A 72,089-nucleotide genomic window follows, 5' to 3' on the forward strand; every position below is an offset into this window, starting at 1 on the left:
AGTGAAACTTATTTTGTTAACAAATGGTCAGGATGATTGAGTGGTCTAAGGTGCCAGACTCAAGTTCTACTCTTCATGAAAGGGTGTTAGTTCATCCATTATTTTATTATGTTCAAGGAGAAGGGATGGGACTGTTGTTGGCAAACAAAAGAGGAAGGGATGATGGGGGAAGGGATGGGGTTGTTCTGGCAAACAAAGGAAAAGAGATAGGGTTGTTGTTGCTGGCAAACAAATGAAAAGGGACGAGGAGAGGAAGGGATGAAGTTGTTGCTGCTGGCAAACAAATGAAAAGGGACGAGGAAGGGACGGGGTTATTGTTGTTGGCAAACAAATGAAAAAGGATGGGGCTGTTGGTGGCAAGAAAAGGGATTGGGGCGATTGCTGGCAAACAAAGAAAAAAGGATGGGGCTATTGCAGGCAAGAAAAAGGATGAGGTTGTTGCTAGCAAACAAATGGAATTCTAAAACCAAGAAAAGGGATTGGGGAGGTTGTTGGCAAGAAAAGGGATGGGGTTTTTGCTGGCAAACAAATGGAATTTCTGAACCAAGGGATTGGGCAAACAAGGGTGGAATTCTAGAACCAAAAAAAGGGACAGGGCAAACAAGGGGCTGTTGCTAGCAAACAAATGGAATTCCAGAACCAAGAAAAGGGAAAGGATGGAGCTGTTGCTGGCAAACAAATTGAATTACAGAACCAAGAAAATGGATGAGATAAACAAGGGTGCAATTCCAGAACCAAGAAAAGGGAAGGGATGGAATTATTGCTGGCAAACAAATGGAATTCTAGAACCAAGAAAAGGGATGGGGCAAACAAAGGAAAAAGAAGGGTAATTCCAAAAAACAAAGGAAAAAAGAAGGTAATTCTAAAACCAAGAAAAGGGATGGGGCAAACAAAGGAAAAAGAAGGGTAATTCCAAAAAACAAAGGAAAAAAGAAGGTAATTCTAAAACCAAGAAAAGGGATGGGGTAAACAAAGGAAAAGAGATGGTAATTTCAGAACCAAGAGAAGAGATGAGGCTGACAAACAAATGGAATTCCAAAACTAAGAAAAGGGATGGGGCTATTGCTATAAACAAAGGAAAAGAGATAGGTAGGAATGAGGCTATTGCTATCAAACAAAGGAAAAGGGATAGACTATTGCTAGTAAACAAATGGAAAAGGGAGGGTAATTCCAGAACCATGGGACTGTTGCTGGCAAAGCTGGCAAACAAATGAAAATGGGATGGTAGTTCTAGATGGCAAACAAATGAAAAAGGGATGGTTGGAAAAGGGTAATTCCAGAACCATGGGGCTATTGCTCGCAAACAAATGAAGAAGGGAGAGGGCAAAAAAGGGATAGGGCTGTTGGCAAACAAATGAAAAAGAGATGTAATTCCACAACCAAGAAGAGGGATGAGGTTGTTGCTGGCCAACAAACAAAAGAGATGTAAAAGAAAAGTTTAAATGGATGAGGGTAATTCCAGAACTAACAAATTCGAGAACTAACCAAGAAAATGAATAGTAATTTCAGGGCATGGTAAAGGAATAGTAATTTGAGAGATGAGATGTTAATTACAGAACCAACAAAGAAAAGGGATGAGATGGTAATTTCAGAACGAACAAGAAAATATTGAAATTGAAATCACTCTGATACCAATTTGTCAAAAGTTTAAAGGGGTGTCGAAAGGGAGAGGGACAAGGAAACAAAGAATTGTCCAAAGTTATTACACAATAACTAGATAATAAATTGTTTTATGCAATTCTTCTCCCTTGTTCTTTCTTCTCCCTGCACATTTTCATTCTTCTCCCTTGTTCTTTCTTCTCCCTGCACATTTTCAAAAGATACATGGAGGAACTCAGATAATAAATTGTTTTATGCTTCTTTCTTCTCCTTGCACATTTTCAAAAGATACCTGGAATCACTCTGATACAAATTTGTCAAAAGTTTAAAGGGATGTCCATTTGTCAAAAGTTTAAAGGGGTGTCGAGAGGGAGAGGGACAAGGAAACAAAGAAGTCAAAAGTTATTACACAATAACTCAGATAATAAATTGTTTTATGCTTCTTTCTTCTCCCTTGTTCTTTCTCTCCCTGCACATTTTCATTACACAATAACTCAGATAATAAATTGTTTTATGCTTCTTCCTTCTCCCTGCACATTTTCATTTTCTCTCTGCACATTTTCTTTTTTCTCCTTGCACATTTTCTTTTTTCTCCTTGCACATTTTCTTTTTTCTCCTTGCACATTTTCTGTCGAAAAGGGGAGGGACAAGAAAACAAAGAAGTCAAAAGTTATTACACAATAACTCAGATAATAAATTGTTTTATGCTTCTTTCTTCTCCCTTGTTCTTTCTCTCCCTGCACATTTTCATTACACAATAACTCAGATAATAAATTGTTTTATGCTTCTTCCTTCTCCCTGCACATTTTCATTTTCTCTCTGCACATTTTCTTTTTTCTCCTTGCACATTTTCTTTTTTCTCCTTGCACATTTTCTGTCGAAAGGGGGAGGGACAAGAAAACAAAGAAGTCAAAAGTTATTACACAATAACTCACATAATAAATTGTTTTATGCTTCTTTCTTTTCCCTTATTCTTTCTTCTCCTTGCACATTTTCAAAAGATACATGGAATCACTCTGATACCAATTTGTCAAAAGTTTAAAGGGGTGTCGAAAGGCAGAGGGACAAGGAAACAAAGAAGTCAAAAGTTATTACACAATAACTCAGATAATAAATTGTTTTATGCTTCTTTCTTCTCCCTGCACATTTTCATTCTTCTCCCTTGTTCTTTCTTCTCCCTGCACATTTTCATTCTTCTCCCTTCACATTTTCTTTCTTCTCCCTTGTTCTTTCTTCTCCCTACACATTTTCATTCTACTCCCTCTACATGCTTTAATTTTTTCTTCTCCTTGCACATTTTCAAAAGTTTCATTCTTCTCCGCACATGTTCATTCTTCTCTCTTGTTCATTCTTCTCCCTGCACATTTTCATTCTTCTATTTCTTCTCCCTTGTTCTTTCCCGATACATTTTCATTCTTCTCTGCACATTTTCATTCTTCTCCCTGTACATGATTTAATTCTTTCTTCTCCTTGCACATTTTCAAAAGTTTCATTCTTCTCCCTGCACATGTTCATTCTTCTCTCTTGTTCTCTCTTTTCCCTGCACATTTTCATTCTTCTCCCTGCACATTTTCATTCTTCTTTCTCCCTTGTTCTTTCTTCTCCCTACACATTTTTATTCTTCTCTTTCTACTCCCTGCACATTTTCTTTCTTTTCCCTGTACATTTTCATTCTTCTCCTTGCACATTTTCAAAAGTTTCATTCTTCTCCTGGTACATTTTCATTCTTCTCATTGCACATTTTCAAAAGTTTCATTATTCTCCCTACACATTTTCTTTCTTCTCCCTGCACATTTTCTTTCTTCTCCCTGCACATTTTCATTCTTCTCATTGCACATTTTCAAAAGTTTCATTCTTCTCCCGGTACATTTTCATTCTTCTCATTGCACATTTTCAAAAGTTTCATTTTTCTCCCTGCACATTTTCTTTCTTCTCTTTCTTCTCCCTGCACATTTTCTTTCTTTTCCCTGCACATTTTCATTCTTCTCATTGCACGTTTTCAAAAGTTTCATTCTTCTCCCTACACATTTTCTTTCTTCTCCCTGCACCTTTTCTTTCTTCTCTTTCTTCTCCCTGCACATTTTCTTTCTTCTCCCTGCACATTTTCTTTCTTCTCTTTCTTCTCCTTGCACATTTTGATTCTTCTCATTGCACATTTTCAAAAGTTTCATTCTTCTCCCTGTACATTTTCATTCTTCTCATTGCACATTTTCAAAAGTTTCATTCTTCTCCCTGCACATTTTCTTTCTTCTCTTTCTTCTCCCTGCACATTTTCAAAAGTTTCATTCTTCTCCCTACACATTTTCTTTCTTCTCTTTCTTCTCCCTGCACATTTTCTTTCTTCTCCCTACACATTTTCATTCTTCTTTCTCCCTTGTTCTTTCTTCTCCCTGCACATTTTCATTCTTCTCCCTATACATTTTCATTCTTCTCTTTCTTCTCCCTGCACATTTTCTTTTTCTCCCTACACATTTTCATTCTTCTCCCTATACATTTTCATTCTTCTCTTTCTTCTCCCTGCACATTTTCATTCTTCTCCCTGCACATTTTCATTCTTCTTTCTCCCTTGTTCTTTCTTCTCCCTGTACATTTTCATTCTTCTCCCTGTACATTTTCAAAAGTTCTTCTCCCTATACATTTTCATTCTTCTCTTTCTTCTCCCTGCACATTTTCTTTTTCTCCCTACACATTTTCATTCTTCTCCCTACACATTTTCATTCTTCTCCCTATACATTTTCATTCTTCTCTTTCTTCTCCCTGCACATTTTCATTCTTCTCCCTGCACATTTTCATTCTTCTTTCTCCCTTGTTCTTTCTTCTCCCTGCACATTTTCATTCTTCTCCCTGTACATTTTCATTCTTCTCCCTATACATTTTCATTCTTCTCTTTCTTCTCCCTGCACATTTTCATTCTTCTCCCTGCACATTTTCATTCTTCTTTCTCCCTGCACATTTTCATTCTTCTTTCTCCCTTGTTCTTTCTTCTCCCTGCACATTTTCATTCTTCTCCCTGTACATTTTCAAAAGTTTCATTCTTCTCCCTACACATTTTCATTCTTCTCCCTTGTTCTTTCTTCTCCCTGCACATTTTCATTCTTCTCCCTGCACATTTTCAAAAGATACATGGAGGCTTTAATTCTTTCTTCTCCTTGCACATTTTCAAAAGTTTCATTCTTCTCCCTGCACATTTTCATTATTTTCCCTACATTTTCATTATTTTTCCTGCACATTTTCTGCACATTTTCATTATTTTCCCTGTACATTTTCATTCTTCTTCTTTTACATTTTCATTCTTCTTCCTTTACATTTTCATTCTTCTTCCTTTACATTTTCATTCTTCTTCCTGTACATTTTCATTACATTTTCATTCTTCTCCCTGTACATTTTCATTACATTTTCATTCTTCTCCCTGCACATTTTCAAAAGATACATGGAGGCTTTAATTCTAGAACCGAGATGGAGGCTTTAATTCCAGAACCGAGATGGAGGCCTTAATTTCAGAACCGAGATGGAGGCTTTAATTCTAGAACCGAGATGGTAATTCCAGAACCGAGATGGTAATTCCAGAACCGAGATGGTAATTCCAGAATCAACAAAGAGAAGGGAGAACCAACAAAGAAAATATTGAAATTTAAATCACTATGATACCAACTCTGATACCAACCACAAAATAAGACGATTGCTCTAAATCTAACTCGGATAACTCTCACAAAACTGGGTGTTGAAAGGGGAGAGGGACAAGGAAACAAAGAAGTTGTCAAAAGTTATTACAACTCAGATAATAAATTGTTTTATGCTTTTCTTCTCTCCCTTGTTCTTTTTTTTTCCTGCACATTTTCAAAACACATTTCCAAAAGATACATGTTTCTCCTTTGTTCTTTTTTCTCCCGCACATTTCCAAAAGATACATGGAAGCCCTTTTATAATTTTCTTCTAAGGCTAAATTTAGCCCTAACTTCAATCACTTTTCTCTCTCCTATGAACCCTTTTCCTTCTCAAGTTTCATGCCCTCACTTTCTCCCTCCACAAGCCCTCTCCCGTCACAGATTTTAGAGTGGTATTTTTGACCAAATAAATATAAAAAAAATCATAATAAAATGATGCAATTCCAAAAAAAAAAAAAAAAAAAAAAAGATGGTAATTCTGTTAAATAGAAGCTATGTTTCCATAGATTTCGTGGGTTGTTTTTACTTTTTCGAAAATCTGGATTAAGAGCGTGGCATTTTGGCAACTTTGGGCCAAAGTTTTTGCCCATGTTTTCCATTCTAAGTCTTCAGCAAATCTCAAATCTCTCCCCTTTTACTTTCCATTATTTTTCCTTCCAAGAAATTTTCCTTCGGCCAGTTTTTACGTCGAAACTTTTCTCCCAATTGCGAGAGTCAACAAGTGGTATCAGAGCCCGGTTGAAGCCATTAGTGGTATATTATTATGAAGGAGCCAACTTAATCAACATTCAAATTGAATAGCTCAAGTGGTTAGAGCGTCGACTTAACAACACACAGGTCTCAGGTTCGAGTAGAAGAAAATGTAAAGCATGAAAATACACACATCATTGTGTGGGGTCCATTTCGGGCAGGCTCACTCACTCTTCCACGCCACCAATTGTGTGATGATGGGCGTTGGGTTGTCGTTGAGCGAGTGATTAGGGAAGACGATGACTACCATTGTTCTGAAATTTGGCGACGGCTCTCTTGTTGAGATCGAAGGGCAAGGTGTCACAATCGCACTTTTTAATGGCTGCGGACTTGCGTCGCCTGCGGACTTGCGACGTTCCACGCCACCAATTGTGTGATGATGGGCGTTGGGTTGTCGTTGAGCGAGTGATTAGGGAGACGATGACTACCATTGTTCTGAAATTTGGCGACGGCTCTCTTGTTGAGATCGAAGGGCAAGGTGTCACAATCGCACTTTTTAATGGCTGCGGACTTGCGTCGCCTGCGGACTTGCGACGTAGGCAGAGAGAGATTTTTTAAAGAGACGTTATATAAGCAAGAAAGAGAGTTATATAAGCAAGAAAGAGAGTTATATAAGCAAGAAAGAGAGTTATATAAGCAAGAAAGAGAGTTATATAAGCAAGAAAGAGAGTTATATAAGCAAGAAAGAGAGTTATATAAGCAAGAAAGAGAGAGTATATAACCTTGGTAGGGAGCAGTTGACAACTAGTCGTATCCCCCTATACTATCCGTACATTCTGAGACATAAGGGGTTGGGCTTGTCATGGGCATGCGACCATGGAAAACACGCCTTGGATGAGCATGACCGTGACATCCTCCCCCACCTAATTGGTTGACGTCCCTGTCAACCGACTACTAAAGAACCTGGCGATGTGGGTGGCGGCAGAGTCCAAATCTTCGACGCGTTCCCAGGTTTCCTCCGTAGGGAGATTCTTCCATTTGACAAGGAATTCACGAATCGTCCGTACGGGTCTTCCTATCTTCCTAACCCTGTCTGCTAGGATCTCCTCTATTTCTTTGTTGTCTCTTTGTTTTAGATCGATGCTCGGTCTTGTGATTACATTTAACTGGTCGTTGTCTGGGTCAGGGTGATAAGGCTTCAAGTTGCTCACATGAATTACTGGGTGGATTTTCATCCATGTGTGTAGTGCAACTTTGTAGGAGGTAGCCCCGATATTTTTTAGGACTTCAACCGGGCCTTCATATTTTCGAACTAGTCGCTGGTCCTTTCGGTTGAAAAATCTGATCTGTTCTAATCTCAACTTGATGAGAACTTGATCTCCTGCTCGGAATTGAAGGGGGCGACGCTTCTTGTCCGCCCACTTCTTCATATGCTTGGAAGCTTTCTCTAAATATGTCTGGGCTATATCTGTTGTCCGCTTCCATTCGCTTGTGAAGTTTTGAGCTTGAGGGTTTTTTCCTGCATAAGGATGATCAATAATATGTAGTAAGGTCGGTTGTCGTTCACTTACAATTTCGAAGGGGCTCTTCCCCGTAGACGAGCTCGTTTGTCAATTGAAACAGAATTGGGCCACATCTAGCAGTTGTATCCAGTTCTTCTGGCGAGCGTCGATGAAGTGACGTAAGTATTCTTCGAGTAAGCAGTTGAACCGTTCCGTCTATCCATCGGTTTGGGGATGGTAGCTCGAAGAGATGTTTAAAGTCATTCCCAAGAAGGCGAATAGTTCGGTCCAAAATGTGCCAATGAACCTACCATCCCTATCACTGATGATGCTCGACGGAATGCCCCATAACTTGACAACGTGTTTGAAAAATAATTGGGCTATTAGTTCAGCCGAGCATAATTTGGGAGTGGGAACGAATGTCGCACATTTCAAGAACCGATCTACGATAATGAAGATGACGTCATATTCTCCAACTTTTGGGAGGTGTGTTATGAAGTCCAGAGACACACTTTCCCAAGGTATTGTTGGCACAGGTAGAGGTTCCAAGAGTCCCGATACTTTGGCTTTCTCAACTTTGTCATGTTGGTAGAGAGGCACGTCTTGGTGTATTGCATGATATCGTCCCGTATATTCGGCAAGAAGTACCCCTTTTTTATTAGGGCATATTTTCTTTGCCACCCAGGGTGTCTTGCCCATAAGATATCATGACATTCCTGAATGAGCTTCTTCCTCAGTTCTCCAGTTCTTGGGACGTATAACATGTTTCCTTTAGTCATTAGAAGGTCTCCCTCAACCCAAAACTGTCGTGTCTTCCTAGCTTTAGCTAGTTCGACGATGGCTTTGGCCGATGGGTCTTTGTGTAAATGTTCTTTGATGATGTCGCGCATCGATCCATCGATCTTACTTGAATGGATATGGGCTAACATGCACAGAGACGCATGTTCGCCCTTCCGACTCAGTGCATCGGCTGCTTGATTACTCTTCCCTGCCTTGTGTTCGAATTTGAAGTCGAACTCTGCCAACGACTCTTGCCACCGGGCTTGTTTTGCCGTCAATTTTGGTTTATCAAAGAAGTGACAGATGGCGTTGTTATCAGTCTTCACTATGAACTGTGATCCCAAGCGATACTGTCTTCAGACTCGTAGGCAATGGACTACAGCCAACATTTCTTTTTCGGAGACAGTGTATCTCTGTTCGGCATCATTGAGCTTTCGACTTTCATAAGCGATGGGGTGGCCTTCTTGAATAAGATCATCGCCTAGGGCACAGTCGGAAGCATCTGTTTCTATTTCAAATGGCTTTGTAACATCTACTAACCCGAGGATAGGACCCCTCGTCATGGTTGCCTTCAGATCTTCAAAGGTCATTTGACATTTATTTGACCACGACCAAGGGTGGTCTTTCATCAAGAGCTCCGTTAAGGGAGCGGCTCGTCGTGAAAACCCTTCGACGAACCGCCTATAGGGACTTTCCACTCTTGGATAGCTGTTATCTTATCGCTATCCATCCCAATCTGTCCACAACTGATGACATGTCCAAGGAAGTTGATGCATGTCTGTGCGAAGGCACATTTTTCTTTCTTGACGTACAACTAATTCTGCCGCAGCTTGTCAAATACCAGCTTCAAGTGTACCTTGTTTTCCTCCAGGGTTGTGTTGTATACGACCATGTCATCGAGGTACACTATGATGAACTAATCCAAGTATTCGTAGAAAACCTGGTTCATTAACGTGCAAAACATAGCTGGGGCGTTTGTCAAGCCAAAGGGCATCACCAGGAACTCGAAGGCCCCATATCTTGTCACGCACATCATCTTGGACTCGTCCCCCTCGGTAATACGTACTTGGTAGTACCCCGATCGTAAGTCCAACTTCGTAAAGTATTTGGCCCCATGAAGTTGGTCGAACAAGTCGGATATTATCGGCAGTGGGTACTTGTTGCGTACTGTCACCTTGTTTAAGGCTCTATAATCTATGCACAGGCGCAACGTCCCATCCTTCTTTTTCTGAAATAGTACGGGGGCTTCGTAAGGTGCTTTTGCCGGGCGGATGAATCCTGCCGTCAACAACTCATCTAGTTGTTTCCTCAATTCGGCTAGCTCAGGGGGAGCCATTCGGTATGCGTTCTTCGCTGGGGGTTTAACCCCGGGAAGGAGTTCAATTTCGTGATCAATGCCTTGACGGGGTGGTAATGTTTGGGGTAGGCTCTCTGGCATTATGTCAGCGTAACTGTTTAGTACCTCCTTGATTTCGTTTGGGATAGTTTCCTCGGTAGTCACTTCTTCCATCAGTGGTATAGCCATAAATGTAGGTTCCTCTCGTGCGAGCTCTCTTTTCAATTGTATGGCCGAGATCATTCTGAGATTACCTGGCTGCTTGATGCTTGCAGGTATTACTGTGGGATTGCGGTCGGTGATCACCAAGCATTTCGCCAGTGGCATTGGGATAACTTTGTGTTCTAAGAGGAACTCCATCCCAAGTACCACGTCAAAGTCGTCCATTCAAACTACGACAAGGTCTAGCTCTCCTGTCCAAGTCCCTAATTTGAAGGGGACTCTTTTGGAAACTCCTACAATAGGCAAGGCCTCGGAGTTGATAGCTTTCATTTTTCCAGGGTTCTTTCCTATGGTGAGTCCCAACCTTCGGGCTTCTTGATCGGCGATGAAGTTGTGAGTCGCTCCTGAGTCTATCAAAGTGCTCTTGCTCAGTCGAGAGTTTATTGTCGCATCTACAAACATGAGCCCTTTCTCTATTATCTCTTTTGGTTCGACCTTCCGTTGAAGGGCTGACAGGAATTTGAGCGTGCCCATTCGGGGGTTGTCTTGATCTTCCTTCTTATCTAGCATAGCCTCGACTCTTGTGTCGTTGCTCTCTAGGATGAACACTTGGAGTGTAGTGAGAGAGGCCCGATGAGGACAGTAGGACACTTTGTGGGGGCCTTTACACAATATGCATTGTATAGGTATGGTCGGGTGGTTCCTTTGAGGGTAAGGTCCTCAAGATGTCCCCGCTTGGTTGTTTTGAGGAGGTCTATCTGTCCACCCGCTTGGTCTATCGTTACCTCCGTTTGGCCTGTTGGGGCTTCCATTTGGGTGACATAGCGGTTTATATGTTTTGCCCCCAGTGTTTAAGGCCTGTGTTGTTTTTCTTTGGTAACTCGCCTCGTTCCCATAGTCTAGGAGTCTCTCAGTGCTAGCAATTGCGGTAGCTAGGTCTTGGACCTTTTTCTTGTGTATTTTTGTTTTGGCCCACGGTTGTAACCCATTTATAAAGAAGAACACATTGTCCTTCTCTGATGTGCCCCTAATATCTAGCATCAGGGTCGAAAATTGTCTAACATAGTTTCTTATGCTTCCAGTTTGCTTTAGGGGGCTATTAGTTTTTCCATTGCTAGATGGTTTACGTTTTCAGGGAGGAATTGGTCCCTCAACTCTCTCTTGAGGTCTTCCCACAAGTCTATGGTGTACAATCCATTCTCGATGTCTTGTACCTTCAAACGACACCAAAGTTTGGCGTCGTCTATGAGATACATCGAGGCTACTGTCACCTTCATGTCGTCGATACAAGTCGGTGTGGCTTTGAAGTACTGTTCGACATCAAAGATGAAGTTCTCCAACTCTTTGGCATCCCGGTTTCCTTTGAAAGGTCTAGATTCGAGAAACTTCAGTTTGTTGGATCCTGTATTAGTTTGCCCAGCCGAGACGTTCTCCACAGCTTTCATGGTCACCTCGATTCGGGTGCTCATGGCGGACAATTTTCCTGCATGTCATGGATCGTTGTTTTGAATTCGTCAGCTAATCCATTGAACAAACTAATCATTGTATTTTTTAGCAGGTCGAACTCTTTACCACGTCCCTCCTTGTGTGCGACAGAGCTATCGGGGCTACCAGACGATCTTAGGCTGCTCGTAGGAGCAACCTTTTCTTCGAGTGAGGTCACTCGAAACATCAGTTCTGCGATTGACAACCCATTTAGGTGGTTACCCATTGCGTCGATCTCTACGACTTTTCCACTCAATTCTTTCACCCGTGCTTCCAAGAAGCGGATGGTGTCAGGGACTTCTTTGAGGAACAACATTTCCTCCTCTATTAAGGTAAGCCGGTCGGCTTGTGCTTTGGGTGTCAACTTTTTCGTCGACATGTTCTCGATCTTTGCTATTTCACGGAGCTTACAAAGCTCTGATACCACTTGTCACAATCGCACTTTTAATGGCAGCGGACTTGCGATTGTGCGACACTCACTTTCCAATGACAAGTAAGATAAGCCAATTCGTTCTTGCGTCGCTACGGCCAAGCGACGTATGCTCGAGCCTCTGGCCTCAGTTTTAAGAGAAGGTTTTAGAAAGCGAGGGCAGAGAGAGATTTTCGAAAGAGAGATTTTCGAAAGAGACGTTATATAAGCAATCAAGAGAGAAATAACAACGGCTTACAGTATATAACCTTGGGTAGGGAGAAGTTGACAACTAGTCGTATCCCTCTATAGTACATTCTGAGGCATTTCATGTCTGATAGGCCTAGACATGATATTTCTGAAACGTCATACTTCCTAGAAATATAAAAGTAAAACACTAGAATATGAAAAGACATAAGGGGTTGGGCTTGTCATGGGCATGCGGGCATGGGCAACACGCCTTGGACACGCGGTACCATCCTGTTCATCAGCAAGGGAGGCGAAGCACCGCAAGCTGACCGACGTCTACTTCATCCTGAGTCTCAAGGCTAACCTTGTGAGTCTGGGTCAACTCGATCAGGCTGGCTGCTCACGCAAGTTCGGCGCACGTCAAACCGTCTTTACATCCTGGAATTGGAGATAGAGCAACCTGTCAGCCTCTCGGCCAAGACCGAAGAGATATCTTGGAGGTGGAGGTGGAGGTAATCGATGATGGCGTAACTGCTCCTCTAGTGAACGTCAAACCCGAGGAAGAGCTCCAGCGTAGCAAAGGCATCAGCTGGGAAGCCAATTCAACTGAAGGAGGAGCGAGTGTTCGCTCAGATCGGCGAGAGGGATGAGCAACATGAGCACCGGCGATGGGTCCAAGACATAGGGGCAACAAACCATATGACTAGAGGGCTAGATCTACATTCTCTGAGCTCGACTCGGGAATTTGTGGGACGGTGAAATTCAGCGCGGCTCTGTCGTTGAGATCGAAGGGTGCGGCACCATCTTGTTCATCAGCAAGGGAGGCGAGCACCGCAAGCTGACTGACGTCTACTTCATCTCGAGGCTCAAGGCTAACCTTGTGAGCCTAGGTCAACTCGATGAGGCCGACTGCTTCATTTCCATCAACGACGTCTGCTCTCACAAGTTCGGCGCATATCAAACCGTCTTTACATCTTGAAATTGGAGATAGAGCAACCTGTCAGCCTCTCGGCCAAGACCGAAGAGGTATCTTGGAGGTGGCACGCAAGGTATGGGCACTTAAACTTTCTTGGTACGGGCACTTAAACTTTTCTGCTCTAGAAAAACTACAGAAGAAGGAGATGGTGCACGGTTTGCCGGCAATCAAAGGCGTGAACAAGCCGTGCGACGAGTGCCTCATCGGCAAACAGAGGTGCACCCCCTTTCCATCTCGGACATCCTACCGCGCCGATGAGCCGTTGGAGCTTGTACACAGCGATATCTGTGGGCCCATCAAGTCGGCGACCCTAGGCGGTAAGACTCTCATCCTCCTGTTGATCGATGACAAAAGCCGCTTCAAGTGGCTGATCGTGCAGCAAGCGAAAAGTGAGGCAGCAAAGGTGGTTAAGCGCACTCAAGCGCGAGCGGAGGCCGAATGCGGGAAGAAGATGCGAGTGTTGCGCATAGACTGAGGCGGAGAATTCACCTCAACAAGTTTCGATAAGTACTGTGATGAGTTCGGTATACAACGGCAACTAACGGCGTCCTACTCCCCCCAGCAGAACGAAGTGGTGGAACGCCAAAATCAGACCATTGTCGGGACAGCAAGGTCTTTGATGATGACGGCCAGGATGCCTGGGAAATTTTGGGGAGAGGCGGTAATGATGGCCGTCTATCTCCTCAATCGGACACCAACCCGACACCTCGACGGGAAGACGTCATATGAGGCTTGGTACAACAAAAAGCTAGCAGTACATCATTTTCGAGTGTTTGACTGCATCGCATACATGAAGGTAGCGCGTCCCCACCTCGCCAAGCTCGATCCTAGGGGCCTGAAGGTCGTCTTCATCGGCTATGAACCCAGGAGCAAGGCATACAGACTCTATGATCCTGCAGGGGGCAAGCTCATGTGTCTTGCGACGTCATCTGCGACGAAAGCAACTTCTGGCAATAGAATGATGTGATCGAGGTAGACTAGAACCCAAATCAATTCACGGTAGAGTACCTCATCACCGAGCCAAGAGAAGGAGGAGCGCAGCATCGAGAACTGTCACCAACATCAGCAGCTGCAACTCCTAAACCAGTGGAGTTTGCAACACCACGGACTGCGGATTCGACGTTGGATGTCGATCACGATGATGATCTGGTGGCCAGGTATCGGAGGATGGACGACCTAGTGGGAGGAGGTGAACCACCTGGACTGGCGACGCGCGAGCTCGAAGAAGTGACCGAACTGCATGCTATCGCACAAATGAACCGAACACCTTCGCCAAAGCAGAAAGGAACCCATGCTGTTTGAAGGCAATGTAGGAGGAGATGACATCTATCACCGAGAACCAGACGTGGAGTCTGGAAGATATGCCGCCGGGACACCGAGTCATAGGGCTCAAATGGGTCTTCAAACTGAAGCGCATCGAAAAGGGAGAAGTTGTGAAGCACAAGGCCCATCTGGTGGCTAAGGGCTACATCCAGAAGCAAGGAGTGGACTTCGAAGAGGTATTTGCGCCGGTGACAAGGTTAGAATTTGTCCGCCTTCTGCTGGTAATCGCGACACATTGCTCTTGGGAGGTCCACCACATGAACGTGAAGTCCGCTTTCCTTAACGGAGAGCTAAAGGAGACCATTGACGTCCAACAACCACCTGGCTTCCTGGACAACAACAACCCGGGTAAGGTATTGCGCCTGCACAAGGCACTCTACGGGCTTCGGCAAGCACCACGAGCTTGGAACGCGAAGCTCGATAGTATCCTACTGTCACTGAAGTTCAAGTGTTGTGCCTCTGAGCATGGCATGTACACGCACGACCACGATGAGCAGCGACTGATTTTGGGAGTGTACGTCGACGACCTCATAATAACTGGAGGCGACATGGAAGTCCTCGGAAGGTTCAAGAGGGAGATGTCAAAGAACTTCAAGATGAGCGATCTCGGCATACTCAGCTACTACCTCGGCATCGAAGTGCAACAGAGTACTACCGGCATCACCATCTGCCAAAATGCGTACGCGAAGAAGCTGCTGGACACAATTGGACTTGCAGACAGTAACCCTACAAGGATGCCGATGGAGGCTCGGCTCCAACTAAGGAAGGCTGGCACTACGACGACAGTCGACGCCACCAATTACCACAGCATTGTCGGAAGCCTGCACTATCTGGTAAACACACGCCCTGACCTTACTTACTCAGTTGGATATGTGAGTAGATTTATGGAAGCACCTCGGGAGGAGCATCTTGTGGCTGCCAAGTGCATCCTGCGTTATGTGGCTGGGGTGTGAGATACAGCGCAGCGCAGGAAAAGGAAAGACGAAGCTTGAGCTGGTCGGCTACAGTGATAGTGACATAGCCGATGACGTTGATGATCGTAAGAGCACCAGCGGGATGATCTACTTCCTCTCAGGCGGCGCGATCTGCTGGCAATCAACAAAACAAAAGGTAGTTGCTTTGTCTTCCTGCGAAGCAGAATACATCGCCGCTTCGATGGCGGCAACACAGGAGGTCTGGCTTGCGCGACTAATGGAAGAACTCATCGGAAGAGAAAGCGATCCACCAATGCTATACGTGGACAACAAAGCTACGATTTCCTTGATCAAAAATTCAGTTTTGCACGACCGGACAAACACATAGAAATCAGATTCCACCAATGCTATATGTGCAGATCGAGGGCTCATCAAGATTGATTTCATCCGAACAGAGGAACAGCTTGAAGACATTTTCACCAAGTCCCTAGTGCGGATAAAATTTGAGGCACTACGCTCAAAGATCGGAGTTCAAATAATAAGGTAGATATACCACAGCTTTTAGGAGGAGATTGTTAAATAAAAGCTATGGTTTCCTTAGATTTCGTTAGTTGTTTTTACTTTTTCAAAATCTGAATTAACGCTCTCGTTGAATGGAACAACGTAATTTTTGCTGGCCATTTTGGCCAACTTTGTGTGCAAGTTTTTGCCCGCTACTCTCCATTTTTAGGATTAGAGTTTGTTATTTAAAGTATTCAACGGAAGGAAATCAAATCATCATCGAGTTTTCAGCAAATCTCTCTCTTTTACTTTCAGTTACTTTTCCTTTGAAGAAATTTTCGAAGGCCAGTTTTTTCGTCTACGCTTTCCTCCCAATTGCTAGAGTCAACAAATTGCAGAACCAACAAAGAAAAGAGAGAACCAACAAAGAAAAGGGATGGTAATTCCATTCGAGAACCAACCAAGAAAAGGGATGGTAATTCCATTCGAAAACCAACAAAGATGAAACCAACAAAGAAAATGGATGGGCTAATTCGAGGACCAACAGAGAAAGGGGAGAACGAACAAAGAAAAGAGATGGTAATTCCATAACCAACAAAGATGGAACCAACAAAGAAAAGGGATGGTAATTCCATTCCAGAACCAACAAAGAAAAATGATGGTAATTTCAGAACCATCCTTACCTTATCCCGCTGTTGCTGGCAACCAAAGAAAATTGATGGTAATTCCATAACCATCTTTACCCTGCTGTTATGGGGCTGTTGCGGGCAATGAAAGAAAAGGGACGGTAATTCCATAACCATCTTTACCTTGCTAATTCCAATGGGGGCTGTTGCTGGCAACCAAAGAGAACGGATGTAATTCCATAACCATCTTTACCGTGCTAATTCTAAAACCATCTTTACTTGCTGTCATGGGGCTGCTGGCCACCAAAGAAAAGGGAGGGTAATTCCATAACCATCTCTACCATGCTTATTCGAGTGGGGGTTGTTGTTGGCAACCAAAGGAAAGGATGGTAATTCTATAACCATCTTTACCTTGTTAATTCTAGAACCATCTTTATCAGTTGTTTTGGGGCTGTTGTTGACCACCAAAGAAAAGGATTTTAGTTTTTTTATATTTATATTATTTTAGAGCTAATATCGTAATACATTTTTCTTTTTATTATTTTGTTTAGTTATATTTTTTATAAAAAATTAATATATTTTAAGTTTCTTTTCTAGTATATATATATACTAGAAAAGAAACTTAAAATATGTTAATTTTTATAAGAAAATGGTTAAAGGAAAAGGGCAATTTAATGATAAACTTGAAGAAGGCAAAACGATAAGGATAATTTAATTTAAGAAGTAAATTTAATAAATAACAAAGAAATAGGAGAAATGGAAGGGAAATTTAACTCAAATTATTGAGGGGAAAGGAAGAAACTAAAAGTAATAAATATTATAAAATAAACTAAATAAAATAATAAAAAAGTACTATGATATTAACTCTAAAATAATATAAAAAATTAAAAAAAATATATTAAAAAAAATTATTGTTAGTGTATTAAATTAACTCTATCTACGATATAAATTAACTTCACTTACCTACGACATTAATTTTTTTATATAAACTTAAAAAGAAATTTAAAATATATTAAAAAACTAGTGTATTAAATTGACTCTATCTACTTATACATAAATTAACTCTTCACCTACTGTCACTATTGTTATACTTAAAAAGAAATTTAAAATATATTTAAAAAAATTAAATAAAAAACTATAAAAAAAAATTATATTATAAAAGAATCTAAAGAAAATAATGTACTGGGATATTAATTTTTTTTTAATATACTCAAAAAGAAATTTAAAATTTATTTAAAAAATATAATAAAGAAGAAACTAAAAATAATAAAATATTATAAAAAAAACAAAACAAAATAATAGTAATAATAATAATAAAATATAAGAAATACCATATAGGTATGATTGAAATAGAACATTTAAATTAAAAAGTTATAAATAAATTTAATATAGTTTACTTATCCAACTTTCAGTGTGACCTATTTATCTATCTATATTAATTATTATAATAAAAACATACAAAAATTTTTTTTATTTAAAATCTTTCTTACTTGGATGATAATAAATATTAAAACTAATTCATCATAAATTTATATTAATTTATATTAATTCATCAAAATTAAAAAAAAATTAAAAAAAAATAAAAAATAAAAAATAAAAGAACTTAAACCTCCATTAAGAATTAGAAACTTTCTCTTATATAATTTATTTCTTTTTAAATTTATCTAACTTACAAAGTATTATATCATATAAATTTATGGACGAACATTTGTATTTACTAAAAGTGACTAACTCAATTAAAAAAAAAAACTATTTTAGTCTTTTATATGCAGCACACACGTATTTTAGTCTATTTTAGTCTTTTGAATGTTCATGCAAATTTGACATTACCAAATTTTGACACTTCAAAATTCCACTCAAAATTCCACTCAAATTTGTGGGATTATGTGGCAAGCATGAAGTTTGAGTTAACCAAATTTTGACACTCAACATTCCACTCAAATGTGTGATTACAGGGCAAACATGAAAGTTTGGTTAAACCATATATCGACACTCAATATCCACTAACTCAAACATCGATTTTTCCATTAAGTGGAGTCAACATATTGATTATGAATCCCTATTCATAATTAAATTCTTATTTAAATATCTCCAATTCTCTCATTTTGTTTAATTCGTAATTAAATCAAAATGCGGTTAAATATATTGTATATATTGAGCGCATATTTCCTAACTTGAGTTCGAACACTTCAATCTCACTCGTCACACTGTTCTAAGGTTTAGTCCGATATGAGCTAGCAAGGGGACCCAATGGACCTACAGATCATGGGCTCCAACGATCCGAGATTAAACGGCTAAACTCATTAATCTTTTAACCAACATTCGTTAACTACTAGAACACTCCACTATAGCCTAATAGTTGCACTCCCCTCACTATAGATATATTTCTATCCATTTTATATAACCATGATTAGTAAGTCGATCCTTCACCGATTGTTCGTAACTAGAGCTGGGTCAATTTACCATTTTTACCCCTAAAGTTTTTTCTTGTTCCTTAAGTCCCATTGATCCTCTAGTGAACAATTGTTTTGTGGTCCAACCACCAAAAGACCTGGAGTCAGTACTTAAGGGAACAACCTCTCTACTATCCCTAAAAGCGGGTAGGAGTGAATTCTATCTTGCACCCCACGTCCCCAGCTATTAACCCAGTCTTACCCTTGAAATGGGAGGTTATTGAGTCGGCGAACTCGGGCCACTTTCACCCATGTAAATCTAAGGATAATTCTGAATAAACAAGAGTTCATAGTTAGCTCAGGATTAAGGTCGAGTTACCTAGATCATCGAGTAAAAAAATCAGTCTCAATAGTGAACGACATTATAAAGTGAGAGTGATTTTCTTCATGGTTCGATCTTATACAATACTCATTGCATAGGACACCCCCACTCACATGTCTCCACATGTACAATTTAGTGATCACATTGTTTATATCATATACAAAAGTGGGCCGCATCCATAGTGTCCCCAAGATAAGGTACTCAGCCTTATCCCTGTACTGTAGATCATTTTGCCTATATACTTGAACTTGATTACTCTTATGTCTTTACATATAGTTCAAGTAATCATACTATAGCCAGAGTATTCTTAGTTTAATAGATTTAGATTAATGATCGTAAAATTCACTTTATTCAATAACGATCTTTATTGAATAAACATCAATAATAACTTTATTGAAAATAAAATATGTTTTTGTTTACAAACTATGAGTTTTAGGACATAAAACGTAACAGATTGGTAACTGTTATTGTAGGCAAAATCTCTCAAAGGCAAATGTTCGTCCCAGCACCCAGAGAAATCTATGACACAGGCTCGCATAATATATTCTAACATCAGATTTAGCCTTTTGGTCTGTCCGTCTGTTTGAGGGTGAAATGTTGTACTGAATCTCAACTGGGTTCATAGTGCTTTTGGAGACTTTTACAAAACTAGAGGTGAACCTGGTGCCCCAGTCTGAGACTATGGACACTGGTACTCCGTGTAGGCGTACTATCTCCCTAATATATAACTGAGCCCACCGATCCACTCGATATGTGGACTTGCCTGGAATGAAGTGATCTGTCTTGCTTAGTCAATCTACAACCACCCAGATTACATTATATCCCTGCTTAGTCTTGGGCAACCCTGAGATGAAGTCCATACAAACTGCTTCCCATTTCCATTGAGGAACATTCAAGGGCTATAGCAATCCTGCTGGACGTTGTCTCGGGGCCTTTACCTGCTAGCAGGTTAAACTTCAACTTATGAAATCTGCTATTACGAAATCAACTTACATCCTTTCAAATCCTCATACATCTTAGTACTTCCAGGTGAAACGTATAAGAGATGTATCATGGGCTTCGGTCATAATATCCTTTAGGATTCTCTCGTCTCGAGGAACGCACAGGCGATCTTGCCACCGCAGGCCCCCATATGAGGAGATAGAATACCCAGTTGGTCTCTTCGCTTCTTTCTGACTCCACACTTTGTTGAGGTGTTCATCAAACCTCTGGGCATCAATGACTTGTTTTCTTAGGGTGGGTTGCATGGTCATCTGTTCTACATGAGCGGAGCCACCTTTAACCACAACATCTATCCCAGCGATCTTTATCTCATCTTGTAATTTCTCTTGCTTGGTGATCATCGCAGAAGTATGAATGACATTCCTGCTCAATGCATTAGCTACAACATTGGCTTTGCCTGGATGGTACAGGATCTCTATATCGTAATCCTTTACCAATTTCAATCATCGTCTCTGTCTCATATTGAGCTCTTTCTGCGTGAACAAGTACTTGAGACTCTTGTGATCGGTGAAGACTTGAACTTTGTCCTCATACAGGTAATGTCGTCACCTTTTCAAAGCAAATACTACTGCTGCTAACTCAAGGTCATGCATGAGATAGTTTCGTTCATATTTCTTCAATTGTCTAGAGGCATACGCTGTCACCTTACCCTTCTGCATGAGCACACACCCTAATCCTTTCCCTCATGTGTCACTATACACCACGAGGTTGCCTGACCCATCTGGAACTTCAAACGAGATTATAACATCATTCCAATCATTCGCCACTAAGGAGCTACTAAATGTTGGAGAAGAAGTTGTTACTAACCACCTATGTTGATGATGGAAATTTGGTCATAAAAGAATTTTGGATTCTGTAGCCCATGAATATGTTACATGAAATTAAGGCTTCCCCTTGATATGAATCTCCATCCACTCTAAATTTAACATAGGTAGCCAAAGTTCTTTCTATATTGTGATCACGTAGAAAGCTAACCTTTATTGAATTTGTATAGTTTGGTGGCTAAATCATTATGGAAAGTCTTTGTCCACTAGAAGAATCACTCTAGGAAAGTTACCCAGTGTAATGTCCTATGACATAAGAATTAACATGCATGAAAATATTAACGAGAGAGAAAAATACAATATGAACAAAGAGAAATAAAATGAGAAGAGATGAACCTGCTTGCTTGATATTATATCCAAAACGTTGTCTAGACTTCTAACCAACGATTCACAACCACTGACATCCATTTTTTTCATACGCTGAGAAAGGTTTAGAATTTGTCGAAGAAACTTGCAATTCCTCAAGGACATAAACTTATGAAGACATGAGGGTAGAGTACAAATTTGTTTCTGGACAAGACTATGCTATTTAATAAAGGGTTAGGCATCACATACAATTTTCAAGAAATCTATGTTGCCATATGGAACCTCCAACAAAGTCAACACGGCTTTTGGGTAAGTTTCCATGACTTGAAGAAGAGAATAATATGGATGGGTGAGTCCCATCTATGGAGATTCCACAAGGACATGAACTTATGGATACATGAGAGTAAATATGCATCGATATGTTGTAACATTGAAGATTCAACAAAATCAACTGGGAAACATAAGGTTTTTCAGTAAGTTTCCATAATTTGAAGAAGAGCATATTGGATGGATTGGTGAGTTCCATTTACTGGGGAGCATTTCAAATGTAGAACAGCCACTAAGATGAAGTTCTTTAAGATTATGTAACAAATAAATAGTGGTAGGAGTGGGGATGAGGTTCGTACAACCGTCAAGGTTTAAGACCTTGAGCTCATAAACGTTTCCAATTGATGAAGGTAGCTTCTTTATGTCGATAGAATCCAAATACAACGACGCTAAAAATTTCATGTTTTCAGCAATTTTTAGAAACATTTTGAGATTAGATCTGCTTGAGAGTTCAAGATATTTAAGAGATTTTAACTGGAAGTAGCTTGGAAGCTTCTCAAGCTTAGTGCACCTTGTTATTTTTAATCGTAATAAGTGAAAGATTCTCGAGGAGTAAAATTTCAAAACTTGGATTGAAATAGTATTATTAATGTAGTCAACTTTTTATCCCACTAGAAAACAAGAAATATCAAGGAAAATCTCCTTTACTTTTTCTTCAAGCCCATAAAAAACTCTGCTTGGTCTCTTAGGAAAGAAACCAAAACACCAAGAGCCAAAGGAAGACCTTTACAATAACTTGTAGCACGTTTTAAAAGGTCTAAGTAATTACTTGGTGGATGATTTTTCTTAAAAGTATGCTAACTAAAAAGTTCAAGTGTGTCGTCATCATACTGCTGATCAAATTCATGGATATAACGTAAATGGTTGCTTCTTGTTGTCATAATGATTACACTACCAAGGCCAAACCGATCATGTCCACCAACCAATGCTTCTAGTTGCTCAAGCTTATTCACATCGTCAAGAGTTATAAGAACTTTCTTTGAATGTAAGTCTATTCCTTATGATGTTGATTCCTCAGTCAAGATTACTAAAATCTTCGAATCTTCCTTTAAGATCTCATGGAGTAGGATTTCCTGGAGTTGAACAAGGACATTTTTGAAGCTTCCCTAACATTCGATTGAAAGCACCAAGCTTCAAATTGGTGAGCAATTTTGTTGTATAAAGCTTTGGCCAAAGTCGTCTTACCAATGCCTCCAATCCCATATATCCCCACCATGTAGACACCATTACATGGCTCATCTTATTTCGAATAATCGGAGTTTGACCTTAAATTTTCTAGTTGAGAATCAATTCCAACCATATAAAGGCGTGCAAGTAAGATTTAATATCGACAATACTTCTTTTACAAGATCAAAAATTTGCAATCCCATATAAGATTTGATATTTTGCAATTTTCAAGCTCAAAAATTGTGAACTCAACAAAGTGTCAATGATTTCGGGAAGAGCATACTGGATCGTTGGTTGGGTCCCATTTATTGGGTAACATTTCAATTCCGGAACACCCATTAAGACGAAGATGACGAAGATTCAGTAGCAAATAAATGGTACTAGGGAGGGAGATGAGGTTTGTGCAACCTTCAAGGTCTAACACAGCGAGATCACTAAGGCATCCAATTGTTGAAGGTATCTCCTTTGTGGCCGTAAAATCCAAATCCAAAATCCTTAAAGATTTCATGTTTTCGACAATTTTTAGAAACTTTTTGAGCTTAGAACACCTAGATAGTTTTAAATATACAAGGGACTTTAACTCGAGGTAGCTTGAAAGTTTTTCAAGGTTAGTGCATTTTGTAAGCTCTAAGATACGAAGACTATCTAAAGCTCTAATAGACTCAGAATCACTCTTTTTATGCAATTATTGAGATATAATTTTTTAAGGTTTGATGATGGGGAGAAGTTTGTAAGTTCCTAAAGTTTTTTTTTTCTTTCTTTCTCTCTTTCTTTCGGTATCTAAGCTTCAAAATTTTAAGAGATTTCGACCTGAGATAGCTTGGAAACTTTTTAAGATTCGAACAATGATTAAGGTATAAGGTAACAAGCTTACCAAGAGAAACAATTGACGTAGGAATGGTTCTCAATTTTGTGCAATTGTCAAGATACAATTCTTCAAAGTTTGACGATATTGGAGAGAAGTTACGAATTTTCTCTAATGAATTAGAGTAACTAAGATCAACAAACTTCAACCATTGTCAATCCTAGAAAAGAAAAATCTAATTTAGATAAAATATTATTATAAGAAAATCAATGAAAATTTTTGAATCATAAAAGTAGCAATATAATTATCTTCGATTCTTTCCCCAAATTTTTGATGAGGCTATGTTGCAAATCTAATCCAACAAGATCTTTTGTAATAAAGAAAGATGGCAAAGATTTTTAAGCAAATCCACGCCATTTAATCCACTTTAAATTATTCTGTAGATATTCAATATTAGTGAAAAATCTTGCATTTTGAACCATTAGCCATCTTAGGTTTTTCATGTTTCTAAAAGCTCGAGGATCAACACCCAACCTTGTGGGTTTAGGTAACTCCAACTTTATAGCTTTAATTGCATCGGTTCCCTACAAACTCATAGTTTAGTAATTCAACATTACTATCGACTTACTTTGACAAACATACCTGTCCATTCTCCTTGGTCGTATCTAGTACAAAGGAAAGAATCCAAAACAACAAGAGCCAACGAATGACCTTTTACAATAACTTGTAGCACGTTTTGAAACGTCTAGGTATGTACTTGGTGGATGACTTTTCTTAAAAGCGTGTGAACTAAAAAGTTTAAGGGCATCATTGTGATTCATTCTTTGAATACGATACTTTTCATCAAATTTGTGGATAAAAGTAAATGACGGTTTCTTGTTGTCACAATGATTATACTACCAGCGTCAAACCAATCATGTCTACCAACCAATGCTTCTAACTGCTCAAGCTTATCCACATCATCTAGAGCTATAAGAACTTTATTTGAACGCAGTCTATTTCTTACCATGTTGATTCCTTTATCAAGATTTTCAACCTTCAAAATTTCCTTTAAGATCTCATGGATCTAGTGTTCTTGAAGTTGAACAGGGCAATTGAATTGCTTTGAAGCTTCCTTAAGATTTGATAGAAAGCAACATTCAAATTAGAGAAAAAAATTTTGTATAAAGTTTTGGCCAAAGTGGTCTTACCAATGCCTCCAATCCCATATATGGATGAGTGATTGAGCCTATAATATTATTCATATTTCTTATTAGTTTTGGAGTTATCCAACGATGATACATTATAAGAATGAAGAATCACAACAAACAGGCAAATAGATTTGAGTATTAAAGATTTATATCACATTAGCCATGAAATCAATCAACCATATTAACCAAAAATGTGTATTTCTTTATAAAATAATTTGTACATTTAATCTTTTCAAGACCAAATATAAAAGTTTTTTTTTTTTTTTTTTTTTTTTTGTAGGAGAATCCAATTCAGAAAAGCTAATCCATGGAATGGGCGGGACAGCTTCTACACTTGAAATGTTCCGCCAAACCTGGAAATCTCAAGCTAATTGTGCTCTTCAATGGCAGACATGCATCCATATTTCCCATCTTGATCTTCCCTCTCAACTCCCGAGCTATTTCACGACACACCTGATTCACGGCGTTCACAAAATTCTTTACTATCACAAAAAGCCCTAACGGATTTTCTCTATCCCCTGTTTCATAGTACTCATTTGTCTTCTTCAATTCATCCAACACTCTTTTTTGTTCTCTTCTTGCTATCTCAACTTCTTCCGTTGCGGATTTCACAAATTCTAACATCTTTCTCTTGTATTCACCACAGCCTTCAATCGATAGAAGGTTTTGTATCTCTGAGATTTTGCTTAATAGATTAGGGCAAGTGATAGTGAAGGTTTCGTAGTCGATTGTGGACGCTTTCTTGACGTTAGAGAGCTCTAAGGTGAGTGATTCCATAGCTGATAATCCAAGTATTATGTATTCGATTTCTATTTCCTTTTTCGATTTGAGATTCTTTGAATTTGTGTTTGAGAATTGTTTTTTCCCTTCGAATTTTATGACTTCTTTGACAATGAAAGGAAGCAATGCGGTTTTTCTATCATCTGAAAGTCTTAAGAGTAAATTAAGATGGAAAGCTTTTGCATTACCTCTCGTTGTTCCTGAATTCAATCGGTTTCCAACTTTGAGAGTTGCTTCCAAGAGTTTAGTAAATAACCCTTTATTCATTAGTTCTTCGCAACCCCTACTAAGTGTTTGGGAAAAGTCCTTGAGTCGATTAAGCTCTGATTTGAAGCTTGATCTGAAAAACATGGCGTTTAGACGATTGAAGGCTGTCGGAAAATCTTTGAGAAGATGGAAAATGAAGGATTCTGCATCGTCAAGCCTTAATGGATCGCCATCAAATTCGAGGATTTGAGATTGTTGTTCTTTGGTTGGAGTGATCTTGACAAGCTTTTCGAGTGTGTCTGAATCGAGGTCATGTCCCTCCGCCAGAGCATCGAGAAGTTCTTTCCGAGTTATGGTGAGGGATTTAAGAATTATTGCAATGTTTCTTGCCCTTCGAGAATGGAGATTAGCGCTTGTCCGCCATTGTTGAGGCCTCTTAGCTTTGTTGGCTGTTTCTTGTTTGTGGCAACATACTCGAACAAAGCTTCCATAAGGTTGACATTAAAGCCGAAGAAAAAAGATCAAACCGTAGTGAAAAACTCAAAGAAGAGAGCCAAATTGAATTATAATGATGGGTTATACCTGAAAGAACCTCTATCGATCTTGTCCCACACCCCGTAGGATGATCTACATTGGTATTGATCTTATCCCAATGTAATGGCTTTAGTCTAGCCGGATAAAGATGGCCCTGGATTGGCAACTGCCGTTGATGGTGGCCGCAGGGGCATTGATGGAGGAGGAGGAATAGCCGTTGATGGTGGCGGTAGGGGCATTGATGGAGGAGGAGGAGGAACTTTGATTGAAGAAATTTGATGGAGCAAAGGAGTAAAAAAAATAATATTTATGGTGTAAAATTCGATGGAGCAAAGGAGTAAAAAAAATTTGATTGAAGAAATTGAAGAAATTTGGCGGTAGGGGCTTCTTCTTTCTTTACCCAACCCTATATTTACGGTAGATTAGGCCATATTTAGCGAATAAAAAATAATAAAAATTCAAATAAAGAATTCATCCGTTTCTTTATAGTCAATTCATGGTTTCTTTATAGTCAACATGGTTTCTTAAAAGCTAAATTAATAATTCAAAAAAAAGAAATCGAGAACATTCTCTTTATTCTTACTTAATAATACTATTAAACTACAAAAGAAAAATAAAATGTTAAATAATTTCTTGTTAATAATTTTCAAACTTTTTAACCACTACCAATTTTCTTTTTGTTGATGACTACTATTAGGGTACCACTTCTCTATAACAGATGAAGGAAAAAATAGACTCATTTGCTCCTTCGTTGACTCGGGCCGATTTCCATAGTCTCAAAGGTTGTTTCTACCGCTGCAATCTACATTTGGGCTTCTATGAGGTCTACTAAGGAACCACACTAGAGGATGGAAGACCTATTGGGAGGAGGTGAACCACCTGAACTTGCGGCGCGCGAGCTTGAAGAAGAGGTGGCTAAGCTGCATGCCATCAGCGCGAATGAACTGAACACCTTCGCCGGAGCAGAAAAGAACTCATGCTGGCTGAAGGTAACGTAGGAAGAGATGACGTCCATCACTGGGAACAAGACGTGGAGTCTGGAGGACATGTCGCCGGGACACCGAGCCATAGGGTTCAAATGGGTCTTCTAACTGAAGCGTAACGAAAAAGGAGAAGTTGTGAAGCACAAGGCCCGTCTGGTGGCGAAGGGCTATGTCTAGAAGCAAGGAGCGGACTTTGAAGAGGTATTCGCGCCGGTGGCAGGGTTGGAATCTGTCGCCTATTGCTGGCGATCGGGGCACATCATTCCTGGGAGGTCCACCACATGGACGTGAAGTCCGCTTTCCTCAACAGAGAGCTGAAGGAGACCGTCTACGTCCGACAACCACCTATCTTCTTGGACAACCACAACTCCGACAAGGTACTGCGCCTGCAGAAGGCACTCTACGGGCTTCGACAAGCACCACGAGTCTAGAATGCGAAGCTCAACAGTACCCTTCTGTCGCTGAAGTTCAAGCGATATGCCTCTGAGCATGGCATGTACATGCAAGGCCACGACAAACAGCGGTTGATCGTGGGAGTGTACGTTGACGCCCTCATAATCAGTGGAGGCGACATGAAGTTCTTGGGAGATTCAAGAGGGAGATATCAAAGAACTTCAAGATGAGTGATCTCAGCGTGCTCAGTTACTACATCGGCATCTAAGTGCAACAGAGTACTGCAGGCATCACCTTCTGTCAAGGTGCATATGCAAAGAAGCTGCTGGACACAGCTGGGCTAGCAGACAGTAACCCTACAAGGACACCAATGGAGGCCCGACTCCAACTAAGGAAGGTCGGCACTACAACGATAATTGACTCCACCCATTACCGCAGCATTGTCGGGAGCCTGCGCTATCTGGTAAACACATGCCCTCACCTTGCTTATTCCGTTGGATACATGAGTAGGTTTATGGAAGCACCTAGGGAGGAGCATCTTGTGGCTGTCAAGCGCATCTGTGCTATGTGGTTAGAACCAGAGGCTGGGGTGTGAGATACTGCGCAGAGAGAGGAAAAGAGAAGCTTGAGCTGGTCGGCTATAGTAATAGTGACATGGTCGGTGACGTTGATGATCGTAAGAGCACTAGCGGGATGATTTACTTCCTCTCAAGCACCGCGATCTGCTGGCAATCAACTAAGCAAAAGGTAGTTGCTTTATCTTCTTGCACTGCAGAGTACATTGTCGCTTTGACGGCAGCAACACAGGGGGTCTAGCTTGTGCAACTGATGGAAGAACTCATCGAAAGAGAAGGCGATCCACCAATGTTATACGTGGACAACAAAGCTACGATCTCCCTGATCAAAAATCCAGTTTTGCACGACCGGAGCAAGCACATAGAAATTAGATTCCACTACATCCGAGAATGTGCAAATCGGGGGCTCATGAAGATTGATATCATCCAAACAGAGAAACAAATTGGAGACATCTTCACCAAATCTCAGGCGCGGTGAAATTTAAAGAACTTTGTTTGAAGATCGGAATTCAAACAATAAGGTAGGTATACACATGATTTTAGTCCGTCGGATCCAAGTCGAACCTGATTCGAATCCAGCCCATTTGTAGAACCTGAAGCCAAAGTTTCCTCAACCCAGCGAATTCGCTCTGCAGCTGAACGCGTCTGCGGCCCATCTCGGGAACAGAAGTCCAGCAGCCAACACCTGTAGCCAACGACCCGGGAGCCAACCCAAACCCGCGACTCTGATCGACCTCGACCCGATGCCACCTGTATTACGTGGCGCGTCCTGCTGCAGCCACATGGCACCCAGCGGCACAGACGCACCCTCGGCTTCACTCGGCGTAAAGGGCTGCGGCGATGCTCCTCTGGCAGCTCCTTTGGCGGCTCCTAGGCTTATCTGGCTCAACTTTCAATTTTTGATCCAATTATCACCGTTCTAACCCTTTCGAACCTATTTTGGGCAGCGTTTAAGGTCATTGAGGCCATTTTAGAGCCGTATTCACATTATTAATTGGATTATTAAATAAAATGTGAAATACTAACAAAAGGTGACTAATGGTGAGATAGGAAGCGAACCCCGACAACCTTTGGAGAAGATCTCGAGGAACGGGAGCTTATGTTAATTAAATTAGAAAATGCTTCGGCTAAGACCAACTAAGTAAGTGGCCTTACTACAGGATAGACTAGAAATTGTATGAGTTATGATGATGTATGAGTTGTATCGTATGATGCGGTATCCTAGTATATGTTGATGTTTGAGTATATGATGATGGATGAGTCTATGATGATGTATGAGTTATGATGATGTATGATTGTTAGTTCTGGAATTACTTTTTTTTTTGTTCGAGAATTACCATCCATTTTCTTTGTTGGTTCTGGAATTACCATCCTCATCTCATCCATTTTTTTTGTTCTAGAATTACAATCTCTTTTCTTTATTCTCGAATTACCGTCCATTTTCTTCATGGGTTCTAGACTTACCCTCCATTTTCTCTCTATTCTAGAATTACCATCCCTTCTCTTTCTTGGTTCTGTAATTACCATCCATTTTCTTTATTCTATAATTACCATCAATTTTCTCTGTTCTAGAATTACCATTCATTTTCTTTGTTGGTTATGGAATTACCATCATATCCCTTATCTTTGTTGGTTTTGGAATTACCATCTCATCTCTTTTCTTTGTTGGTTCCCCCTTTTTTGTTAGTTCTGGAATTACCATCATATCCCTTATCTTTGTTGGTTCTGAAATTACCATCTCATTCTTTTTCTTTGTTGGTTCTGGAAAAAGAACCATCCATCCCTTTTCTTAGTTGGTTCCGGAAAAAGAACTATTACATCCCTTTTTTCTTTGTTGGTTTCGGAATTACCTTTTCTCCTTTTTCTTTGTTGGTTCTGGAATTACCTTTTCCCCATTTTCTTTGTTGGTTGTTTGCCAGCAACAGCCCCATCTCTTTTCCTTTGTTTGCCAGCAACAGCCCCATCTCTTCCCTTTTCTTTGTTGTGAAATTCCACCCTTGTTTGCCCCATCCCTTTTCTTGGTTCAGAAATTCCATTTGTTTGCCAACAACCGCCCAATCCCTTTTCTTGCCAACAGCAGCCCCAGTCCATTTTCTTGGTTCTAGAATTCCATGTGGTTTGCTAGCAACCGCCCCAATCCCTTTTCTTGCCAACAATAGTCCCATCCCTTCCCATCCATTTTCCTTTGTTTGCCAACAACAGCCCCCTTTTCTTTTGTTTCCCAACAACAACAGCCCCATCCCTTCTCCATCCCTTTTCCTTTGTTTGCCAGTAACAACAACCTCATCTCTTTTCCTTTGTTTGCCATCCATTTTCCTTTGTTTGCCATCCCTTCCTCCTTTGTTTGCGAGCAACAACATCCTCATCACTTCCCCATCTCTTTTCCTTTGTTTGCTAGCAACAACAGCCCGAAGTACACAAACCGTGTCGACACTCATAAACGACCCTCAAGTGACAATGCAGCTCTCGAACGCTCCCCCACCTCGAGCTACAGTTAGCGAAGACCTAAAAAAGAAATCTAAAATGCGGTGAGTAAAAAAGTACTCGGTAAGCAGCCTACTTGTAGGCTGCCATCGCATCCAGTTCTTGGTAGGTTTCCACGGGCTTTTCTTTAGGCTCTAGGAAGTTTGGGCTTAACTCTATAGTTTGGCTGACCTTCTGGTGAGGTTTCTAACAGTGTCGTGGTGTAGTTGGTTATCACGTCAGTCTAACACACTGAAGGTCTCCAGTTCAAGTCTGGGCGACGCCATCTTTGCATTTTTTATTTTTATAATAATAATCTGGATTCATTTTGGACATCTACGAGAAAGTTTAAGAGCCTTCGAGCTTGGTAAGCCCGGGAATCGTGCCCTCGAACACACATTGATTCATTTTAGACCTCTACGTGAAAGTTTAAGAGCCTTGGAGCTTATAGGCCCGAGAACCGTGCCCTTGAACACACATTGAGCATGTAATTAATTGTTTGGACTTTTATTGAAGAAATACGTGTACGAATCAACAAGGTCAAGTCTCGGCGACGCCATCTTTGCAATTTTTATTTTTATAATAATAATCTGGATTCATTTTGGACATCTACGAGAAAGTTTAAGAGCCTTCGAGCTTGGTAAGCCCGGGAACCGTGCCCTCGAACACACATTGATTCATTTTAGACCTCTACTTGAAAGTTTAAGAGCCTTGGAGCTTATAGGCCCGAGAACCGTGCCCTCGAACACACATTGAGCATGTAATTAATTGTTTGGACTTTTATTGAAGAAATACGTGTACGAATCAACAAGGACTAGGGTGGAATGATTGTGAGCACGTCATATACTGGATTTAGCCAAGAAATTTATGAACTCAACTTAGTATCAGAGGTCTAGGTTGATTGGTCCAACAAACGGTTTTTGCTAGACGAAGAGCCATTGAGTCTTTCGTTACGTGATTTTCGAGGCTTCAAATCTCGAACCGTGACGAAAATAAAACTAAAAGTAAAATTAAATTAAACATTTAGATAATGCAATTTAAAATCAAACAACACCTCGACTAGAACAAATTGAAAGGCAACACAAACAAGTGTTGTTAAAATTTGTTACTAATGGAGAAAGAGTTCGGGATACTGTTTCTAACGAAATATAAAAGACCCGAAGTACACAAACCGGGTCGACACTCATAAACGACCCTCAAGTGACAATGCAGCTCTCGAACGCTCCCCCACCTCGAGCGACAGTTAGCGAAGACCTGAAAAAGAAATCTAAAATGCGGTGAGTAAAAAAGTACTCGGTAAGCAGCCTACTTGTAGGCTGTCATCGCATCCAGTTCCTGGTAGGTTTCCACGGGCTTTTCTTTAGGCTCTAGGAAGTTTGGGCTTAACTCTATAGTTTGGCTGACCTTCTGGTGAGGCTTCCAACGGTGTCGTGGTGTAGTTGGTTATCACGTCAGTCTAACACACTGAAGGTCTCCAGTTCAAGTCTGGGCGACGCCATCTTTACAATTTTTATTTTTATAATAATAATCTGGATTCATTTTGGACCTCTACGAAAAAGTTTAAGAGCTTGGTAAGCCCGGGAACCGTGCCCTCGAACACACATTGATTCATTTTAGACCTCTACGTGAAAGTTTAAGAGCCTTGGAGCTTATAGGCACGAGAACCGTGCCCTCGAACACACATTAAGCATAAGCTCGAGAACCATGCCCTCGAACACACATTGAGCATGTAATTAATTGTTTGGACTTTTATTGAAGAAATACGTGTACGAATCAACAAGGACTAGGGTGGAATGATTGTGAGCACGTCATATGCTGGATTTAGCCAAGAAATTTATGAACTCAACTTAGTATCAGAGGTCTAGGTTGATTGGTCCAACAAACGGTTTTTGCTAGACGAAGAGCCATTGAGTCTTTCGTTACGTGATTTTCGAGGCTTCAAATCTCGAACCGTGACGAAAATAAAACTAAAAGTAAAATTAAATTAAACATTAAGATAATGCAATTTAAAATCAAACAACACCTCGACTAGAACAAATTGAAAGGCAACACAAACAAGTGTTGTTAAAATTTGTTACAAACGGAGAAAGAGTTCGGGATACTGTTTCTAACGAAATTCAAAAGACCCGAAGTACACAAACTGGGTCGACACTCATAAACGACCCTCAAGTGACAATGCAGCTCTCGAACGCTCCCCCACCTCGAGCGACAGTTAGCGAAGACCTGAAAAAGAAATCTAAAATGCGGTGAGTAAAAAAGTACTCGGTAAGCAGCCTACTTGTAGGCTTTCATCGCATCCAGTTCCTGGTAGGTTTCCACGGGCTTTTCTTTAGTCTCTAGGAAGTTTGGGCTTAACTCTATAGTTTGGCTGACCTTCTGGTGAGGCTTCCAACGGTGTCGTGGTGTAGTTGGTTATCACGTCAATCTAACACACTGAAGGTCTCCAGTTCAAGTCTGGGCGACGCCATCTTTGCAATTTTTATTTTTATAATAATAATCTGGATTCATTTTGGACCTCCACGAGAAAGTTTAAGAGCCTTCGAGCTTGGTAAGCCCGGGAACCGTGCCCTCGAACACACATTGATTCATTTTAGACCTCTACGTGAAAGTTTAAGAGCCTTGGAGCTTATAGGCCCGATAACCGTGCCCTCGAACACACATTGAGCATGTAATTAATTGTTTGGACTTTTATTGAAGAAATACGTGTACGAATCAACAAGGACTAGGGTGGAATGATTGTGAGCACGTCATATGCTGGATTTAGCCAAGAAATTTATGAACTCAACTTTGTATCAGAGGTCTAGGTTGATTGGTCCAACAGACGGTTTTTGCTAGACGAAGAGTCATTGAGTCTTTCGTTACGTGATTTTCGAAGATTCAAATCTCGAACCGTGACGAAAATAAAACTAAAAGTAAAATTAAATTAAACATTTAGATAATGCAATTTAAAATCAAACAACACCTCGACTAGAACAAATTGAAAGGCAATACAAACAAGTGTTGTTAAAATTTGTTACAAACGGAGAAAGAGTTCGGGATACAGTTTCTAACGAAATACAAAAGACCCGAAGTACACAAACCGGGTCGACACTCATAAACGACCCTCAAGTGACAATGCAGCTCTCGAACGCTCCCCCACCTCGAGCGACAGTTAGCGAAGACCTGAAAAAGAAATCTAAAATGCGGTGAGTAAAAAAGTACTCGGTAAGCAGCCTACTTGTAGGCTGTCATCGCATCTAGTAGTTCCTGGTAGGTTTCCACGGGCTTTTCTTTAGGCTCTAGGAAGTTTGGGCTTAACTCTATAGTTTGGCTGACCTTCTGGTGAGGCTTCCATCCGGTGTCGTGGTGTAGTTGGTTATCACGTCTGTCTAACACACTGAAGGTCTCCAGTTCAAGTCTGGGCGACGCCATCTTTGCAATTTTTATTTTTATAATAATAATCTGGATTCATTTTGGACCTCTACGAGAAAGTTTAAGAGCTTTCGAGCTTGGTAAGCCCGAGAACCGTGCCCTCGAACACACATTGATTCATTTTAGACCTCTACGTGAAAGTTTAAGAGCCTTGGAGCTTATAGGCACGAGAACCGTGCCCTCGAACACACATTGAGCATGCAATTAATTGTTTGGACTTTTATTGAAGAAATACGTGTACGAATCAACAAGGACTAGGGTGGAATGATTGTGAGCACGTCATATGCTGGATTTAGTAAAGAAATTTATGAACTCAACTTAGTATCAGTGGTCTAGGTTGATTGGTCCAACAGACGGTTTTTGCTAGACGAAGAGCCATTGAGTCTTTCGTTACGTAATTTTCGAGGCTTCAAATCTCGAACCGTGACGAAAATACAACTAAAAGTAAAATTAAATTAAACATTTAGATAATGCAATTTAAAATCAAACAACACCTCGACTAGAACTAATTGAAAGGCAACACAAACAAGTGTTGTTAAAATTTGTTACAAACGGAGAAAGAGTTCGGGATACTGTTTCTAACGAAATACAAAAGACCCGAAGTACACAAACCGGGTCGACACTCATAAACGACCCTCAAGTGACAATGCAGCTCTCGAACGCTCCCCCACCTCGAGCGACAGTTAGCGAAGACCTGAAAAAGAAATCTAAAATGCGGTGAGTAAAAAAGTACTCGGTAAGCAGCCTACTTGTAGGCTGTCATCGCATCCAGTTCCTGGTAGGTTTCCACGGGCTTTTCTTTAGGCTCTAGGAAGTTTGGGCTTAACTCTATAGTTTGGCTGACCTTCTGGTGAGGCTTCCAACGGTGTCGTGGTGTAGTTGGTTATCACGTCAGTCTAACACACTGAAGGTCTCCAGTTCAAGTCTGGGCAACGCCATACTTGCAATATTTATTTTTATAATAATAATCTGGATTCATTTTGGACCTCTACGAGAAAGTTTAAGAGCCTTGGAGCTTATAGGCCCGAGAACCGTGCCCTCGAACACACATTGAGCATGTAATTAATTGTTATGACTTTTATTGAAGAAATACGTGTACGAATCAACAAGGACTAGGGTGGAATGATTTTGAGCACGTCATATGCTGGATTTAGCCAAGAGTCATTGAGTCTTTCGTTACATGATTTTCGAGGCTTCAAATCTCGAACCGTGACGAAAATAAAACTAAAAGTAAAATTAAATTAAACATTTAGATAATGCAATTTAAAATCAACACCTCGACTAGAACAAATTGAAAGGCAACACAAACAAGTGTTGTTAAAATTTATTACAAACGGAGAAAGAGTTCGGGATACTGTTTCTAACGAAATATAAAAGACCCGAAGTACACAAACCGGGTCGACACTCATAAACGACCCTCAAGTGACAATGCAGCTCTCGAACGCTCCCCCACCTCGAGCGACAGTTAGCGAAGACCTGAAAAAGAAATCTAAAATGCGGTGAGTAAAAAAGTACTCGGTAAGCAGCCTACTTGTAGGCTGTCATCGCATCCAGTAGTTCCTGGTAGGTTTCCACGGGCTTTTCTTTAGGCTCTAGGAAGTTTGGGCTTAACTCTATAGTTTGGGTGACCTTCTTGTGAGGCTTCCAATGGTGTCGTGGTGTAGTTGGTTATCACGTCAGTCTAACACACTGAAGGTCTCCAGTTCAAGTCTGGGCGACGCCATCTTTGCAATTTTTATTTTTATAATAATAATCTGGATTCATTTTGGACCTCTACGAGAAAGTTTAAGAGCCTTCGAGCTTGGTAAGCCCGGGAACCGTGCCCTCGAACACACATTGATTCATTTTAGACCTCTACATGAAAGTTTAAGAGCCTTGGAGCTTATAGGTCCGAGAATCGTGCCCTCGAACACACATTGAGCATGTAATTAATTGTTTGAACTTTTATTGAAGAAATACGTGTACGAATCAACAAGGACTAGGGTGGAATGATTGTGAGCACGTCATATGCTGGATTTAGCCAAGAAATTTATGAACTCAACTTAGTATCAGAGGTCTAGGTTGATTGGTCCAACAGACGGTTTTTGCTAGATGTAGAGTCATTGAGTCTTTCGTTACGTGATTTTCGAGACTTCAAATCTCGGACCGTGACGAAAATAAAACTAAAAGTAAAATTAAATTAAGCATGTAGAAAATGCAATTTAAAATATAGAAATATGTATGATACGTAAATTGAAAATGAGAATGACATGTAAGCATGGAACATGACAAGGGGGGTTATGTTCATTAATGTTAGATGTAGAAGTAATGGGGACCTCAGGCATTATGTGTGTTCATGCATATATGGGGATACCCCTATCCCATCACGAGGGTACGGACACGTACATCCAAGGGTAGGACAACGACCGTTATTCATTGCATAGCGCTGCCGCAACGGTTACTAGTTCTAACAGGTTCTAGCATAAGGAGCTCCCAAAGTATGCCCACCAGATAAGGAAAGTGGCCCAGCGGTGTGCGTACTAGCTGGTGAGCCCATACTCGCACGTACTGGCTGTGTGTAGAGTATATGGTACACGTACAAAGTTTACCCGTTAGGACAGCAATGTAGGGAAAACGAAATAAAAAGATAAGTTCCATCATATCATTGCATGTGTTTGTTGCATAACCCCGATAGGGGACCACTTACTGAGTATTCTATAAATACTCAAGCCTCATGCTACTTTACTTTTTTAGATAAGGGCAAGGCACCCATGTGACATCGATGGCGACATCGAACACACCGGGACCATAGCACATGCATAGGGTAGTTGTTTTTCCATTGTGTAGTCTAGGTTGCATTCAGTTTGCATCATTAGTATAGGTTAGCATAGGTTGAATTGTATTTGCATAATAAACCTTAGGGTAGGGTAAGACATTGATTTCAGTTTTGTTTCTTTTTCTTTATTTCAATATTGTTGTTTTTCCTTTATTTCTCTTGTATTCGTTTTCTCTTTCACGAGGTAATAAAAGGTGAGTGTAAGTCGCATTTATGATCAGGACCAATTTAATGCAAATTTCGCATTTAAGGTATAGTAATGACCTTAGATTAAATAGGAAAAATTTAGGGTCGTTACATTTATAATCAAGACAATGTGTAGGAGGAGGGATAAATTTATTCACTGGTTTGTGGCCTCAGAATGGAACAAACTTGGTAACTAACTGCTGGGGCACCTCCTTTGTCTATAAATAGATAAAACTACATTCATTTATTTTAGTTCAGTGTATTAGATGTGCAAATTATAATTAGTTCATTATGTTTGGATTATAATAGTTAAGGGGAAAAAATAATAATTTTCTTATTTCATGTTGTCTTTGTAGCTTGTACAAACAAGTGAACAAGTAGACCAATGAAGAGTGATGTTAATTCGAGAACTGAATATTGTTTCGACTACAAGCATTTCCATTTTTAGCAGGTCTGTTTAATGTTATTTTCATCTTCAAATTGTAGCTTGTTCAAGTGAAATACTTATATCAAAGATTTCACAATAAATAGAGGTGCATAGTAACGCCATAATTAAAAATAGCTCCCACACTAGTCTTCCCCTATGTCATTTTGCTTCCAATAGCTACATAACAGCTTTTTAACAACTTTTAGTTTGTCGAGCAGAGTGGCCTTATAATTTTTGTGCTTTACAATTAGGACAATGTGTAGGAGGAGGGATAAATTCCTTCACAATCCATGGCTTGTGGCCTCAGAAGGGAAGAAACTCGATAACTAACTGTCGGAGCACCTCCTTTGTTTATAAACAGGTAAAACTCAAACATTCATTTATTTTAGTTCAGTTTATTAGAGGTACAAATTATAATTAGTTCATTATGTTTGAATTATAATAGTTAAGGGTGAAAAAAATAATAATTTTTTTGTTTCATGTTGTCTTTAAATTGTAGCTTCTACAAGTTTACAAGTAGACAAAAGAAGGGGATGTTAATTCCATAACTGAATATTATTCAGACTGCAAGCATTTCCATCTTTAGCAGGTCTGTTTCATGTTAGTTTCATCTCCAAATTGTAGCTTGTATAAGTGAAACACTTATATCAAAGATTTCACAATAAATAGAGGTGCATAGTAACGCCATAATCAAAAACAGCTTCCACAACACTTTTCACCATATCAATCCCAAACACATGAGTCTTCCCCTGTGTCATTTTGCTTCCAATAGCTAAATCACAGCTTTTTGACCACTCTTAGTGTAACGACCCGAAATTTTCTACTGAATTTAAGGTCGCTAGTACGTATGTACCATAAACATTGAATGCGGAAGACTTCATTTCAATTCCTTAAAACATAACCTTTATCTTAAAACACAATCATGGACTTACGTGTTTCGAAAACATCTTTAAAACGACACAACAAACGACTAAATCAAATAAATAAGAGTTTAAGTTAAAAACATCTTATTCTAGCGTAAGTCTAAGAAAATAAATACCACTATCATATGCATGTGTCATGGTCTTGAGTTGCGATGTCGTCGTCAGCTGTACAGGAATGCCTTGCCTTAACCTTAAAAATGTAGTAGCACATGACATGAGTATTTAAAGAATACTCAGTAAGTGACCCCATTATTGGAGTTAAATGCAACAATCACATGCAAATGAGATGATGGGACCTATCTTTCAATCTGTCTTCCTACGGTGCTGTTCTAACGGGTAATTTGGACGTGTACCATCTACTCTACACACAGCTCATACATGCGAGTATGGGCTCACAAGTCAATTCGCACACCGCTGGGCCACTTTCCTTGTTCGGCGAGCATACTTTGGGAGCTCCTTAGGCTGGACACTCGTTAGAACTAGTCACCGTCATGACAGCGCTATGCAAACATAACGATCGTTGTCCTGCCATTGGATGTACGTGTCCATACCCTCGTGATGGAATATGGGTATCCCCCAAATGCATGAGAACACATAATGCATGGGGTCCCCAATATTTCTACTTTTATCATTAATGAATATAACCCCACTATCATCTTTCATGCTTAACATGTCATTTCTCATTTTCAGTCTACGTATCATACATAATCCTAACGGGGTTACATTTCATTTCATTTCATTTGTGGTGATATCATGTCATTCATAACATGCTGTATACATACAATTTAGAAAACATAACATAACACTCCATGCTTTTAACATGTCATTTCATAATGTGCAATTCATACAACAATTACCTCAATGGTCACACAAAACAATCTAAACATGACACATCACATCACAATATATCGTATCATAAACATTGAGTATCGTAAACACTTCGTGGTCATATCGTTCCCTAACTTATCATAGCCTTAACGTTCTTATACCTATCACAGTCATATCGTTACGTGAACGTACCTTAGTCATATCATCACAGGAACGTATCCTAACGCTATCGTTCTATCAATCTATCACAAACCTATCCCTTTCTACCCATATCCTAACCATATTCTTTCATCAATCTCTCCTATCCATGGCACTCCGGTATGTAACCTAACCTTAACGTTTCATGAACGTATCTTACTCCTATCGTTACATTTCGTTTTGTGCATCCTTCTCGTATCCTATCTCAAACATATCCTTGAACACATCGTACCACACTTATTATCATACAATTCACATATTATAACATAACACAAACATAATATAAGTCTACCGATTCACAGATAATTCACACATATCAGTATATATGACACGTGCAAAACCATAGGCACGTGTCAACATCAAATATAACCATTCCGATAGTAAGGCCACTTACCTGGTTACTTAAGTCGTTGTCACGAATATATCCTTAATGAAAGTTCGATTCCGTCCTTTGAAATCAAAGTCAACCTATGTGAGCCCATGACATCAGTTTCAAGTTGAAAGTCTATAAAATTATTTCTCTAATTTACATTCGCCATCCTAAAATTCTTATATTTACTGTTAGACAAAATTTGATGGAGTTCCATGCCCATATTTACTGTTTTATTTTTAAATTCTGTTCGGCAAATCTTTCCTCAATCTTCCCTCCTACGTCTTTGTAATTATTTTCATTCTGTAAATAGATTTTCAATTCGGTAAACCTTTTCAATTCTGGAAACAAGATATTACTCTAACCCTATATTTATTTTCATTATGTAAACCGATATTATTGGCCAATTTTAATCGATTGTTTGGCTACCATCTTATAGATTTATAAATCTGCCAACTAAAATTTTATTGATTCTAACATTATGTCCTATCACTCGAAATGCTAACAAAAAATCTAATTAATTGAATATGGGATACGATTATCTAGTAAAATATGAAAAAAGATTTGATCCTAAATTAATTTCTTTTAACCATAACTATATACAAAGGAAAAAAAAATGAGATAGGATTTTACCGTAATAACATACCAAAATCTCTCTAGGTAAATCTGCATCATATCTACTTTGGGTGAAACACATTTTACTTTTTCTTAAATATGACATTTTGTGATATTGTGGGGTCGAGGAAAGAGGATGTGGTTGGGATGAGAGGTTAGTGGAGAGAGGTTGGTAAATTTTATGTTTATTTTTATTTTTAAGTAATCATTTTTAGTTATTTATTTATGGGTTTGTGGGGAAGGGTGGGTAAATTTTATTTTTAATTTTATTTTTAAGTAATCATTTTTAGTTATTTATTTATGAATTATTATTATTATTATTATTTTGACATATATATATTTTTTTATATAATTTTTTTTATTTTTTTATTTTTTTATTTATTATTATTATTATTATTATTATTTGGCTATTATAACCGTGGCTTATAATTTTTGTGCTTTAGAATCAGGATAATGTGGAGGAAGAGAGATTTTCTCAAGGTTTTCATGCAAACTTTGCATGCAACTTATTACTCTATTTTGACACTCAAAATTCTACTCAAATTGGTGGGATTAAGTTAACCAAATTTTGACACTCAAAATTCTACTCAAATTGGTGGGATTAAGTTAACCAAATTTTGACACTCAAAATTTCATTCAAATTTGATGCATGTTTGGTTAAACCAAATTTGGACGCTCAATATTCCACTAACTCAAGCATGTACTTTTCATTAGGTAAAGTCAACCTTTTGACTTTCTTTATTTTAATTCAACAATTAATTTAAATAATTAATTTCAAATCAAAATAATATTAAATGATTAAATAAATAATTTAATTAATATTTTACATTAAATAAAATGTCAATCCCAATGAATTCGGCACATATTAATTATGAATCCCTATTCATAATTAAAATATTTAAATCTTATTTAAATATCTCCAATTCTCTCTTTTTGTTTAATTCATATTTAAAACAAAATGCGGTTAAATATATTGTATATATTTAGCTGCATACCCTAATTTGAATTCGAACACTTCAAACTCACTCGTCACACTGTTCTAAGGTTTAGTCCGATATGAGCTAGCAGGGGGACCTAATAGACCTATAGATCATGGGCTCCAACAATCCTAGATTAACCGGCTAAACTCATTAACCTTGTTAACCAACATTCGTTAACTACGAGGACACTCAACTATAGTCTAGTAGTTGCACTCCCCTCACTATAGATATATTTCTGTCATTTGTTATAACCATGATTAGTAAGTCGATCCTTCACAGGTTGTTTGTAACTAGAGCTAGGTTAATTTACCATTTTACCCCTAAAGTTACTTCTTGGTCCTTAAGTCCCACTGATCCTCTAATGAACAATTGGTTTGTGGTCCAATCACTAAACCGAATCCCTCTCGGGCCAGTGAGAGGGTGGGGTCCCTTATTCAAGACTTGGAGTTAGTACTTAAGGGAACAACCTCTCTACTATCCCTAAAAGCGGGTAGGAGTGAGTCCCCAACTATTCACCCAATCTTACCCCTGAAATGGGAGGCTTATTGAGTCGGCGAACTCGGGCCACTCTAACCCATGCAAATCTAAGGATAATTCCAAATAAACAGGAGTTCATAGTTAGCTCAGGATTAAGATTGAGTTACCTAGGTCATCAAATGAAAAAAATTAGTCTCAACAGTAAATGACATTATAAAGTGAGAGTGGTTTTCTTCATGGTCCGATCTTATGCAATACTCATTGCATAGGATGCCCCCACTCACATGTCTCCACATGTACAATTTAGTGATCACATTGTTTATTATATACAAAACTGGGCCGCATCCATAGTGTCCCCAGAATAAGGTACTCAGTCTTATCCCTGTACTGTAGATAATTTTGACTTTATACTTGAACTTGATCCGCTCTTATGTCTCTACATATATTTCAAGTAATCATACTATAGCCATAGTGTTCTTAGTTTATTGAATTTATATTAATGATTGTAACATTCACTTTATTCAATAACAATCTTTACTGAATAAACATCAATAATAATTTTATTGAAAATAGAATATGTATTTGTTTACAAACTAGGAGTTTTAGAACATAAAACCCAACAAACTCCCACTTGGACTAAAACTCTAGTGGGGTTTTATAATGTTGAGTAGACAGAAAGACATAAGTACAATGAACTAGGGCATCACATACCCATGCATTTTCTCCCACTTGCTCTAGATTACATAACTCATAGTCCTAGACTCACTAGGTGCCCTTCAAACACTTTAGCTGTGGGGGGCTTTGTAAATGGATCAACAATATTGTGCTCAGAAGCTATCTGTGTGACGATCACATTTCTCGTTGCACAATCTCCCTTGTGAGATGATATTTGCGCTCAATATGTTTTCCTCGCTTATGGCTTCTTGGTTCTTTAGAATTTGCAATTGCTCCACTATTATCACAATAAAGAGTTATAGGCAAATGCATATTTGGAACGACTTCCAAATCAGTTAAGAACTTCCTAAGCCATACTGATTCTTTCGCTGCTTCACAAGCAGCAACATACTCAGCTTCCATGGTGGAATCAGCAATGCAACCTTACTTTATGCTTCTCCATATTATTGCTCCTCTATTCATAGTGAAAATAGATCCCGATGTCGATTTGTCGAATCGATATCGGTCTGAAAATTTGAGTCAGTGTATCCTGTAAGGATCAGATTCTTAGCGCCGTACATTAGCATATAGTCCCTCGTTCTGCTGAGATACTTGAGGATATTTTTAACGACAGTCCAATGAACATGTTCCGGATTGGACTGATATCTGCTGACAATTCCCACAACATAGCATATGTCGGGTCAAGTACACAACATGGCATATCAGACTACCGACTGCTGATACATAGAGAATATGTCTCATATCCTCAATTTCTTGAGGTGTCTTAGTGTTGCTTCTTGGCCCTTAATCTCAAATTAATTAATTTTAATTAATTAATTAATGTTTTGATGATAACAAACCTACCTTCAATTATTAACCATTCTCAGTATTTTGTCCACAGTGTAAGGTTTGGAATAACGATTTCAACGTCTTTTTTGGTTCACTCAAATTAGAGATAAAACGAAGAAGTTTCAGTCAAAACAAGATACTCGACGTGATGATATGGCGGCAAAATTGACATCATGGACCAATCAAATTCAAAACAGGATACCTGATGTGATGATGTGGTGACAAAATTGATATTATGGACGAGCGGCAAAATTGACATCATAGACCAATCGAATTATGACATTTATAAATTTGGTAGAGTAACAAATGATGGAGTTTTCAATTACATTTATAAAAGTTTTCGATTACTTTTAAATGGAAAAAAATTATAATGATTTCATTTACATTTATGAAAACTAGTTGTTACTTTTAAATGAAAAAAAAATTATAATGATTTCATTTACATTTATAAAAACTAGTTATTACTTTTAAATGGAAAGAAATTATAATTATAATGATTTGATTTACTTTATGAAAAAAAAACTAATTTTGAGAAAGAAAATTATTTAAATTACAAAAAAATCATGTGAAATCTATGAAAACTAGTTTTGAGAAAGAAAATTATTTAAATTACAAAATCATTTCAATTACATTTATAATTGAATTTATAATACTTTTCAATTACCTACCTGATTTTCATTAACATTTTTTTATTATATTATTACATGGTATATATATATATATATATATATATATATATGAAACATGTGGTTTATAATTTTTTACGATAAATTTAAAAATAAATAAATATTATTTTTTGTGGTCCACGTTTGTTCATGTTTTAGTGGTCGGTATCAATTCCCTTCCTATTTTTCAGAACACAACCCACACAGAACATTTCACAATACACAAATTCGATCATTTCCTCTATCTAAACTTTTTTTTAAAAGCCTCTATGATTGCTCTCTCCAAGTTTTCAATTTTATTTCTGGTTTATCTTATTCGGAGAGAGATGTCTATTGTAGGGTGAGAAAATTGTAAATCTATAGTTTGTAGGGTGAGAAAATTGTAAATCTATAGTTTATCTTATTTTGAGACAGAGGTCTATTGTAGTGTGAGAAAATTGTAAATCTACTCTTTCAGAGTGGCCGGTAAATGAAATTGTTATTATTTTTTTTTTCATTTAAAAGTAACAACTAGTTTTCATAAATGTAAATGAAATCATTATAATTTCTTTCCATTTAAAAGTAACCGAAAACTTTTATAAATGTAATTGAAAACTCCACCATTTGTTACTCTACAAAATTTATAAATGTCATACTTCGATTGGTCTATGATGTCAATTTTGCCGTTGGTCCATGATATCAATTTTGTCACCACATTATCACGTCAGGTATCTTGTTTTGAATTTGATTGGTCCATAATGTCAATTTTGCCACCACATCATCACGTCGAGTATCTTGCTTTGATTGAAACTTGTTCGTTTTATCTCTAATTTGAGTGAACCAAAAAAGACGTTGAAATCGTTATTCCAAACCTTACCCTGTGGACAAAATACTGAGAATAGTTAATAATTAAAGGTAGGTTTGTTATCATCGAAACATTAATTAATTAATTAATTAAAATTAATTAATTTAAATTAATTAATTTGAGATTAAGGGCCAAAAAGCCAACCATCTCACACTTTTGATGATGACAAACTATTTCAAGAAAAATAGTATGAAATCTGTAAAACCATAAAACTTAAAAGATGCACATGTCCAAATAATAATATTCATCAATTATGATAGACATTCTAATATAATATCATAAATTTGAAATTCACTCAAATCCATATTCTCCGCCTATATTAGTGTGTCAATGAATTATGAAATAACACAATAACAAAGTGATTCATTAATTATAAAATAACAACGAAATGATTCATTAATTATAAAATAAGAAATTTAGAACATATTTTTCCTAATTTTCTCCCCTTTGTAATCATAAAAAAGAACAATAATACAATAATGAAAGAATGACATGCTCCCCTAAGAACATGCCTATAATTAAGATTATAAAATTCAAGATATATCACACGGATTAATACCAAACTCAAATTCAAGATATATCACACCGAATAATATCAAGCTCAAGCCTATTTTTGCAAAAAAATTCTTCATTTAACTACTTGGTAAAAATATCTGCTAATTGATTATCAGAGTTTACAAAATCAAGAATAATATGTCCATTTTGCACATGCTCTCTAATAAAATGATGTCTAATGTCAATATGTTTAGTTCTAGAATGATGAATAGGATTTTTGGTTAAATTAATAGCACTGTGTTATCACAAAAGATAGGCACGCTATCAAATTTTAATCCAAAATCACAAAGAGTTTGTTTCATCCAAAGAATTTGAGCACAACAACTAGCAACCGCAATATATTCCGCTTCCGTAAAGGCAACAGAATTTTGCTTTTTACTAAACCAAGAAACTAATGAACTACCAAGAAATTGACAAGTTCCGCTAGTACTTTTACGATCAAGTAAACTTCGTGCAAAATCCACATCAGAATATCCTACCAATTTAAACTCAACATTTCTAGGATACCACACTCCTAAATTAATAGTCCCAAGCAAATATTTAAATATTCTTTTAACGGCATGTAGATGAGATTCCTTAGGACAAGATTGAAACCTAGCACAAAAACATACACTAAACATAATATAAGGTTACTAGCAGTCAAGTAAAGTAAAGATCCAATCATACCTCGATAAGATTTTATATCTACACATTTACCTTTTTCATCCTTATCAAGCTTGGTAGATATGCTCATTGGAGTTTTTGCAATCTTACATTCATTGAACTTGAACCTTTTGAGTAAATCCTTGACGTACTTCTCTTGATTTAGGAAGATACCATCTTTCTGTTGTTTGATTTGACGTCCAAGAAAGAAACTGAGCTCTCCCATCATACTCATCTCAAACTCATTATGCATACATTTAGAAAAATCTTCCCAAAAAGAAGGATCAGTAGAAAAAAATATAATATCATCAACGTATATTTGCACTAATAGCATATCTTTTTCTTTAATTTTAATAAAGAGAGTAGTGTTGAGCTTACCCATTTTGAAATCATTCTCAATAATAAAATTACTAAGTCTATTGTACCAAGCTCTAAGAGCTTGTTTTAAGTCATAAAGAGCCGTTTTCAACTTATAGACATGATGTGGAAAATCAAAATTTTCAAATCGAGGAGGTTGTTTTACATAAACGTCTTCCATAATATAACCATTTAAGAATGCACTTTTCACATCCATTTGATATAATATAAAATTTTTGTGAGAAGCAAATGCAAGTAAGATTCTAATAGCTTCTAATCTAGCAACGAGTGCAAAAGTTTCTTCATAGTCTATACCTTCCTCTTGACAATAACCTTGAGCTACAAGTCTAGCTTTATTTCTAATGATACTCCAATTTTCATCAATTTTATTTCTAAAACCCCATTTGGTTCGAATAATGGAAATATTAGAGGGTATAGGGACTAATTTCCAAACTTTATTCCTTTCAAATTGATTCAGTTATGCTAAAATCCAAAACTCATCATTTTCGGTATCCTTAAGACTTTTTGGTTCAATTTGAGAAACAAAAGCAAGATTATTAAATAAATTAATAGAGAAACGAGTTTTCACACCTTGTTCGGGATCATCAATAATCAAGTCTTTGGGATGAGATGAGGCATACCTCCATACTTTTGGCACTGATGAAGAACTTTCTTCCTTCTTTTCATTTAAAGCTCACTTCTTCTTTACTTGAAAGAGTTTCCTTTCCTTTGTCACTTACAGGTAAATCTCCAAAATTTCTTTCTAAATCATCCCTTTCTTGTTGTCGCCAAAAGTTACTAAGCCGCCATCCTTTTTGGAAAGATTCACAAACTTGGATTGGTTTCCCGTCATGTGTCTTGAGAAACCACTCATTTTCTTCATCATCTTTGTCACTATGAGCCATGATGCAAAAATTTGCGACTTCTACGTCACTTGCACTTTCATCACTAACATCCCAAGTAGCCTTCATTGCTTTCTTCCTGGATTTCTTAGATAATTTGAGGAGAATCCGATCTTATATGACCCGACTTTTTACATTCATAACATATTATCTCATCATGTTTGCTCTTCTCACCTTTTTGGTTGGTGAAATATTTTCTAAATTGTTTCTTTCTTTTGATGAAATTTTTACACTTACGTGTGAAGTAGGCAACATCATCTTCATCAAGGGCTTCATCATCGTCGGAGTCAACTTCTGATGTGATGGACTTTAGGGCTATAGTTTTCTTCTTTTTGGATTCCTCTTCTATGCGCTCCTCCTCTTCCATGCGCTCCTTCATGGTAATCTCATGCGTCATGAGAGAACCAACAAGTTCATCCAAAGGAAGCTTTGTGAGATCCTTTGCTTCTTGAATTGCCGTCACTTTTGCTTCCCAACTTTTAGGTAAAGACCCAAGAATTTTCATGACATTTTCGGAAGTAGAATATACTTTTCCAAGATTTTTCAAACATTTAGAATATTCGTAAATCTAGTGAACATATCACTTATAGATTCATTTGCATCCATTTTAAATAGTTCATAATTATGAACTAACATGCTGATCTTTGTTTAACTTGATTTGTTCCCTCATGAGTTACTTCAAAAGTTTTCAAATTTTCATAGGCTGAAGAATCACATAGATATTCTATTAAATTCATCATTACTTAGGACACAATAGAGACAGTTTATAGCACTAGCATTAAAAGAACATTTTTTCATATCATGCTCATCAAATTCATCTTCCATTTTAAGCTACTCAATATTATTAACAATTTTTTTATGGGAATACAAGGGTCTTTACTAACATTTAACCATAATTGATAATCCTCCATTTTAAGCTACTCAATATTATTAACAATTTTTTTTATGGGAATATAAGGATCTTTACTAACATTTAACCATAATTGATAATTATTGCAAATAAATTTTCATTCTAGCTTTCCAATATGTATAATTAGATCCATCAAAATAAGGAGGTCCAGAAGTTGATTGTCTTTCACAAAAATCGTTTTTAACACGTAGATTCGCCATAATCTCTAAAAATAAAGTTTAGAAAAACACGCAGGGCATAACGATCGTTGTCCTGCCATTTGGATGTACGCATCCGTACCCTCGTGATGGGATAGGGGTATCCCCCCAAATGCATGATCACACAATATGCATGAGGTCCCACTAGTCCTACCGTCATCATTTAATGAACATAACCCCGTGTCACGTTTTCATGCTTACATGTCATTCTCATTCTCATTTCGTTACATATCATACATATTCCTAGCGGGGTTATGTATCATGCAATTTACCGTATTTCATGTCATACAATTCATTCAGTTACATTCAGATACTCATACAACAAGCCATAATCGTTCAAGGACCACACATCGTTACATGCATTACACATCACATCAGACTAAAATCATACATTCACGTTCACATAACTACGTACTTAAGCACAATAAGCTAGCATACAATGCATCATTTCATAAACAAGTCATAACGTAAACACTTCATAGTCATATCGTTCTCTAACTTACCATAGCCTTAACGTTCTTATACCTATCACGGACATATCATTACGTAACGTACCTTAGTCATATCATCACCAGAATGTATCCTAACGCCATCGTTCTATCAATGTATCACAAACCTATCCCTTTCTACCCATAACCTAACCGTATTCTTTCATCAATCTGTCCTATCCATAGCACTCCAGTGTGTAACCTAACCTTAACGTTTCATGAACGTATCTTACTCCTATCGTTACATTTCGTTTTGTGCATCCTTCTCGTATCCTATCTCAAACATCTCCTAGAGCACATCGTACCATAATTATTATCATACAATCCACATATTATAACATAACATAACATATAGAAAGCATATCAATCCACAAACAATTCACACATATCAATATATATGACACGTGCAGAACCACAGGGCACGTGTCAACATCAAATATAACCATGCCGATAGTAAGGTCACTTACCTGGCTCGCTTAAGTCATTGTCACAAATATATCTTTAATGAAAGTTTGATTCCGCCCTTTGAAATCCGAGTCAACCTATATGAACTCATGACATTAGTTTCAAGTTTGAACTCTATAAAATTATTTCCCTAATTTACATTGGCCATCTTAAAATTATGATTTTTTCTGTTAGAAAAAATTTAAAATTATGATTTTTTCTGTTAGAAAAAATTTAAAGAAGCTCACTCCCCTCTTATAGAAATTTTGTTCTTTCTGTTAGACAAAATTTAAAGGAGCTAAAGGAGCTCACTGCCCTCTGATATTTCCTTTTATTGTTAAATACTGTTTAACAGATCTTTCCTCAATCTCCCTCTCTCCCTCATTTTTTTTCATTTTGTAAATAGGTTTTTCAATTGTGTAAACAAATATTACTCGCGAATTTTAAGTACAGGCTTAAGATATTTTAGTTTATAGATCTGCCACCTAAAATTTTATTGAATCTAACAAATTTTATTGAATCTAACCTTATAACCTTATTTGGTATAACTAAAATGCTAGAAAAAATCTAATAATTCTATATGGGATCTAATTATTACAGACGGTAACATAGGAAGAAGATTTGATCCTAAATTAATTTCTTATAACCATAACTAAATTAATTTCTTATAACCATAACCGTAATGGAAAAGGAAATCTGAGATAGGATTTTACCGTAATAATTGACAAACTCTAAATCTCCAATCCATTGAAAGCCATTTAACTTCTCAAAACTATCCATGCTTGTTTTTCTGTTTCTTTCTTTTTTTTATAGTTGGGGTAAGATGGGTCGATGAGAGATAATTGTGAGAAGTGATGAGAGGTTAGTGGAGAGAGGTGGGGAAAGATTTTTTTTTTTAAATTTTAATTAATTAATTAATTTATTTATTATTATTATTATTATTTTAACTATTTTTTTTATTTGTTTATTTCTTTATTTATTTTTGGGCTATTACATTATATCCCTCTAAAACCTCTAAAAGAAACTTTGGTCCCCAAAGTGCTTTAATCTTGGAATAACTCGAGTCCCTATTCTAAGAGTTCTTTGTCAAGTCTTCAAGTACCACTAAGTAAAAATTCTTAACAAGTATACCCTAATCCGTATGAGTCATAAACATTTATTTGCATGCATAAAACTTTCATAAGCCTATCACTTTGTATTCATAAAATCTTTGATTCCTTGTAAAGTTTTTGTCACATAGTTAGGTATTTTAAATCTTAATTCATACTCCAAAAGGGTCTTTTGGTCATTTACCCCCAAATCTTGGTTTAATTCTTCAACATATTCCAATGGCCTTGTAACTTTGTGTAATCCCTTTACACCATGTCATAAGGCTCCTCATCAAATTTCATGTCATTTAGAGGTCACTTTGGTCGTAAACTAGTGGTACATAATTATAGGGTATTTTAGTCATTTTACACCTACAGTTGGTTTAGCCCATTATCATAACCTAATGGTTACCAAATTTCGTACATAACTTTATCATGCCATATTGAGTCTTATTCTAAAATTTCATGGACAACATAATTCATCTAAGGTTTGTGGCTCAGACACTTCATTGAAATAAATGTTCGCGTATACAATAAGGTTGGCAAACTTACTCAATCTGAATAGTTTCTCACTTTTTTTTTTCAATCTAATAGTTTTACTAGTTTTAGTTTCTGCTTTACATTGTTCTCCAAATCAAATTCTCTAAACCTAGCTAAAGGTTCACTCATTGACCTTTCTGTCCATACATTCTCAAAACCTCATTTTTAAATATCCAAAATGGCATTTTCTTTTGAACCAAGTTTTTTTTTCTCTCTCTCCCTATCATTAAAGAAATACAAAGAAAAATTTCGGGTTAGAAACATTCTCCAGAATTTCTCTTGAGATTTGAACCCATAGCTGATGGTAGAACTAGGATAGATATTTTCTGTTTCCTACTCACACGCGCTCATATCTTTGCTTCTCGATCCATCTCTAATTTTAATCTTCCTCCCCAATAAGATATTACGGTGCTGATGTAGACCAAAATTTCGTTACAGTCCAATTCTGATCGGTAATAGATACCGGGGCTTTGCAATATTTGATTGATCATAATTCTGTATAGTCCATCTACTATAGGAGTTCCTCGGGAATTCATTAGAGGAATGTTTTCAATTAAAATTGTTCGTTCTCTATATTTTTAATAATTAAAAAGAAAGAAAGAATTGTTTTCCTTTCCTCATTATTGTTTGTGTCCACTTGATTTGGTTCATCATTAATGTCTATCTTTGTAGATGAATTCCATATACAAATTTGTCTATTTTCCCATACAAAATCAAGAAATTTGTAATACTTCTTCTCTTTTGGCTACCTACCCCAATTCTAGTAAATTTTTGGAGTCAAAATCATGACATGAAACTGGTTAAGACTCCACCCTATCCCAATGCAACTAGAATGCACTAGTAAATCACATGGATCTAGGAACGACTCCTGTATTTGATTTGTGGTCAAGCTAGAGTTTGAGGATTTGGTAACTTTCATAGGAAACATCGTCAAATAGGCTGTTCTCTTGGTATACCTTATCTAGTACAGCCCAAAACTAATGCTCCTATAACCATAATGGAAAAACAATACAACGCTTTCAAAGCCGGTGTAATATCAAGAATGGACTTAACAAAATTCTCTTATAAAAATTGGTATTGTATAAGCATGGTGGATATCCTCAGATGCCAGAAAACTTGGGATACTTGAAAATCAAACTTAAAATGATAGTCTTGAAACTTTAGCTATGGTAATACCTTTTAACCAGGTTGGAAAAATTGTTCGGTAATTTTCTACAACAATTTGTTTATGTTGAGCTTCCTTAGTGCATTCGTGTACCCTAAGAAGGATTACAACAAAACTTCTAGTTGATTTAGAGACAATGTCCCACTCTAATCCTAGTGTATCCCCCACCCAAGTTCATTTTAAATCATGGTTTCTTAAATTTAAGGTACCTTTGACAATCTCATACCGTAGTCCCTCTCCATACACCTCTAAAATTTTGACCATGATCGTGATGCCTCGTCCAAACTGTGGCTCGATACTTTTAAATCACCTCACAACTTCTCTAATTGGTTGTATTATTAAGGCAGGAAAGTTTTCTATATGTCAGTACTTCCAAAGCTCTGCTCCCATTAAAGGCACTTATGTCATTCACCAATCAATTTAAGTATACATGTTTTAAACTTTTATGGTCTTAACTCAAATTTTTTTTTACTGATACTTTTAATTTCATCTTTACATACTTCAAAGTTATAAAATTTTCTTACAAACACTACCACTTTTAGTATCTATAGTGTACTATAAGATATTGACATCTATCAAGCTTCTTAGGTCATTTTATTTCATCTAAAACTACTTACTTTTCCGTATACATTGGTATAGTCCTCCCCATCTCTATGGTCATAAGACTATGTAGTTTATCTATGTTCAAGACGTCTAACTAAAACATATGATCTTGCTTAGCAAAATCATTTTCACGCATGCACAAACATTTAGTAGCTTACTAAAATTAAAGCTAGCAACAATCTTAGTAAATCTAAACATCATCAATACAACAATTTACCTTCACATTCCATGCAAGGTAAAACATAACGTATTCTAAATTGAAATAAATATAAAATTAAGCTAACATGAATGCGGTAAATTATAATACAATCAATAAAGTAAAAGTCCAATTATGAGTTATATTTTATAATGACCAAGCAATAACAACATACACAATCAACGACATTTCATTTTCTTATCTTACGCAAGACATACCTGACAGAGACGGGGCACCGACGGTGGGACCATGGAACATGCCAAGCCTACATCGTAAAATATAAGGTCGCTACTGTATACATACCATAAACATTGAATGCGGAAGACTTCATTTAAACTCCATAAAACATAACCTTTAACTTAAAACACAGCCATGGACTTACGTGATTCGAAACATCTTTAAAACGACACAACAAAAGACTCGAAATAGAATAAATAAGCGTTTAAGTTTAAAACATCATATTCTATCATAAGTCTAAGAAAATAAATGCCACTATCCTATGCATGTGCCATGATCTTGAGTTGCGATGCCGTCGTCAGCCGTACAGGAATGCCTTGCCTTAACCTGAAAAATGTAGTAGCACATGGCTTGAGTATTTAAAGAAATACTCAGTAAGTGACCCCACTATTGGGGTTAAATGCAACAATCACATGCAATGCAATGATGGAACCTATCTTTCATTTCGTTTCGTTTCGTTTCATTTCATTTCGTTTCGTTTCGTTTCATTTCATTTCGTTTCGTTTCGTTTCGTTTCGTTTCGTTTTCCCTACGGTGTAATCCTAACAGGTAATCGTGGACGTGTACCATATACTCTACACGCAGCCCATACGTGCGAGTATGGGCTCACCAGCTAGTTCGCACACCGCTGGGCCACTGTCCCTAGCCGGTGGGCATGCTCTGGGGGCCTACCGGGACCCGTTAAAACTAAAATCGTCACGACAGCGCTATGCAGGGCATAACGATCGTTGTCCTGCCATTTGGATGTACACGTCCGTACCCTCGTGATGGGATAGGGGTATCCCCCAAAATGCATGATCACACAATATGCATGAGGTCCCACTAGTTCTACAGTCATCATTTAATGAACATAACCCCGTGTCACGTTTTCATGCTTACATGTCATTCTCATTCTCATTTCGTTACATATCATACATATTCCTAGCGGGGTTATGTATCATGCAATTTACCGTATTTCATGTCATACAATTCATTCAGTTACATTCCAATACTCATACAACAAGCCATAATCGTTCAAGGACCACACATCGTTACATGCATTACACATCACATCAGACTAAAATCATACATTCACGTTCACATAACTACGTACTTAAGCACAATAAGCTAGCATACAATGCATCATATCATAAACAAGTCATAACGTAAACACTTCATAGTCATATCGTTCTCTAACTTACCATAGCCTTAACGTTCTTATACCTATCACAGACATATCACTACGTAACGTACCTTAGTCATATCATCACCAGAACGTATCCCAACGCCATCGTTCTATCAATCTATCGCAAACCTTTCTCTTTCTACCCATAACCTAACCGTATTCTTTCATCAATCTCTCCTATCCATAGCACTCCGGTGTGTAACCTAACCTTAACGTTTCATGAACGTATCTTACTCCTATCGTTACATTTCGTTTTGTGCATCCTTCTCGTATCCTATCTCAAACATCTCCTAGAGCACATCGTACCATAATTATTATCATACAATCCACATATTATAACATAACATAACATATAAGAAGCATATCGATCCACAGACAATAATTATGTCACAAATATATCTTTAATGAAAGTTCGATTCCATCCTTTGAAATCCGAGTCAATCTATATGAGCTCATGACATCAGTTTCAAGTTTGAACTCTAAAATTATTTCTCTAATTTAGATTGGCCATCTTAAAATTCTGACCTTTCCCGTTAGACAAAATTGAAAGAAGCTCACTGCCCTCTCATAAAAGGATAAAAATTCTGATCTTTTCTGTTAGACAAAATTGAAAGGAAATTGTGATGGTTTCTGTGAGACAAAATTGAAAGGAGCTAAAGAGGTGAAAGGAAATTCTGATGGTTTCTGTTAGACAAAATTGAAAGGAGCTAAAGAGCTCACTGCCCTCTGATATGGTTAAATACTGCTTAACAAATCTTTCCTCAATCTCTCTCTCTATCTCTCATTTTTTTTATTTTGTAAATAGGTTTTTCAAGTGTGTAAACAAATATTACTGGCCAATTTTAAGTACGGGCTACGATCTTTTAGTTTATAGATCTGCCACCTAAAATTTTATTAAATCTAACCTTATAACCTTATTTCTTATAACTAAAATGCTAACAAAAATCTAATAATTCTATATGGGATCTAATTATTACAGACGGTAAGAAAGGAAATAAGATTTGATCCTAAATTAATTTCTTATAACCATAACTCAATTAATTTCTTATAATCATACCTGTAAAGGAAGAGGAAATCTATTTTACCATAATAACTGACAAACTCTAAATCTGCAATCTGTTGAAAGCCATTTTACTTCTCAAATCTGCCCATAGTTGTTTTGCTGTTTCTTTCTTTTTTTGCAGTTGGCATAAGATGGTGAGAGATAATTGTGGGAATGGATGAGAGGTTAGTGGAGAGAGGTGGGGAAAGATTTTTTTTTTTTAATTAATTAATTAATTTATTATTATTATTATTATTATTATTTTAACTATTTTTTTTTATTTGTTTATTTCTTTATTTATTTTTGGGCTATTAGAGAAAGACAATCAACTTCTAGACCTCCTTATTTTGATGGAACAAATTATTCTTATTGGAAAGTTAGAATGAAAATTTATTTGCAATCGATTGATTATGAATTATGGTTGAATGTTAGTAAAGGTCCTTTCATTCCAATAAAAATTGTTAATAACATTGAGGAGCTTAAATTAGAGAATGAATTTGATGAACATGATATAAAAAAAATGTTCTTTTAATGCTAGTGCTATAAATTATCTTTATTGTGCCCCAAGTAATGATGAATTTAATAGAGTATCCATGTGTTGTTGAGCATATGAAATTTGGAAAACTCTTGAAGTAACTCACGAGGAACAAATCAAGTTAAAGAAACAAAAATTAGCATGTTGGCTCATAACAAAATGTATGCAAATGAATCTCTAAGTGATGAAAAAGTAGCAAATTTTTACTTCATGGCTCATGGTGACAAAGAGGATGAAGTCATGGCTCCGGGTAACAAAGAGGATGAAGAAGACAAGGTAATTCTTGAATCTCCTTCTTATGATGAATTATTTAAAGTTTTTGAGGAGATGCAACTTGATTTAGAAAAACTTGGTTCAAAGTATGTTATGCTTCAAAAGAAATATAAGGCTTCAATTATTAAAGATGAGTCTTTATTAAAGGAAATTTCTTGCTTGAAAGAGAATAATCATAATGTTGTAAAATTTGATATACCCTGTGAAAAGCATGTAAATGATTGTGATGAGAAAACTGCATTACTTGATAAAATTAAATTTCTTGAGCATGATTGTTGTGAAAAAGATAAGTTAATTAAATTACTCAAAGAAAAGGAATCAAATATTGTGCAAGAACTTGGTAAGGCTAAAGAGTCTATTCAAAAATTAACTATAGGTGCTCAAAAATTAGATAAAATAATTGGAGCAGGTAAGCCTTATGGCAATAAAAGAGGATTAGGCTATGTTGATGAATGTTCTACTCCTTCAAGTTCTGAAACAATATTTGTTAAACCATCCCCCATTATGCTCAAGCCTAACACATGCAAATTTGTATCTCATGATAAATCTAGATTTGTGCCTATATTTCATTATTGTGGTGTTGAAGGTCATACTAGATCCAATTGCTTTAAATTGAAAAATTCTCAAAACATTCATTCGAGAAGAAAATTTTCTCAAAATGTAAAATTTAGCAATGTTTTAAGAAATAATTTTTCAATTGAAAATAGAATACATAAACTTAGTCCAAGAAATAAATTCATGCATGATGCTGTTTGTTTTTCGTGTGGTAAGTTTTTTAATATGAATGCAAGCATGATTCCTAAAATTATGAACTAATTTGTTAGGATCCAAACAAGTATGGGTAACAAAAGGTCAATTTTGAATATCCTTGTTTATAGGTTTATTTGAAAGCATCCAAGAAAAATAAGTGGTATTTGGAAAGTGGTTGCTCAAGACACATGACCCGAAACGAATCCAAGTTTGTGAGTCTTTCCAATAAGGATGGTGGCTTAGTAACGGTTGGCGACAACAAGAAGGTAAAATAATTGGTAAGGGTATCATAGGTAATGACTCTGGTACTCTCTCTCAAAATTTACTTTTCGCGGATGATTGTACTTTACAAGAATTTGCTAGATCAATGTTAAATGAATATGATTTACCTAAATATTTTTTGGCGGAAGCTGTTAATATCGCCGGTTATGTTTCAAATAGAGTTTTAATTAGACCCTGTTTAGATAAAACTATTTATGAACTTTGGCATAATAAAATTCCAAATAGTGGGTATTTCAAAGTTTTTAGTTGCAAATGTTTTATTTTGAACACCAAGGAAAAGTTGGAAAATTTTGATTCTAAAACGGATATTGGTATTTTTCTTGGTTATTCATCTAGTAGTATAGCTTATAGAGTTTTCAATAAGAGAACTTTAGAAGAATCTATAAATGAGGTATTTGATGAATCTTATAATAATATTTCTAATGAGTTTATTTGTAGTTCCATTATTCGAACCAAATGGGTTTTTAGAAATAAAATGGATGAAAATGGGAATATCATTAGAAATAAAGCTAGACTTGAGTTTTTAGAAATAAAATTGATGAAAATGGAAATATCATTAGAAATAAAGCTAGACTTGTAGCTCAAGGTTATTGTCAGGAGGAAGGTATGAAGAAACTTTTGCACCCGTTACTAGATTAGAAGCGATTAGAATGTTACTTGCATTTGCTTCTTACAAAAATTTTATATTATATCAAATGAATGTGAAAAGTGCATTCTTAAATGGTTATACTATGGAGGAAGTTTATGTAAAACAACCTCTTGGATTCGAAAATTTTGATTTTCCAGTCATGTCTATAAGTTGAAAAAGGCTTTTTATGACTTAAAACAAGCTCCAAGAGCTTGGTATGATAGACTTAGTAATTTTCTGATTGAGCATGATTTCAAAATAGGTAAGCTCGACACTACTCTCTTTATTAAAATTAAAGAAAAAGATATGCTATTAATGCAAATATATGTTGATGATATTATATTTGGTTCTACTAATCCTTATTTATGGGAAGAATTAATGTATGATGAGTATGATGAGTATGATGGGAGAGCTCAGTTTCTTTCTTAGACTTCAAATCAAACCACTGAAAGATGGTATCTTCCTAAATCAAAAGAAGTACATCAAGGATTTACTCAAAAGGTATACTTCGATTGCTCTCATATGTTACCCTACCAAATTTATAAATGGCATACTTCGATTGCTCTCTGATGTCAATTTTGCCGCTGGTCCATGATGTCAATTTTGTCACCACATCATCACGTAAGGTATCTTGAATTTGATTGGAAAATGATGTCAATTTTGCCGCCACATCATCACGTCGGGTATCTTGTTTTGACTAAAACTTCTTCGTTTTATCTCTAATTTGAGTGAACTAAAAAAGACGTTGAAATCGTTATTCCCAACCTTACACTGTGGACAAAATACTGAGAATGGTTAATAATTGAAGGTAGGTTTGTTATCATCAAAACATCAATTAATTCATTAATTAATTAAAATGAATTAATTTGAGATTAAGGGCCAAAAAGCCAACAATATACCCATTGTACCATCGATATGACAACCCTAGATACGGGTGAATAGAGTTTCAACAATGTAATTATTAATTTTTTTTAATAACAATAAAACTTATAACATGCAATAAAACTTAAAAATAATTTAGAATTTAAATAGGAAAAGAAATATAACACGGTAGTTTTATAGTGGTTAGGTCAAACTCGACCTACTTCACTCCCCAAGCGCCTCTTGAGAATTTGAATAAAACTTTCTGACTCTTTCCTCGGACCAGAGCCCAACCGCTACACCGCTCAGAGCAAACTCAATCCTTTCCACGGCTCAGGATCAAACCGGTACAATTGTCTGAAATCTTATAGAAACACACAACACTTGAAGTAATAGACATCTCTCTCAGGAATAAAATAAAATAAAAACGAAATAGAATTGGAAGCTTTGGAGAGAGCAACCATGGAAGCTTTTAAAAAAAATTTAGATTGAGGAAACAAATGTTCTCGGTTTTTTGTTCTGAAAAAGAGGTAATGAGTTTAAATAGCGATCAAGTTGTAAAATTAGGAATTGATACGGACCACTAAAACGTGAATCGAAACGTGGACTACAAAACATAATATTATTTATTTTTAAATTTATCGTAAAAAATTATAAACCACATGTTTCATTTAAATTTATATATATATATATATATATATATATATATATATATATATATATATATATATATATATATATATATATATTATTTTAAATAAATATTATAAACATTTTAAATTCATTTATTTATTTATATATATATCACATATTGAAATATAATAATATAATAAAAAAATGTTAATGAAAACCACGTGGGTAATTGAAAAGTTTTATAAATCTAATTGAAACCATTATAAATGTAATTGAAATGATTTTGTAGTTAAAACCATTATAAATTATAAACATAATTGAAATGATTTTATAATTTTAATAATTTTCTTTTTCAAAACTAATTTTAATTTCTTTCTATTTAAAAGTAACAATTTTATAAATGTAAATGAATTCATTATAATTTCTTTCCATTTAAAAGTAATCGAAAACTTTTATAAATGTAATTGAAAATTCCACCATTTGTTACTCTACCAAATTTATAAATGTCATACTGCGATTGGTCTAACTTATATTTTCTAAGGATTGAAAATTCCACTATAAAACTACGATTTTATATTTTCTAACCCTTTTCCTATTTAAATTCTAAATTATTGTGCGTTGTTGTGCGATCCTAACAACTGGTATCAGAGCTAGGAAAAATTCACCACGATTTGTGAAGATGGAAAGTTCAAAGATTGAAATTGAGAAGTTCGATGGATCCGATCTCGATTTCTGGAAGATGCAGATTAAAGATTATCTGTACCAGAAAGATCTTCACGAACCTCTGTTGGGGGTGAAGTCGGATACCATGACCACAGAACAGTGGAAACTCAAGGATCGACAAGCCTTGGGGCTAATCCGGTTGACGCTATCCAGAAACGTGGCGTTCAACATTATCAAGGAGAAGACAACGTCAGATCTATTGAAGGCGCTGTCAAATATGTATGAAAAACCATCGGCTATGAACAAGGTGTATTTGATGGGGAGATTGTTCAATCTATAGATGTCTGAAGGTGGACCTGTTGCTGATCATATAAATGAATTCAATATGATCATAAGTCAACTGAGTTCGGTGGAATTTAATTTCGAAGATGAAATTAAAGCGTTGATTTTGATGTCATCCTTACCCGAGTCATGAGATACTGTTGTTGCTGCAATCCGCAGTTCTCGAGGGTCTGATAAACTGAAGTTTGGTGAAATTCGAGATGTAGTTCTCAGCGAAAGTATTCGCAAACGGGAAACTGAAGATTCATCAGGCAATGCTCTCAGTGTTGATCGAAAGGGAAGAAGTAAATCAAAGAGCTCAAACAAACATGGGCGATCAAAATCAAAGACCTAGAGAAAAATCTCCAAATAGACCAAATGTAACGTGTTGAAATTGTGGAGAAAAAGGTCACTTTCAGACAGATTGTACAAGACTAAAGAGGAAGCAGAATCACAAATCTAGAGATGATGATGATTCTATAAATTCAGGAGAAGACATTGAGGATGCTCTAATCCTCAGCGTGGACAGTTCGATTGAATCCTGAATTTTGGATTCAGGTGCATCTTTTCATTTGTCTCCAAATAAAGAGTTGTTTCGGAATTTCAAGTCTGGAAATTTCGAGAAGGTGTATCTTGCCGACAACAAAGATTTGGAGATTAAAGGAAAAGAAGATGTCTGCATAAAAACTTCGGCAGGAAATCAGTGGACATTAAAGGATGTCAGAAGATTTGGAGATTAAAGGAAAGGAAGATGTCTGCATAAAAACTTCGGCAGGAAATCAGTGGACATTAAAGGATGTTAGATATATTCCTGGTCTAAAAAAGAACCTGATCTCTATTGGTCAGTTGGACAGCACAGGTTATGCAACAAAGTTAGGGAAGAGTTCGTGGAAGATTATGAAGGGTGCCATGGTGGTAGCACGTGGCTCAAAATCTGGAACCTTATACACCACTGCAGGGTGTATGAACATAGCTGCTGTTGCTGAGAGTGCTTCAAATTCAAGTCTACGGTACAATAGACTTGAACATATGAGCGCAAAAGGAATGAAGAGGCTGGCTCCGAAAGGAGTTTTAGAAGGTTTGAAATTTGTTGATGTGGGTCGTTGTGAGAACTACGTTATGAGCAAGCAGAAACGAGTTAGCTTCACAAGAACCACCAAAGAATTGAAGAAAGTGCGGTTGGAAATGGAACTATATGTGGAGCAAGGTTCGACGAAGCAAGTGGGAGCTGAGCTTGAGTTGCAGGAAAACTCACTTAGTGATGTGGTAGCAGACACTCATGAAACTCGAACCTCGTTACGTGATTTTCGAGGCTTCAAATCTCGAACCGTGGCGAAAATAAAACTAAAAGTAGAATTAAATTAAACATTCAGATAATGCAATTTAAAACCAAACAATATCTCGACTAGAACAAATTGAAAGGCAATGCAAACATGTGTTGTTAAAGGTTTGTTACAAACGGAGAAAGGGTTCGGGGTACTGTTTCGAACGAAATATAAACGATCCAAAGTACATCGACTGGGTCGACACTCATAAACGACCCTCAAGTGACAATGCAGCTCTCAAACGCTCCCCCACCTCGAGCGACAGTTAGCAAAGACATGAAAAAGAAATCTAAAATGCAATGAGTAAAAAAGTACTCGGTAAGTAGCCTACTTGTAGGCTCTCATCGCATCCAGTTCCTGGTAGGTTTCCACGGGCTTTTCTCTAGGCTCTAGGAAGTTTGGGCTTAACTCTATAGTTTGGCTGACCTTCTGAGGAGGCTTTCAATGGTGTCGTGGTGTAGTTGGTTATCACGTCAGTCTAACACAAAGTTTAAGAGCCTTAGAGCTTGATAAGCCCAAGAACGGTGCCCTCGAACACACATTGAGCATGTAATTAATTGTTTGGACTTTTATTGAAGAAATATGTGTACGAATCAACAAGGACTAGGGTGGAATGATTGTGAGCACGTCATATGCTTGATTTAGCCAAGAAATTTATGAACTCAACTTAGTACCAGAGGTCTAGGTTGTGGAACAACAGACGGTTTTCGCTAGACGAAGAGTCATTGAGTGTTACGTTACGTGATTTTCGAGGCTTCAAATCTCGAACCGTGAGGAAAATAAAACTAAAAGTAAAAATAATTAAACATTCAGATAATGCAATTTAGAATCAAACAACACCTCAACTAGAACAAATTGAAAGGCAATGAAAACATGTGTTATTAAAGGTTTGTTACAAACGGAGAAAGGGTTCGGGGTACTGTTTCGAACGAAATATCATATGAAATCCTTCTCTCGGCCGGTAACCAAGAGGATCATTTCTATCCTGGGAATACTGATGATATTGGCTATATATCTCTACAATGCCAGAAACACTACTGCATTGAGATGTTTTTCCGTTGGATGCTGACTGGTACAAGGATTGGCTAAATTTCAAGCAAGAAGAAAATGCATATAAATGCACCTATAATGGTGTTCGTTCAATTATCAAAAAGAGAATTTCCCCAAAACATCTTTCTTTCATTTTCAATTCCTTTACAGTTAAAGAATAACGAACTCGAACGGAACAAGGAGTTAAGTCGAATGAATCTTGTCTTGCTTGAGTCTTGACTGACTGTGAAGGAGTGATGGATCATTCTTCCAAAGTACATAGACTGGGTCGACACTCTTAAACGACCCTCAAGTGACAATGCAGCTCTCAAACGCTCTCCCACCTTGAGCGACATTTAACGAAGACATGAAAAAGAAATCTAAAATGCAATGAGTAAAAAAGTACTCGGTAAGCAGCCTACTTGTAGGCTCACATCGCATCCAGTTCCTGGTAGGTTTCCACGGGCTTTATTCTAGGCTCTAGGAAGTTTGGGCATCACTCTATAGTTTGGCTAACCTTCTGAGAAGGCTTTCAACGGTGTCGTGGTGTAGTTGGTTATCACGTCAGTCTAACACATTAAAGGTCTCAAGTTCAAATATGGGCGACGCCATCTTTGTAATTTTTATTTTCCTCGAACACACATTGAGCATGTAATTAATTGTTTGGACTTTTATTGAAGAAATACGTGTACGAATCAACAAGGACTAGAGTGGAATGATTGTGAGCACGTCATATGCTTGACTTAGCCAAGAAATTTATGAACTCAACTTAGTACCAGAGGTCTAGGTTGTGGTCCAATACACGATTTTCGCTAGACGAAGAGTCATTGAGTGTTTCGTTACGTGATTTTCGAGGCTTCAAATCTCGAACCGTGACGAAAATAAAACTAAAAGTAGAATTAAATTAAACATTCAGATAATGCAATTTAAAATCAAACAACACCTCGACTAGAACAAACTGAGAGACAATGCAAACATGTGTTGTTAAAGATTTGTTACAAACGGAGAAAGGGTTCGGGGTATTGTTTCGAACGAAATATAAACGATCCAAAGTACATAGACTGGGTCGACACTCATAAACGACCCTCAAGTGACAATGCAGCTCTCAAACGCTCCCCCACCTCGAGCGACAGTTAGCAAAGACATGAAAAAGAAATCTAAAATGCAGTGAGTAAAAAAGTACTCGGTAAGTAGCCTACTTGTAGGCTCTCATCGCATCTAGTTCCTGGTAGGTTTTCACGAGCTTTTCTCTAGGCTCTAGGAAGTTTGGGCTTAACTCTATAGTTTGGCTGACCTTCTGAGGAGGCTTTCAATGGTGTCGTGGTGTAGTTGGTTATCACGTTAGTCTAACACACTGAAGGTCTCCAATTCAAGTATGGGCGACACCATCTTTTTAGTTTGTCTAGTAGTGGCCTTATTGTTTTATCATATGGACAATGTGTACGAGGAGGGATAAATTCCTTCACAGTCCATGGCCATTTTTATTTTTATTTTTTTTACCACTTTTAGTTTGTCTAGTAGTGGCCTTATAATTTTTGTGTTTTATCATATGGACAATGTGTACGAGGAGGGATAAATTCCTTCACAATCCATGGCTTGTGGCCTCAGAAGGGAAGAAACTCGGGAACTAACTGCCTGGGCACCTCCTTCGTTTATAAACAGGTAAAACCCAAACATTCATTTATTTTAGTTTAGTTTAATAGACGTGCAAATTATAATTAGTTCATTATGTTTGGATTATAGTAGTTAAGGGTGTAAAAAATAATAATTTTCTTGTTTCATGTTCTTTTCATCTTCAAATTGTAACTTGTACAAGTGAACCAATAGACTAAAGAAGAGGGATGTTAATTCCGGAACTGAATATTGTCCATATTACAAGCATTTTCATCTTTAACAAGTCTGTTTCATGTTATTTTTATCTTCAAATTGTAGCTTGTACAAATGAAACACTTAGATCAAATATTTCACAATAAATAGAGGTGCATAGTAATGCTATAATTGACAACAGCTCCCACACACTTTTCACTATGTCAATCTCAAACACACGAGTCTTCCCCTGTGTCATTTTGCTTTCAATAGCTAAATCAAAACTTTTTGACAACTTTTAGTTTGTCTAGTAGTAACCTTATAATTTTTGTATTTTAATCCAGACATTATAATTATATAAAAGGAGAGTTTCTAATTATTTTTCTAATTTTTTTTATGAATTTTAATGATTTAATATGAATTTATATAAATTTATAATGAATTATTTTTAACATTTATTATGATTCAATACAAAGATTTTAAATAAAATTTAAAACAGAAGTTTTGTGTTTTATTGTAATAATTAAACCAAAATTTTTTATTTTATTTAATAATTAATGTGGAAAGATAACTGAAATTTATTGGGAGTGGTGGTAAATTCTATTGAATTTATTTATAATTTATAATTTAAATTTGTTATTTCAATTATACCTTCTTATATATATATAGATCAAATTCAAATCATGTCCTAGGTATATTTTGTTGTTTAGTCTTTTTTAATAATATTTTGTTATTTTTAGTTTCTTTTACATTATTATTTTTAATCAAATTTAAATATATATAGATTACATTATTTTTTTTAGTTTCTTTTATAATATTTTATTATTTTTAGTTTTTTTATATTATTTTATTTAACCTTTTTTTTTTTAATATATCTTAAATTTCTTTTTTAGTATATAAAAAAAATTAATATCGTAGTAGGTAAGGAGTTAATTTATATAGATGAAGTCAATCTAATACACTTACAATAATTTCATTTAACATATTTTATTAATTTTAGTTTTTTTATATTATTTTATAGTCCATAGTACATTCTTTTACTTTTGTTATTTTGTTTAGGTTGTTTTATAATATTTTATTATTTTTAATTTATTTTATAGCTAATATCGTAATACATTTTTCTTTTTATTATTTTGTTTTGTTATATTTTTTAAAAAAAATTAATATATTTAAGTTTCATTTCTAGTGTATAATATATATATATATAGTAGGTAGGTGAAGCGAATTTAATACGGTTAAAATGGTTAAAGGCAAAATGTAATTTAATGATAAACTTGAAGAAGGCAAAACCGTCTGGATAATTTAATACACTTAAAATTGAGAGAAATAGGGAAAATGAATCCAAATTTAACCGGAATTATTCTAAAAGTTGAGGGGAAGAAGAAACTAAAAGTAATAAATATTATAAAATAAACTAAATAAAATAATAAAAAAGTACTATGATATTAATTATAAAATAATATAAAAAATTTAAAAAAATATACATTAAAAGAAATTATGGTGAGTGTATTAAATTAACTCTACCTACGACAATAATTAACTTTACTTACGATATTAATTTTTTTTTATAACATTTAAAAAGAAATTTGGAATATATTAAAAAATTAGAGTGTATTAAATTGATTCTACCTACCCACCACATAAATTAACTTCTTATAATATTGATTTTTTATGTACTTAAAAAGAAATTTAAAAAATACTTTAAAAAATTTTAAAATATATATATATATATATTATAAAATAAACTAAAGAAAACAATGTATTAAGGTATTAATTTTTTTTATTTTTAATATACTCACAATGAAATTTAAAATTTATTTAAAAAATATAATAGAAAAGAAACTAAAAATAATAAAATATTATAAAAGATTAAATGACTAGTTCATAAATATCATACCATTGTGGAGTAATGAAAGATTAAATGACTAGTTCATAAATTTCATGAGAGCTTAAAAGTGGACAATACCATTGTGGAGTAATGAAAGATTCAATGACTAGTTCATAAATTTCTCTAATTCAAGCATATAACATGCGTCCAAACAATTAATTACATTTCTTCAATAAAATTCCAAACAATTAATTACAAGCTCAATGTGTGTTCGAGGGCACAGTTCTAGGGCTTATCAAGCAAAAAGGCTCTTAAATTTTGTCGTAGAGGTCTAAAATAAGTCAATGTGTATTCGAGGGTACGGTTCCCGGGCTTATCAATCTCGAAGGCTCTTAAACTTTCTCGTAGAGGTCTAAAATGAATCTGGATTATAAAAATAAAAATAAAGATACAAATTGCAAAGATGGGGTCGCCCCGACTTGGGCTGGAGACCTTCAGTGTGTTAGATTGACGTGATAACCAACTACACCACGACATTGGAAGCCTCCCAAGAAGGTCAACCAAACTATAGAGTTAAGCCCAAACTTCCTAGAACCTAGAGAAAAGCCCGTGGAAACCTACCAGGAACTGGATGCGATGAGAGCCTACTAGTAGTCTGCTTACCGAGTACTTTTTTACTCACTGCATTTTAGATTTTTTTTTGAGGTCTTCGCCAACTGTCGCTCGAGGTGGGAGAGTGTTTGAGAGCTGCATTGTCACTTGAGGGTCGTTTATGAGTGTCAACCCGGTCTGTGTACTTTGGGTCTTTTATATTTTGTTCGAAACAGTACCCCGAACCCTTTCTTTATTTGTAACAAACCTTTAACAGCACATGTTTGCATTGCCTTTCAATTTGTTCTAGTCGAGGTGTTGTTTGATTTTAAATTGCATTATCTGAATGTTTAATTTAATTTTACTTTTAGTTTTTATTTTCCTTTCTTTTTTTATTTCGTCACGGTTTGAGATTTCAAGCTTCGAAAATCACGTAACGAAACACTCAATGACTCTTGGTCTAGCGAAAACAGTCTGTAACAGTCTGTTGGACCAATCAACCTAGACCTCTGATACTAAGTTTAGTTCATAATTTTTTTTGGCTAAATCAAGCATAGAACGTGCTCACAATCATTCCACCCTAGTCCTTGTTGATTCGTACACGTATTTCTTCCATAAAAGTCCAAACAGTTAATTACATGTACAATGTGTGTTCGAGGGCACGATTCTTGGCCTTATCAAGCACTAAGGCTCTTAAACTTTGTCGTAGTGGTCTAAAATGAATCATTGTGTATTTGAGGGCACGGTTCCCGGGCTTATCAAGCTCTAAGGCTCTTAAACTTTCTCGTAAAGGTCTAAAATGAATCCAGATATAAATATAAAAATAAAAATTACAAAGATGGCGTTGCCCAAAATTGAACCAGAGACCTATAGTGTATTAGACTGACGTGATAACTAACTACACCACAACACCATTAGAAGCCTCCCTGAAAGATCAACCAAACTATAGAGTTAAGCCTAAACTTCCTAGAGCCTAGAGGAAAGCCCGTGGAAACCTACCAGGAACTAGATGCGATGAGAGCCTATAAGTAGTCTGCTTATCGAGTACTTTTTTACTCGCTGCATTTTAGATTTCCTTTTCAGGTCTTCCCCAACTGTCGCTTGAGGTGGAGGAGCGTTTGAGAGCTGCATTGTCACTTGAGGGTCGTTTATGAGTGTCGACCCGGTCTGTGTACTTTGGGTCTTTTATATTTTGTTCAAAATAGTACCCCGAACCCTTTCTCCATATGTAACAAATATTTAACAACACATGTTTGCATTGTCTTTCAATTTGTTCTAGTCGAGGTGTTGTTTGACTTTAAATTGCATTATCTGAATGTTTAATTTAATTTAATTTTGCTTCTAGTTTTGTTTTGTTCTCTTTTTGTCATTTTCGTTCGTTTAAAATGTTAGGGTCGCACAACAACGCACAAACTCGATCTAGATGAACACAAAAAACAGGAGAGAGAATTTGTATTGATGACTTCAAGTATGTACAGCAAGAGAGAATACAGAGAATAGAAAGTTACTTTTCAAAGCTCTGCGGATATATATATAGTTAAGTTTACTATATATAGCTTTATTAGATTTAGCCATCTACTATATATATAGCTATTTACTATATATAGCTTTACCAAATTTACTATATATGACTATTTGCCATATATAGCTTTACCGGATATAGCTTTACTAGAAATAACCGTTCACAAGCTATAAATAAGCAGCAGGCTCCATAACCTAACAATTCTCCCACTTCGAGACTGATCTAGTCAACCAAGGATTTCATTCTCAAACGACCATGAGCATCTTCATGGCACCATATCAATTGAGGCTTTGCACAACCTCAATATTCAAACGTCAACACATTTTGTCAACATGTTTGTTGGATTCTTTGCACCCTCTATCTTCTCCAAACACATCACCATCTTTCATTAACCTGCAAGTGAAACGGTATCATCTTATGTGTTTTCTCTTTAAATGATAGACCGGGTTCCTTCGCCAACTGTATGACACTCTGACTATCTCTATAAAGAATATCTTCGTGCTACTTCTTGTCCCTTCTTCTAGATAGTCAGTCATCCATATCGTCTTCTTTCCAGCTTCAGCTATTGCCACGTACTCAGCCTCAGTACAATGCATTTTTTAAGCCTAGACGTCCCATCATCCATGGCTTGCTCCTACTTGGTTGTATCCTCCAACTTTAGGGCCTCATCAAAGGGCTCTGGTTCCTTTTCATCAGCAACAGATAGTGTAATGAAGGTACATACATATCTGGTACTCTGATAGTACAGGATGATCTTCTCAACATCGATTCAGGTGTCACTTGCTTTACTGCTTGTTCTTCTACAACAATCTCAGGAATTTGTTGAGTATTTGCTACAAGATCACTAGGTGATTTTCTCCGCAACTCAACCTCAACTCCCACTTACTTTGTTGTCTTGGAACCTTGCTCCACATCTGGTTCCTCAGCAGTAGTCTTAGAAGTTTCTTGAGTTTCTGCTACGAGATCACTAGATGAGTTTCCCCGCAACTCAAGCTCAACTCCCACTTGCTTCGTGGTCTTGGAACCTTGCTCCACATCTGGTTCCTCAGCAGTAGTCTTAGAAGTTTCATGAGTATCTGCTACAACATCACTAAGTGAGTTTTCCTGCAACTCAAGCTCAACTCCCACTTGCTTCGTCGAACCTTGCTCCACATATGGTTCCATTTCCAACCGCACTTTCTTCAATTCTTTGGTGGTCCTTGTGAAGCTAACTCGTTTCTGCTTGTTCATAACGTAGTTCTCACGACGACCCACATCAACAGATTTCAGACCTTCTAAAACTCCTTTCGTAGACTTGAATTTGAAGCACTCTCAGCAACAACAGCTATGTTAATACACCTTGCAGTGGTGTATAAGGTTCCAGATTTTAAGCCACGTGCTACCACCGTAGCACCCTTCATAATCTTCCACGAACTCTTCCCTAACTTTGTTGCATAACCTGTGCTGTCCAACTGACCAATAGTGATCAGGTTCTTTTATAGACAAAGAATATATCTGACATCCTTTAATGTCCACTGATTTCCTGCCGGAGTTTTTATGCAGACATCTTCTTTTCCTTTAATCTCCAAGTCTTTGTTGTCGGCAAGATACACCTTCTCAAAATTTCCAGACTTGAAATTCCGGAACTGTAACGACCCGGGAAAGAAAGAAAAAAAAAATATATAATAAATAAATAAATAAAAGAGGAAAACGAGAAAACAAGAAAACAAAAAAACAAAAAAAAAACTCAGTCGCCCGAAAACCCGCGAGTTTTTCGGCGACCGCCGAGTTTCGAGGAACCCACGCGAAACGACGGCCACAGCACGCCCAGCCCTCAGCCCACGACACCCAGCATCTTCAGAACACCTACAAAGGGAGAAAAGATAGAAAATTTCGAGAGAGAGAGAGAGAGATTTCGGACAAACGTCGGCGAGTGTCCAGTTTCTCCGACGAGCCCTCAAACCACCCTCAAACCGACACCAAACGACCTGTTACCACCATGAGAAGGATCCCTAACGAAAGCACAATAACTCAGGGTGCGTTTTGTGTTATTTTGTAAGTGTCGTCGTCGGTAACCGAGGTCGGAAAATTAGATTTTCTTAATCGTTCTTAGATCTGTGGCTTTTAGGAGCTCTTAGGCCGCAAAACTCCCAGAAAAGAAATAAAGACGACGAACAAAGAGGAAAAGGGAAGAAAGAGGACCGAAATCGGCAATGGAAACGCCGTGGGAAGGAGAGAGAAAGCTCGCCGGAAAATCGGCCGAAGTCGGGTAAGGAAGACGAGATCCACGGATCCGGGTCAACCCGAACCCAAAACCCAAGAGAGCCAGCCCATTCCTCCCTTCGCCTCTGCCTTCGGCCCAGCCCAACTACAGCGGCCCAAACCTCAAACCAGCCTAGAATCTACGGTTCAGTTGAACCAACCCAGACTAGACCCACGGTCCAATTGAGCCGGCCTGCAAACCAAACACTTGTGGCCCAGCCCAGTAAGTCAAGGCCCAACGATTATCTTGGCCCAGTAACCTTCCACAGCCTGCGACCCGAACCGGACTGCGACCCGCGCTTCGACCCGACACGACCGCTCGATGTGGCTCTCTCTGCTGCCGCCACGTGTCACATAGCGGCGCAGGCAGTCCCACGGCTCGGCTCGGCGCAAACGGCTTGGCTCCCTCCAGTGACGCTCCGGCGGCTCCTCTGGCGGCTATTCGGCTCGGCTCACCTGTTTTTAGCCCGGTTTCCACTGTTTCGACCCTCCCGGATCTATTTTCTGCCCCGATTAAGGTATCTGAGGCCGTTTTAGAGCCGTATTTCACATTTATTAAATTATAGGTAAATTAATTGTGAAATACTAACGGAAAGTGGTGAACGATGTGATAGGAAACAAACCCCGGCGACGTAGGAAGCAGCTCTCACGGAACGGGAGCTTAAGTTTAGTTATTTAGGGAGTACTTCGGTCAAGGCCAACCAAGTAAGTGGCCTTACTATAGGATAGGCTAAATAATTGTATGAGTTATGATGATGTGTGGATTATGATGCTTGATGATATGTGCGGTATATACATATTTTGTTGAGTGACGCTTGATATGTTTGACGCACGTTGTGGCATTATGATGAGCATGATGATTGCATGATTTTTACCTTAATATGATGATGTTTTCCATATTGAGCATGCTAGATGATGATGAGTGCCATATTGCATGATGTCGTTAGATCGACGTAGGACACAACCCTAAGAGCATGAAAATGATATTAATATAAATATCCACGAGTATGCATTACCTAGAGTAACAAAGAGATGAGACTAGAGGGTTGTGTCAGAAGAGACATTACGATGGATTTAGAGGGACCTCATGCATTTTGTATGTTCATAAGCATAGGGCTACTTTCCCTAGAGATGATGAGTGCGGACGTGCACCTTATGATGAGCGCGAATGCGCATAGGTGCGAAAGCACACAGATGAGGGTGTTCATGAGGCGCATGACACTATGGGGTTCCGCTGACCTCCGGACGTCGCTACAGATTAGCTTGACCCTATGCATGGCCCCTATAGCGGGGCCACTTACTGAGTATTCTTTGAAATACTCAGGCCGTGTGCCACATCATTTTTCAGGTAAAGGCAAGGCGCACTTGTACGGAGGACGGCGGCATCGCGAACAGAGACTGTGGCACGTGCATATGGTAGATTCATATTTAAATTTCTAGTCTTCAGTTAGAATAGGTTGTTTTGCATTTCATTGTTTTAAATTATTTTGTATTTGTTTTTGTTTTCTCTAAATTTCAGTATTTCATATTTAAACACGTA

The 72,089-nt window shown here is 37.2% G+C and overlaps 6 non-coding genes and 3 pseudogenes across 6 annotated transcripts; 6 read left to right on the plus strand and 3 right to left on the minus strand.

Moving 5' to 3' along the window:
* Positions 1–19,948: 19,948 nt before the first annotated feature.
* Positions 19,949–21,424, minus strand: LOC147790333 (uncharacterized; annotated as a pseudogene).
* Positions 21,425–22,035: 611 nt separating this feature from the next.
* On the minus strand, positions 22,036–22,607 carry LOC147790334 (disease resistance protein RPV1-like; annotated as a pseudogene).
* Positions 22,608–22,817: 210 nt separating this feature from the next.
* LOC147790335 (uncharacterized) lies at positions 22,818–27,089 on the minus strand (annotated as a pseudogene).
* A 3,611-nt stretch (positions 27,090–30,700) lies between these two features.
* TRNAV-AAC (transfer RNA valine (anticodon AAC)) lies at positions 30,701–30,774 on the plus strand. Its single transcript has one exon. It is a non-coding gene; the product is annotated as a tRNA-Val (tRNA).
* A 1,138-nt stretch (positions 30,775–31,912) lies between these two features.
* Positions 31,913–31,986, plus strand: TRNAV-AAC (transfer RNA valine (anticodon AAC)). The gene has a single exon. It is a non-coding gene; the product is annotated as a tRNA-Val (tRNA).
* Positions 31,987–32,881: 895 nt separating this feature from the next.
* On the plus strand, positions 32,882–32,955 carry TRNAV-AAC (transfer RNA valine (anticodon AAC)). Its single transcript has one exon. It is a non-coding gene; the product is annotated as a tRNA-Val (tRNA).
* Positions 32,956–33,824: 869 nt separating this feature from the next.
* TRNAV-AAC (transfer RNA valine (anticodon AAC)) lies at positions 33,825–33,898 on the plus strand. The gene has a single exon. It is a non-coding gene; the product is annotated as a tRNA-Val (tRNA).
* Positions 33,899–34,763: 865 nt separating this feature from the next.
* TRNAV-AAC (transfer RNA valine (anticodon AAC)) lies at positions 34,764–34,837 on the plus strand. Its single transcript has one exon. It is a non-coding gene; the product is annotated as a tRNA-Val (tRNA).
* Positions 34,838–35,548: 711 nt separating this feature from the next.
* TRNAV-AAC (transfer RNA valine (anticodon AAC)) lies at positions 35,549–35,622 on the plus strand. The gene has a single exon. It is a non-coding gene; the product is annotated as a tRNA-Val (tRNA).
* The last annotated feature ends 36,467 nt before the right edge of the window (positions 35,623–72,089 follow it).

This window comes from Cucurbita pepo, chromosome 11, assembly GCF_057944985.1.
Source record: "Cucurbita pepo subsp. pepo isolate OVF chromosome 11, ASM5794498v1, whole genome shotgun sequence".
Taxonomy (NCBI): Eukaryota; Viridiplantae; Streptophyta; class Magnoliopsida; order Cucurbitales; family Cucurbitaceae; genus Cucurbita; species Cucurbita pepo.